The sequence below is a fragment of the Amblyomma maculatum genome, chromosome 10, assembly GCF_055883805.1.
Source record: "Amblyomma maculatum isolate TAMU_Amacu chromosome 10, ASM5588380v1, whole genome shotgun sequence".
NCBI classification, from domain to species: domain Eukaryota; kingdom Metazoa; phylum Arthropoda; class Arachnida; order Ixodida; family Ixodidae; genus Amblyomma; species Amblyomma maculatum.
In genome coordinates this window covers 25716970-25787335 of record NC_139353.1, presented here as the reverse complement: position 1 = coordinate 25787335, position 70366 = coordinate 25716970, and the positions used below count along the sequence as shown (strand labels likewise).

Here is a 70366-nt window from a genome sequence, read left to right as displayed (position 1 = left end):
GTGAAATTCAATGAACGAAATAACTGTACTCCAGCTCGATACGCATTGCAGCGGAATAGAAGCTGCTGTGAGGTGGCAGCTTCTATAGGAGGGCAAAATGTAGGTTTGGGTGTTTCAGTTCGGGAAACATGCTTTTTATGTACTTTTTTATTTTCTTGACATCTTACCTTTTCCTCATCTATGTGAACTGCTGCCTAGTTAGCGAATTGGACTGGTTGGCGGTTTTTTCTTATTAACACATGCGGCAGAAGACATGTGATCGGAGACGGTATGGGCAGTGGCGCTGGCATACAGGCAGCGCCCGCGGTCTCGTTTGTCATTAGAGGTGGCTACGCAGGACTGGAATCGTACCCGGCACTACTTTCACCAGATTTATAACTGAATATTACGTGTAAGTCTATCGAGGACCGAGGAACCACCACGGCCAGTCAAGCGAGCACGAGCGGAGCACCTTCACATACATAGTTCTGGCGAGGAGGGACGACCGTTGCGACACGCGTATTTATCTCTCTCTTTTTCCCTCCTTTCTTCTCCATTTTGTCCTCTGTCCTCACGAGGCAGCTGAGGTGGCTCAGCAACAGAGCCAATAGCAGGCCCGTGCATTTTCTTTTCCTTCTTACAGTCGCAACAACAACACAGTCCTGGCTTCGCTTTTTGCGTCCACATTTTGCGTCCATGGTTTGGCCTCACCACCATAGCCTATTATTGCTCTCGCATTAATGAAATATTCAAACTACTACTCGCGTTTCGCCTCCATCTAAATGTGGCTACCGCCGATGACAATTGAAACCGCGTCCTCTGGCTCGGCAACCGGGCCACCGCAGCGGTCATCTCGGTCTGTGGAGTAGTGCAGGTCAAAATGCTGCAATAAAATACAAGGAACTCACCGGATTCAGCGTCGCAGGGACGAGGCCATTCAGCTGAGAGCCTGCCTAAGGCGGTTGTAGCAGCGCGTTCTTATAAAACGCTCGCGGACCACCCGCCTCTATTAACGCTTCGTTTTCTTCAAAACCGACGTCATACACAGCCTGTCAGCGCGAAATGAAAAAAAAAAAGAACTATAACTAACTGTTTTCGGTACATATTTTTTCATGTCATCATGCAGTATAATACAATGTACCAGAATATACTAGTACACTGCAGTATAATACCTATTTATGTCGCTAAAACGAGTGGCCAATCCTCCTCGTGGGTATGTGCCATATTCCAAGGGCACCGATAGCTTCCGGCCACGTCATCTTGGAGATTAAGGAAACTGAAATGGACAGAATTTGGCGCGACCTTTCCGGACGCTATCCTCTCAAAAGGTCCAAACTGGCCGTGGAAGTAAAGTGCGTGGCGCCTTTGACACTCGGAAATCGTGGTGTCTTGGGGGAACGCCGCAGCAGGTACTCTCTCACGTACGAAGCCGGCAGTACCCTAGCTATTGTCTCGCACTTTTGGAGTGTTCTCGTGTTAAGAATGTCAAAGGCCTCTGTTTCTTCCGCTGTTGATAAAAAAAAAAAAAGAAACATCATTAAACGGCAGATAACCCTCACCGTCCAAATGCCGTCAGTTCTCAACGAAGGAGCAAAGTTTCAGCGCAGCGACCCTTCCCCGTCCCCACAATCCTCTCCCACAAAGGCCGCTACGGCCACAACGCAAACGCAGCATAACGCCCGACTACTGTGCCGGAGTACCCGGGTTCGAACCCGACCTCGGCGGCTGCGTTTCGTTGGAGGCGAAACGATGAGGCGTCGTGTGCTGTGCGATGTCAGCGCACGTTAAAGATCCCCAGGTGGTCGAAATTACTCCGTAGCCCTCCACTACGGCTCCTCTTTGTCTCTTTCCACTTTCACTCCCAACTTCCTCCCTTCCCTTACGGCGCGGTTGCGGTGTCCAAAGAAATCAAGTGAGACAGTTACCGCGCCTTTCCCTCCCTATAAATAAATCAGTTTTTAAACGCAGCGTAATGATGAGAATTGGTTATGACACTTATTTTGACGGGATAGCATTGAAACACTTGCAAAATTATGTGCGCATAAAAAACAAAAAAGGACGCTACGACGCGCTTCTCGCAACTGTTCCTTTTTGTCCCTGGCTTTCCAGAGGTAAAAATGGAAGTGAGCAGTCCTTGGAACGCAACATCAGGGGTCGTCGGCCGCCAGTATCGTCGGCAAAACTTGCACGGGCGTAACCCTGCACTTTTATAAAAGGCGACACAGGTACGACAGAGTAAATGACTGAACGTATGGGGCAGACTCGGTGCCGCATCCCCCCTCCCGAGGAGGGCGCCTCCACTCCATGTGCACACGCCTCTGGTCCCTCTCGAAAAGAAGAGACGCTAGCATTTTCTTGGGGCATGACACTTGTTTTGGTTACCAAATAACATATTGGCGCCTACCCACACATTGATTGATTGATTGATTGATTGATTGATTGATTGATTGATTTATAGGAAGGGAAAGGCGCGGTAACTGTCTCACTTGTTTTCTGTGGACACCTTAACCGCACCGTAAGGGAAGGAAGGAAGGTGGGAGTGAAAGTGGAAAGAGAGAAAGAGGAGCCGTAGTGGAGGACTACGGAATAATTTCGACCACCTGGGGATCTTTAACGTGCGCTGACATCGCACAGCACACGGACGCCTCTTCGTTTCGCCTCCATCGAAACGCAGCCGCCGAGGTCGGGTTCGAACCCGGGTACTCCGGCACAGTAGTCGGGCGCCCCACACATGAGGATTGCCCAAGAATTGGACAGTAGAGAGTTCAAGATGTATCTACTTTTAGCTGAGCAGTTCTTTTCTTCTGGCCAAAACAACTCCCTTTTACAGCCACTAGCATGAGAGGGGCTTTGTGTTCTTTTTCTTTCGCGTCTCATTTGCAGGGAGATTTCTGTCGATGTCATTGGTTGGAGGACTTCCTTTAAGGGTATACTCTTCTCCGCACTCTTAACTTGTAAAGGAACCTAATATTTGTGAGCAGCGCCACAGGACTGAAAGCTACGCTATGATGCCAGAAAAAAAAAAAAAAAAAAAAAAAAAAAAAAAAAAAAAAAAACCAGGTGCGGAGTCAGAAGGGCTGGAGCGTGCGGAAACATGCTGTATACGGTAGTTTTTCCCGAGATTCGCTGAAAAGAAAAATAAAGGAAACACGAAAGAAATGGCACGGCTCTTTTCGCAAAAAAATATGCGAACAACTGTTAGCGCAGTTACTAATCATAAAATCACTCATATTGTGGCGATACACGTGTATTCAGCTCCTTCCTAGCCAGCGACACGCGCAGGAGTCATGAGACGACGTGCGTCCGCCAGGAGAGGGTGAGCAAGAAAGCACTTAGCGTTTCCCTCGCTTCCCATACAATGCATCACGGCATCGTGCTGGTCATTTAGGGAAGGGTGCATTGCAAACGTGAAGAGGAGGAACTATACTTCGCCTCACAAATATCTGCAGCACTGCGAAAGGCAGAGGAGCCTGCAATTGTGCTGTTAAGGGCCTCTCGACCCTGCGCAATATAATAGAAAAGTGTGCTCCTACCAATATGGGAGGGGGGGGGGGGGGAGGCGCCTAGGAGCACAATTGCCTATTGTAGTGCGCGGGGTCCTGATGGGACCAAGGTGCCTCTGCCCTTCGCAGGGCTACAAACATCTTGTGAGACGAAGTATACTTACTTCTCGTTGTCTGGTCCCGAGAAGCAACCGACGACTTCTCAGCATAACAGGGACGCTCGCGGCGGGAAAGTCTTGCCATCGCCTGCTCCCGAGACCCTCAACGGACTAGCCTGACCTTCCGTGCCCGGCTGACGGACGACGACCCGGTGAGCCACCCGAACTCTATTTTATCGAATAGAACATTCTTCCGCACTGTGTATCTCGATTACCTAACGTGCTCATTCGTTGCCTATTTCGTCCGGACCTGTCGTGGCCGCCACTCTGAACCACGGGTTGGGGACACGTGTCGCGAACGAGAAACGCATGCGCGTAGTTGGCACGGGAGCTCGCCGCCGGCTGTGCGTAGTGTGACTCCATATGTCGTCGCCCGAACGTGGGGCGAAGTAAGCAACTGAGCAGTAACTTTGCTGAAACGGATGGCTATCGACGCTCCAACAAAGCATGGTATCCTGTAGGCCTGAATCGCAGGTTTCATTCATGTCATCAAAGCTGTGTGGCACATGGTCAGAGCTCTCTTATTGACACGCCGTTAGAGTTTGAAGGATGTAGAAGGCGTCCCACGTGGAACAGCCGAGTGATATTTCCTGACGCGTTGAAAAGAGGTAAGCCTGGCACGAGGGGTTCCACATCGGGCATCTCGCCACCTCGCGTTGTTGCACTGAATGAGGCACTGAAGCCGAATTGTTCGACGCCTGCAGCGGCTGCGCCCAATTATGCGGACGTCAGCCTATCGTCAACTGAGGTGCTCTTGCAAAACGCGATGCAAGTAATGCAGAGCTTAGCTGGTGCCTTGCAGAACAATTCGCAAGCCCCAGCGCAGGGAGCACGTGTTAATGTAGACATGCCTATACTTATACGGGTCACCATGACAACATGAGAGCAAATGAGTACCTAGACCGTCTGCTGTATTATCAGCAAGTAACAGGAATGGCAGTCGGCAAAATGCTCGCGCGGGTGGCACCTGTTTCTTTGACGGAGCAAGCGGCTCGCTGGTACCGACTTGCCGGAAACCGAGCGAGGACATTGGAGGAGGCCGGCGCAAGCTTCTGCGACCAATTCCTTCCCGCGAACTATGAGTGGCGTTTGTGGAGAGAGAGTATCTGCTAGAGTACGTCCGAACTATGGATGAACTATATCGCCTCGCGGACCCTCGCGCCACAAACACAGAGAAAGTAGAGCGTGTCACACAAGCGCACCCGTCTTCCACGGCCTACCTGAGAGGAGGGAGATTTAGTGATTTGAAGGAACTCGTGGCTGAGGCGAAGCGCATCCCGCTGCACGAACGTATCGGCCGCCACTACCCGCATCGTTGTCACTTGAGCCTCGCTGCTCGTAGAATGACAGCTCAGCGCATAATTCATCTAGGGCTGAAGCGGACAGCACACGCTGCCACGGAACAGAACCCACCGCGGCGAGAACGCGAGGCTGACGCACGGCCTTACTAGCTAACCACGCTGCGAGTTCGAGACGCACGTGGCGACCAGCTCCAAGACCATCAGGACTCGAACAATCGTTGCTACCGGTTTGGCCGAGCTCCCGCCCGTGAGCAAATACGGTCGGGAAACGGCCAGAGCAGCCGGTGACTGACCTTCGACACCGCGTGGCGCCCACAGAGAACCCCGGTTTTCTAGCGCCTTTAGCTTGTCGCGCAGGGATTTCTGTTCACCAGCGCCGGTCATTGAGCTAACAATAATAGCTCGAAAGAAATTCACCACGTTACTTCTTTGTTTTGTTTGTTCACCGAGCGCTTCTTTGTTCGGTGACGAGATGTTGAACCATCCCCGCCAGAACAAAATCCGGTTGAGAGAGTGCGATACCCCTTTCGGCCCCGCCAGCGGCACAGTGCAATCAGGTGTTGCAGCTAGAATAGTGATTCGTTGGGAAAGGCGCGTGCAACTGTGCCTCGATGCGCGCCCGCTCTTACGTGCGACGACAACGCCTTATTTATTTTCCCGGTTTACCTGTTCTTGTAATGGATATTTTTCAAGTAAAGCTACTGCGCATGCGCAAAGCTTCCTCGGCAGCCATTTTCGCCGGGATTCCACGCGAAAATAGGGGCAGGGCTTCGCTGCATGTACTTTTCCAAGAATCGACGCCATGAACTGCTGCACAATAATTGCGTGCAGTGCTAGCAGGTTCTGGGACTTCAGAATGTACGCGCCTCCTCAGCTTGCCTCCACAAAGACACGACCAGGTTCGCCAGCTTCCTGTTGTCATGGGTGGGGTGTAGTGTGTCAAGGTTTGTTCACAGATGACTCACGCGTCTCTGCACAGGCTAGGTGAGATCAGTCCTGCACTCAACTACTCATTATTGGCGAAGCCCTGAAGCTCAAAAAAAAAAAAAAAAAGACAGGGACGTGAGGGACACACAGGACACAGCGATAACTTGCAACTACGTTTTATTTACGGTGCAGAAGCATACATATATACAGAAGATAGTGCATCAAAAAAAAATAATAAAAGAAAGAACGAGAGGGCACTCATCGCATGCACACGCCGTTACCATCGATAAACGTGATTTCTTTATCCGCACTCATCGCATGCACATGCCGTTACCATCGATAAACGTGATTTCTTTATCCGACAGACTAATCGATAGAGTACTAACGCACTCATTGCTTTCTTGCGAATCATGTGTGCCTCGATTATTTCACCCGTGTGTTTATCTTTGCTCTTTGCCTCCACAATGCACTCGCTGAACATTGGCTTGAAAGTTTTACTAGGGCAACCATGACAATGTTCCGACAGGTTACCATTTCTGGATGGGGCCACATTACGCTCGTGTTCTGCAAGTCTCATTTAAGCACCTGCCAGTTTTCCTTATGTGTACTCGACCACAAGTTAAAGGAATACGGTATACCGCCCCTTCTACCACACCCTACAAACTTATTTCTATGCTTTCTGATGCATCCCTTTGGGCGGCTTGGAACCGGGATTAAGATACTTGTGATACGCCGTGAAAAAAAAAAAAAAAATCATGTCCTTTCCTGATACCCATCAGCCTTAGCGAGCAGGTCAGTCGCCTTACTTTCGCTGGTTATCCCAAAGACCTGCTCGTTTCGGTGGCAGAAAGGTTGATGAAGAAATGTCGAGGAATCATTTCCAAGCAGCCCACTGTACAGCACTGATTCCGTATATGCATGGAATTTCGCATAGACTCAAGAGGGTGGCAAAAAAGGCAAGTGTGAGATTGGTTTTCTCTGCCCAAGGAAAGCTATCGAAATTATCAAGTATCACTAACCCGGTTATATATATATATATATAGTACCATGTACAACTCAAAAGGGAATTATGAATCTGTTAATAAAAAAATAAATGTCACGCAAATCATTTTATTGTCCTGCCGTTCGACGACGTCGCAGTGAGTCACATGGCACGTGCAAGCAGCCGAAAGCGATGCGATGCCAGCAGATGCAATTTGGTGGACCGAGACTTTAGAATTATAAGCAGGCACTGTTGGTGGGAAGGCCGCCTTGGGCAGCAATTTATCTATCTGTTCTTGAGTTGTATCGGAACTTAGCACAAAGATGATTTCATAAGTCGATTTCCCCGCTTGTCTTCTCTTTGCTGTGTCTAGCGATGTCTGCTTGCTTCATTTCCTTTGGCAAGTTAAACTATGCCAAGAGTTAAGCTCTGATGTGCGAATGTGAGGAGTGGATGGAGCAATGAACTAAGTGGATGGCAGGAGCATTAATTTACAAACTCTATTTGGCGTGCTATCGTATTGGCCCGCGCAACTGCGATGTCGAAAAAAAAAAAAAGGCATTTCATCACTTTATTCACCATCACTGATGCGAATACTTAAGACAATAGGAAAGGTGGCACTGAATTAGAAGTGCTTTATTGAGCGAAAACGTATTAGCAACCTGTTCTATGGGCAGTTTGGTGACGAGGGAGGCCGGGACAAAAGCGTTGAAAAACATGGAGAGGGACGAGATGAAGTGGACAGACAGAACCTGCTACTAGGCCCTAAGGAAGCTCAAAAAAAAAAAAAAAATACAGAGGAGGGAATGGCGGTAATTGTGAAATCGGTGAACTGCAGCTTGAAACCCACGATATTATATTACGTTGACCAGCGGGGAAAGGTGCCGAGCAAAACAACATTTGGTCATCACATGGAAGCGGCTTCGTAGGATCGCCGCCGGTGATCAAGTACCGCTACAGGCAGCAGCAGAATCTCACCCAAAGAGCTTACAAGCTGAGGATGAGCTTGAAGCATTTCTTATGAAAAGAGAAGACTGAGAACTCTGAGAGAGGCAATTCTCTCAAAATTGATGAAGTACAGAACCTGCTCTACGCATTTGAAAAAGATGCCCAGAGTAAGCAGACTCGAGTGTTTTGAAATTTTGGGCGCTTGCTGTGCCATCTACACAAGTCAGCATCGAGGGAGCGTTTTCTAGACTAAAGTGTACCCTCTTTTGTAACCGTAACCGGATGACTTCAACAACCCCCGACAATGTCCTCTAGCTTCCTTCGGTCTTTCTATGCTGACAAATTAAAATAAGTTAGCAGAATTTACTGAGAACATAATAAACATTTGCGAGCAGCCATGAGGTCATGTCATGCTCAATTGCTGAAAATTATGCGACTAAGCATTCCACTCTAGCCTCAAAGTGGTTCTAGAAGAAGGTATATAGCGAGCCTAATAGCCTAGGCAACTATGACGTGCAATAAGACAGTGGTCGCATCGCGTCGCGGCCACAGGAGCGAGTCAAATAATTAATCCTGTTCTCCGGTAAATACGATAATGACTCCAACCACAATACGCGCTGGAGGGGAATTTTGTCAGTGCATTTCGCGCCACATCACACACCTTTGGGTTTCCCCTTCATAGAAACTCGAAATGCAAAGCCGTCCGCGTGCTGTGCGATTATAGTCACGCATAGTCACGCCAGTAGAGGGTGGGCTAGAGGAACTTAGCGTTTCCCTCGCTCCCCATACAATGCCGCGACGTCACGGCATCGTGCTGGTCTCTAGGGAAGGGTGCATTACAAACGTGAGGAGGAACTATTTGCTTGTCTGGTCCCGAGAAGCAACCGATGACTTCTCTGTATGCAATACGGAGAGGGATAAAACTGGGGTGCTCACGATGGGAAGGACTCTTACTTCGCCTATTCCCGGGACCCTCGACGGACTAGCCTGACCTTGCGTGCCCGGCCGACGACCACGACAACCTGGTGAGCCACCCGAACTCTATTTTATCGGATAGAACATTATTCCGCAGTGTGTGTTTTGTCTTACGTTAGGGTAAATAAACTGTTACCTAACGTGCTCAGTCATTGCCTATTTCGTCCGGACCTGCCTTGGCCGCCACTCTGCGCCACTGGTTAGGGACACGTGTCACGTACGAGAAATGCCTACGCGCAGTTGGCACGGGAGCTCGAATTTCCCGTCGGCTGTGCGTAGTGTGACCCATAATATATAGAATAAGAGAAAGAGGACGGTAACTTCACGACCCTTCTAGTAACGAAGAAAAAGAAGCAGGAGGCTGATTGGGGAAGCAGCGGCGCAAATGGACCAGTGAAGGCGACAGCGCCTCAGCCCCAGTCTCCCATCCGCTTTCGTCTGCACTAAATTCGCTGCCGTACATTAGCTGGCCCCAAGGAACCCAAGCATGAATGTCCCAGTCATGGCTGGCACATATCAAAGAGGATCGCCGGATGCTGGTCCCCTTGGCATGGAAGAGGTGATTACTGAAGGTTTGGATGCTCTGCAGTGTGGCTTTGAAGAAAATTACGGAGTTTTCGGAGAAGGGCATGATCTTGTCCCGAAAGCACCCATCGACCCGCCGAATGTTCACGAGGAGCTATGTGAAGATGACAGCAAGGATCAGCTTGCGTTGCGGAATCTGCAGGAACGATGCGGTGGAAATTGTGATGAGCAGACTAATGATACCGAAGCAACCTACTACGTCGTCATGTGCCCTGGCGGAAGGAAGTCCTTCCGACTGCACGGGACCGTCACGCTAATCGCACTGGCATGCGCACTAGTATTCGTGGTGAGTTGACTCGGGCCAGAAAGGAACGCATGAAAAACGCCCAATAGTAAATGTGAATGGTAAGCTATTCCTTAAATTAGGAGATAAGCTCTTCAGAGCCAAAGCTTGGAACCTCGATAAGGATAACGTCACATTTTTTTTTTTTTGTCAAACGTTGTTACTGCGTTTTGTTTTCAAATTCAATTGAAAGTTTAGCTATAGGTTTCATACTTGCATTGTTTAGCTTCAATCTGTCACGATAACGTAGTATTCTATGCGTATTATGTTGCGATCATTGTCTTTGCTTGCTTCCGAATAAAGAAGTTCGTTTCGATGCTTCTCTATACCCCTGAAAAGGCAGTGACCTAAAATCTGAAAGTCACGCTGAGCTCCAATAATACTAGTAATCTTTAGCCTATTTAGAAGAAAAGGAAAGCAGTTATCTCCAGTGAACTACCACTCCTTGTTCGAAGATATCAACTAGTTTGATCTTGTCAGCACACTGATAGGGTTAGACTGGTCGTTCAGCTTGACAAACACAAAAATAAAACCAGTCTTTTCTTTTTAGCAAGATTTCAGTGCAATCTGATGTTTGCGGTCCTCTATTTTTACTAATTCTGGTCTTAAATGCCCATTGTGTGTCACTGAACGGCCTCAATGCAACCAAAATTTGTACGGCTATTTCTGGGGTAAATGTTCGCATTTGGAATGGCGCTAGACTTACATTACAGTTTTACCGTGAACTGCATTCAACGCAGGCGCTCATTCTCTGGTTGAGACGCTCACTCAGGACTCCGAATTCGTTCTGCGCCACTTGTACAATACTTGCGCCGTGGTAGTTGGAAGACTCGTTTTCAGAGGAAAACGCTTCATATCTGCCACGCACTTTGCGTAATCTGCAGTGCTTGCCTGTCCTGATGTTCATGGTCATGGAGATGCGCGACTGGGAGCCCAGCCTGCCGCTGCTCACCGACCTGAAGGTGCCAGGGCTGATCATGATCCAGTGTTTGTTCTTTGCCTGCGCCAAGGCTTGCGCAAGCTTGACGTTGGAGGCGCTGCGCAAGGCAAGGCACCGCACACGGTACGCTGTGCTGTTCCTATCCAGGCTGCTTTGCGCCGTGTGCCTGGTTGTCTGGTTCAAGGCGAACATTCCCGTGCTGACTGCAGGATTAACGGTGAGTCACATACTTGCCTCCCAATGAACTTTCTAACACAATTTACAAAGGAAACAGTGGCAGCCATCAGAGAGTAGGTGCAGGTCTACAATTGAATGACTGTGTACATACTTTTAGAACTTTTTGTAAGCGTGAACAATTCTCACTTTGAGACGTTATTTCGATCCGTCAGTAGCACAAAAAGACAGCATACGGTTGAGGCTAAGAGCTCGTCTTACATCTTTTTAGTACTAGTTTTGGCTCACAACCGTTCAAACGTTACCCCCCCCCCCCCCCCCCCCCCCCCCCCCCAGAAGAAAAAAATAAGAGAAAACTCATATCCCCGGGAGACTGTAAAAATACATTTACAGCTAATCTTCGGCACAAAACACTAAAAGCAGAACAAGCGTATTAAGAATTTTATTTTTGACATTCAAAGCAAGGAACTTATGTTTTATACCACAGCGCTCAAAGGATAGTAGCTGCGTAGGGGTGCATAGTTTCGTTACTTCTTTTCGCCGCTGGCTGGCTCTACTCAAACGGAAGCTATGTGACGGCGACGCGACGTTGACAGGATTCAATACACCACCAAGGCCAAATCAGATCTATAAACCACCACTATATATATTAGAGAACAAGTTTGCCAACATTTTTGACAGGTAAGCGGACTAGGAAAGAACAAAAATAGATTTAACAGAAGGGCAAGTTGGATCATGAATCGTGTTCATAGACGAAGACAGGAGGGAGAAGACATAAGTGACTGGTGGACTATCCCAAGTGCCCTGGTTAGAAAAGGAAAAACTGTTTGTGCAATCAGTCAGATAATTCCCTCAAACGCAGAAGGATATTTGCGTGATACACCGTCTCCTCTTAATTATATGGTTTTTCATGTAAGAATGGAGCGCCGAACTGGAGTGCTAATTAAAAGCCGACTATTTAGGCGCGATATATCACCTGTATTGGTACGTGTGTTTCAAACTTCTCGCCCTGTTACGTCTAAACCACCGTAACGAGCTTATTTCTACAGGAAAATTGTGGTACAGTATTTGTCCAGGGCCCGTGCTTCGCTAAGCTCATCAATGGGCAAGGCAGTAATGAAGAAAAAAAAAAGAAAGGGGGGGGGGGGCGAATAGGTCTGCCCTAGATATTCTTTTTTTTTTTTTTTCATGCCTCTGGGTTTCGGTTTATCAACCTCGTTTACTTTAGCTCGGCCGTGTGAGGAAACGCCACACTACGGTGTATCAATGAGAAATACAAGCATTGTGACCACCCGAATAAGGGAGGTTCTTTTGACTTCACCTAATAAAGAATGCCAAATATGGTTCCTTCCTCAGATGATGCTGGAGCGTTTTATTATGGCGGCGTTCCTCTTCGGCTATGACAACTACAGCAAGTACCTCATCTGCAAGCCCAAAACGCTGCCGGATCTGTATGGCCAGGGGACCTGCGTGCTGCCGGAAGGTTGCGGCATTCCATCGGGCAACTCGGTGGAAGAAATCCTCCAAGCGTGCGCATGCCTGTACGAGATACTCAACACCTCGGAGTACGGCGAGATTATCCAGGTATACGGACCGCTATCTATAATGCAGCATTCCTCAGAGCGCACGTTATAAAGTTTGCCCTGTCAGCAATTCCTTGCGTTCACTGCTTGGAGAGGTATCAGTATAAAGCACTTCAAGTGTTCCTGCGCTCTCAATTGAAACTAAAGGGAGTTTATAACGAATATTTAAAGCTTTGAGGCCCCAATGAATTTTTATTTATTTATTTATTTATTTATTTATTTATTTATTTATTTATTTATTTATTTATTTATTTATTTATTTATTTATTTATTTATTTATTTATTTATTTATTTATTTATTTGTGCCGCTGAGTTTGCCACACGGCACAAAAGGTGGTGGTGGAGCCACATAAATGTGTGGAGTGCAGCCATGTGCAAGAAGTAACATGAACTGCGTGCATAAATGTTGTTCGTTATCCATAAGTGGAAATTAGAGTGATTAGTAAGTGAAAGTCCAGCTTTTTGTAGAATGGTGTTGCGCATATGCGAAGTTTTTGGGTATGCCCATATTAGATGTCGGACAGTGGTGTCGCAAGCGGGTTCTTCGCAGTTTGGGAATTTGTCGGGAACTGTAATTGTAGGACTTTGCCACTGGTGTCGAATGGCGGGTGTAAGGGCCATTCCGACTCTCAGCCGTCTCAGAGATACCTCTTCCACCTTCGTTAGATTGGAGGGGAAGGGGATACGTACACGGGGAAATTAGAGCACGTGTACGCTGCCTGGGGGATGCTGATGATGTCAAATTGGTCAGAAGTGGATCAAGTGGCAAGGAATCATGAATAGGTTGTGACACATCTGCTGCATTAGGAAGCACGTCTGCTGCAATAGTAATCAAATTTGTGTTGTCTTGAACCCAGTGAATGATTATAGTCACTGGGTACGTAACGGTGACCACTGACAAGCAGCATGTATAGTCTGTGCGACCCTAAGAGTCCCGTGGACCTTCTTTAAATGCTTGAGGACTTCTTTAGAGTGAGTCATTATGTATACTTATGTATATTATGTAGGGTCGGCAGGTAACGCTTCTAGGGCGTTTAAGATAGCTTGTAGTTCGAAGGCAAGAGTTGATATGGTATCGGTAAGGTAGGTTCGAGTGGTGTTCAGGTGAGAGTGAAATGAGCTTATAAAAGCAACTGAGCCACCTCTTAGGGTTACGGCTGCATCTGTGTAAATAATACAGTAACCAGGTGTTGCGCAAGAAGTTATTGAGAATGATGATGAGAACTGTGACTTCTTTGTGAGTAGAGGCTTATTAGAAGTAAGGTGGTAGTAGTCCCATGGAGGTGGCTGGTTTTCTAATTCAGGACGAAGGGAAGCTTTCCTTGCTCTGTTTGTATGTCGTTGGGCAGATAATTCTGCCAACGTGTTAAGGTGGGCATATTCCTGGAGTAGACGGATAGGAGTTGATAGAGGCAGTCCAGTAATGGCTCGCATGGCCTCGTGGTTTAGTGCCTCGAGTGTGGACCATTGCCGTTTTGTCAGTTTTGAACTGTGCCTGGTATAGAAGCCGCGGTTGAAAGATAGCGCGAACAAGTCGGCGAGCGGTATCTGATCGGGCACCACCAGAACGATTTGCTATTCTTCGAATTAGTCCCAGTGTGTTCATGGCACTTTCGCGCACATCTGATAACCAAGCTGTGCCTTTTCCTGAAGAATGTACATGGAGGCCCAACACCTTGGTATATTCCACTTCAGGGAGGGGGTATTGTCAATTTTCCACGCGAATGGATTAACTTTGAAAGTTCTGCGGCCGCCCTTATTGCCCACATGGACATAGCATGTTTTGGTAAGGTTGAGGGATGGGCCTGTGTTGTTGAGAAATTCTTGAAGGAGATTTATGGCATTTTGCAGGGAGTCTTGCTGCACCTGGACTGAGCGGTTTGTAGACCACATAGTGATATCTGCATAGACTAGCACTTTAATATTAGGAAGTGAGTAAAGTGCATGTATGAGAGGAATAAATACAATACTAAATATAGTTGGGGCTAAAACTGAGTCCTGCGGTACTCCACGATTAGAAATGAAATGTCCTGTTGGTTTGTCATTTACCCGGATAGCAAACGTTCGGTGGGAGAGGAACGCGTGAACTTCACGACAAAGCTGCAAGGGCATTCCAATTGATGACATAGTATTGAGGATCGCTGTGTGGAGGATGTTGTCGTAGTCTTTCATGATATCTGTTTTTGATTTCAGGAATTTTCATCTTCGGTCGAACCAAGACGAAAGGGAGTAACTCGACATAATTCTCCTAGCTTGAGGAGCGTCAGGGTGCGCTATTCGCATGCTAGGCCTCGCGTACTGCACGTACCCCTGCGGAAACGCCCTGAAATACAGGGAGTTATGTATTTTTCACTTTATCCGCATGCGCATAACCCATTACTTGTCCAATTGTCTTAAGCTCAGTGATAATGCTTTTTATATATCTGTATAAAGAGCTTAATCAAGAGGCACGATTGTAAATTAAAATGTTTAATCAAGCAGCCCTAACTTTCATATGCGTAGTCAAGTTGACTCTCCCAACGAATCATCTCACAGGCTCAGTCACGCTTATATAGACCAGATTTTTTTAATCCTCAAGCGCAGGCTGCTAGCGCGCCCCTACTTTCGACACCAGGCGACATCTGTCGAGCGCGCTCGGCCAGGAGACTGCGGGACCGCGGGTCGCACGGACGTCTCGCGTTGAGTAGTGTTCGTGAGCGATCGTTCTTCAATCCTGTCGTTAGCGCGCTCTACCACTTATGCATGTAGGTGTGTGTTGTGCCTCGCTACTCACATTTGTCCCTGTTCCAGACAGTACTACAGCATTTTGAAGCCCACTGTTCTCTCGTTGACGCAATATACGAAAGTATACACTACCATGCAGGTTGCGAACTGTAAATCGCCGTTTGTGCACAGCAGTGGTGTTTTTTTTTTCTTCAGGGACTGCCCTTCACATGCAATAAATTCACACGTACTGCTTTTTTTTTATTCTTTTACTTTGCACATGAGAATGTAGAATTTTGGACCAGACTCCATGGTGTGAGATTTAACCGGATCGGTGAGCTTAAGGTTGCTTAGGCAAAACGTATGTTTTCGGCTGCCAGTGGTTCGTCTTTTGTGGATTTCGTTTGCCATTCCTTAACGGGAGTGTAAGTCCAACAGACTTGAAGCCCAATAGACGCTTGTTCGAGTTGGTAATCCATAAGTGCAGACAGCGCAAAAAAAAAAAAAAGAAAAAAAAAAGACGAGAACCTACGTTCTCGTTTTATTATTATTATTTTTTTTTGCGCTGTCTGCACTCCGACTAAAAGCAATCCAAATTGTTAATTTCTTATTTCAGAGAGAATTCGGAGTGCGAGACGGTGAGCGAAGTAGCTTTTTGTTGTTTCTGTCTGAGACTCAAGTTTCATTACATGCCATGACCTGGCCCAAACTGCTAAACAGATCTTTCACACACACCCAAAGCATCGAAATAGAATATACTCTTATTCAGCCGGTACTGTGTTAATATTTGATCAAGACTTCAAAGAAATAGAGAAACGGTGTTGGGCCCTCCAGCAGTGGCTCTGTGGATAGGGCTCTTGACTGCTGAGCCCAAAGACATGGGTTCAATCACGGAAGCTATGGCCGCTCTTCGATGCAGACGAAGGTGAAGGCGCTAGTGTAGTGTGCAATGTCAGCATACGTTGAAGAGCCTCAGGTATTCGTTAAATTTCCGGAGCACTTCACTACATGAAAACATGAAAACTGAGTTGTCATGCTCCAGCTAGCATTTCTTTGCTGCTGTTTCTTCCTTTTGCATGTACGACAATGTAGGTGCAGGATTAAAGAAAATGCATCATGTTTGACAGACAGGCGCTACGTGGTTTGATAGGCGCTAGATTTTCCACTGATGAATAGAAATGATCCTAATGCGACGGTGTTTATAAATAATAAAGCGCAACAAAACTTGCCTGTTATTAGCTTGTCGATTCCGATGTGAACACCGCGATAATTTGTTGGTGTTACTGGTACACACCACGCAAGCGACAGCACAGCCAAATTGGTGAGGATCGAAATGGCTGGCAGGAAGAACTCATTAGAAGTGGAATTATATACGACTCGTACAAAAGAGCAATGCTTTCAATTGTTCACAAACGTTTAAGCACCGAAACGGCAGCATTGTAGTGCGGCTGCGTGCTGAGCAGCAACACGGTTAGCGTGAACGTTAAATACAATCCGATTAATAACGAGTCGATTTTAACTCTACGACAATGCAGATAAACTTGCTCCAGCACAACCGTGCGCTGAAAATATTTTTCGCAATATTCTCTAGCACGCGAACACTAGCTAAACGTGGCCACCAGGCAGGCGCGGCCGCGGCCCCGCAGTCCACAAGGAAGCGCCCGCGCGGCGGCGCGCCAATCGGCAGAAAATGGCCGCGCCCAGGAGCGGCTAAATATTCTGATCTATAACCGCCTACAAGTTAAAAAATCACGCCGGCTAACCTGTTACCTAACATGAATAATTCAGCTAATAGCTGTAAAATTAAATTGGTTTATAGGAAATTAAAGGCGCTGTAACTCTAACGCTTTCTTTGCGGACACCTGAACCGCGCCGTAAGGGAAGGGAAGGTGGGAGGACAGTGGAAAGAGAAAGATCTGCTGTAGTGGAGGACTTCGCAGTAATTTCGACCACCTGGTCAAGTTTAACGTGCACTGACATCGTATAACAAACACGCGGACGCATTTCGATTCGTCTTGATGAAAACGAGACCCACGGGAAGGAACCCCCGGATCAGAGCCAAGCGCGTAACTACTGAGCCACTGCGGCAGGATCCAGTGACTGTGGGCTGCTTTAAGCATCACTCAGCCCCGATGGCCAGAAACGGCTAGGGAACCGGGACCTACGTGAGACTCAAGTCCATGGTCTTTAGGAAACGTAGGAGACCAAGCAGGTGGCCTTCTCTTTTGGCGAGAAAAGTTGTTTCCAGTCATGGAGGAAGGAAAAACTAGGAGGGAGCGCGCGGCAATATCTGTGAAGCCTAGTCATAAAAATAAAAGGGAGCGATTCGGTCCCTACGTGTTAGACTACGTGATATCGTGTGGTGATATCTACTACCGCGCGCATGCGCGAATCGGCGCCGCACGCGCAGCACCCAGCAGCCCACGCAGCAGACAGCCGCGCGCACTAAAACGCACCGACATCAAAACAAAGGGTCTAACTAGGAGAGCGAAAAAACGGGGTCTTCATCGGCATTTGGCTTGCGAAGGTTGGCCGCGTGACGTCATGCTCCCTCCTAGGTTTTCCTTCCTCCATGTTTCCAATCATGCTTCTACGTCGACTTGACCAATGCCGCGGCTGCTGATGATGTCCGTTCTCTTGCAGATGCAACACAACAAGTACGGACCGCACATGCGGGGCTTTGTGCGTGACAACGCTCTGGGAGCCTGCGTATGGGTGTTCGCGCTGTGCTCGGTCGCGCTGGTGACCTTAGGCATGCTGAAAATGATCTTGGATGACGCCAACGCCACGCTCCTCTTCTACGGCCGCTACAGGGAAGAGCGGCGCAAAGGAGCCGCACGGAGCGACGCTTTCCACGCAGCGGCGCTGGGGCTGATTGCTGGGGATACTCCACTCACGGAGCCGCTCCCCGTTGGTGAGGGCTCTTCCACAGGTTTTCGCTAGAAGTTGCAAAAAGCCATTTTTAAATTCGATAAATTCGAGCATGTTCAAAACATTTTGTAGAATGTTCTCTGCTGCGAGGACCATTAATACTCAACACCTCCGCATTCTCCGCACTTTAATCAAGCTCCTCGTATCACTAACAATATTTTTCATAGCGGAATGAGGCCGTCTGGGTCTCGATATTTTATACAATGACTCATCTTTCTAGGTCTCTATTTCAGGCACTGAGCGCGCCTGCGAGTGAAATTGTAATAGTGTTCGTGACGTCATGGCTACGTTGCTGAAGCATTGTCCCTGGTTACAAATAGATATTCTGCCTTGGTTCCCTATTTTCGTCAACTTAAAATGGTTGCATAAGGTAATTTTGCATGACGATTTGTTGTGACGGCGATTAACGTGAAATGACTGCTAACTTGCAGTGTTAGAAAATCTCACTGAGTTGCCCTTTAAGGTTATGTAGACTTATGACTCTTGAGAGTTCCTTGGACTGCCAGAAGATCAAATCAGTCGATATTGTCGACCATAAACCCTGACTGCTCATTGGAGGGCCAAATTCTAAAGTTAAAGCTCAGCTACTTTGGTCATCTGATGAGAAGAGAGGAGTCGCTGGAGAAAGATTTGATGTTGGGAAAGGTTGAGGGCCGCCGGAGAAGGGGTAGGCAGCGAACGCGATGGTTAGATGGCATTCTCGAGGCGCTGCAGATGAAGTTATGTGATGTTAGTAAGATAGTGAGAGGCAGGAAAGCGTGGCGTGACATGGTCCATAGGGTCACGAAGAGTCGGACACGACTGAACGACTGAACTGAACTGACTGAGACTTATGATAAAAAAATCTAAGCTGTATCCATGTGCCTAAATATTTGTCGAACGCTTTAGTTGCATTCGAGTTCGTGGCATGTGTATGTAGTGTGTGCATAAATTATATTTAAGCTCTCGCCTGTGCAGCACCTTAGATGGAGGTGAAAATTGTTAATAAATTAGGATTTTACTGATATTATTGGTAATTTTAACTACCGTTTCTTGCACTGAACAGCTGGTCCGAGCCGCGCCGCAGACGAACAAGCTGAAGTCCTCGAGCGGAAGCCGACATCAGCCGTGGAACCCCACACGGCCGCAGGGATGGAGGCACTGCCAGTGGCTGCGGAGGCTTCGTAAAAGAACCACGAGTTCAGTTGGGAACCAGCAAAATTAAACTGTTGTGCACCTGACTTCGGCGTGCGCGCCACGATTGTGAAACGTTTTCATCGACCAAAACTACAGGGAGACCATCGAATACCACGGGCACATCCTTCCCATTACGAAATACTGCGCATCCGAGATGGTGCCAAAAGGCACTTATATTCGAATTTACATTTTCGGCAAGAAAAGTGCAATTATCAAATTCTCCGAACTCGCATAGAGAATGAATTTTTACGTCGAAGTATCATATTTGCATTCAGAATAAATTCTTGCTTTTTTTCAGCGAAACGTGTTACAGACATTGCACTTTCCACAGTTGCTGGTGCTTACGACTTTCTAGTAACTCAGTAACCCAATTCTGGGCAAAAAAGAACGTGTTTAGCCTTCTCGGAGAACTATCAACCTGTCACGCTTAGTCGTAACCATTGAGAAAAACCTTTTGACCTTGCCTCAATGTCAATTTGGGTTGAGGATTGAAATAAACTTATTATCATCGTAAGCCTAACCTACGCGCACTGCCGAACAAAGGCCCCTCCTCTATTTCCCAATCCACCTTTTGCGCGAGCATGGTGCTCATGCCCAAAACCCCAGTTCCGCGCTATGCAACCGATTTCGACATCTTTGCTCCGCACCGTTCCCTCGAGGAGCACATGGGAAGGGGTCATGGTTGACTGCTAGGCCGCTTTCTAGCGTGGTGGCACCATATCCTAGCGTAAGGGGCGGGTTGGCCCGGTGCTGTGTAAAGTGGCGACGTCGTTATCTCAGGATCCAGCACTTTCCACTGTAAACTGCTATGTTGTGTTTACAGTGCTTATGATTTAGCATCACGCCACTGTGCTAAGACCTCGAGGAAATAGATTTTTTTCTGACTTAGCTTTGGCTTATCACAGCAACATCCCTAAATGGGAATGGTGTCAATTGATACAATTATCACTAAGTGCCGATATCACCAGCCCGATCCCGCCCATTTCCGCACAAAGGAGTTTCCTAAATCTCTCCATTTAACCCCGTTCCATGCTGTGGCAGCGGCGGCGTACTTGCTAAGTTGGAAATCTGCCCACACAATCCTCCAGATGATCCGAATGCAGTGCCAACAATTGAGGGGTGGGAGGCTGCCCTATCCAGCTCTGGACTAGAGGCCCAACGGGCCCTCGTGACACGTGCGCGGGTAGCAACGGCAGCCGCTGGAGTCCCGGACTAGGGACCCCACCTACACATCCCCCTCCCTTAAATATACTTAATAAAGTTTTTCACTCACTCACTAACTTATCCACCCTCTAAAGTTCTGTTGCCCAGTGCTTGCCTATTTTCGGAATCCAGTTTGTTAAACTTCTCTTGCATAGCTCGTATTGTAATCTTCGTAAGTGTCCGCTATCAGTAAGATTGTGCGGTTAGCAGCTGTTTGATCTGAAATGAAATCCACTGATAAAACTCTCCAGGCGTGAGTGCTTTTCGAACCAAAGCCAACACGAACAGAACAGCTTCGCTCGCCACTGCATTAGAGCACTATGCCATCGTCGCATCTAGAAAAGCCTCCAACTCGCCCATCTTTCTATTCTACTCACGCGTTGAATCATTACCTCGTCCTTTCATTAAGCAACGAAAGGAGCAGAGTTTGCCTAGCAGCCTCCCACTTGTTCAGTTTTTTCTTCTTTTGAGACATTAAATCATAAACTTTTCCTTTCATTAATCAACAAAAAAACAATCCTTAGCTCCAAACTCGACTGCGGTGTGTTCTGTACTTCGCGCTTGTGACTATGCATGTCAGCTTGAGGCGGCGGATTGATCAGTGCCGGCAGGTTGGCGCTGACGCTTCGTACTCTGTCGCTACAATCAACGCAGCCCTTTTAGCGTGAACTTCGCCTAAGACGGCAGTTCCCGAAGCTTAAACTCCCCGCTTTCGCTACTGCGAGGCATCAGTAGCGGGCACTCTGTAGGCGGTGGAGGTAGCAAGTATACAAGTGAGCCGGATTGACTTTGTGACGCATGCATGGGTGGAGAGCGTTACCGGTCTGTTCTTTCTCTTTCTCTCTCTCTCTCTCTGTAGTGAGGGCGAAAAAGAGGATGTTATTTTTAATCCCAGATATCTGTGGTGCTGCTGTGAACGGGTGATAGGCGATTCGTATCTCTTAGTATCGGCTTTCTTACCCTCATTGGACACCATATCTCTGTCCCTTCAATTGTTATGTTATCCGTTCTTGCAGATAATCTCGCATTTCCGCATGTGCACAACATGGCAGATTGCGCCATTGAAAGTACGGTAGACCAAAAGCTGGGCAGCTAACCAATACTGCATTAATAAAGGCAGAGCTAAACCACACGTGCTTTCTGCGGTGCAAAATATTGAACGAATATATATATATATATATATATATATATATATATATATATATATATATATATATATATATATATATATATTTTTTTTTTTTTTTTTTTTTTTTTTTAGGTCGGCTTTTCCATGCTGCTGCTATAGACCTTTTCAAAATTGCCCAAGGGGCGCTGCCTTGTTGGAAACTGGGCTGTGTTAATAACACAGGAGAAAGCTGAGGATTCTTCCCCCAGGCCTGCTTCACAGCCCAGTCAAACCGGTTTCTCCGAGGGTCGTGAAAAGGTCCATAGGCTTGGGAAGAGAATTTAACCCAGACTCTTTTGATGCAAAAAGATTGCTTGCCTCATCACGACAATAGCCGGCGACATTTTGAGTTCCCCCGACGAGATATTGTCGCGAAACATCGAAGGCTTATTTGTTGTTGTTTTCAACAGCCACCAGCACGTGCCCTTACTGTGATTATAGCGTTTTTACTCATGCTTGTTGTCGCTTTCTTTATATAGCAAGAAGCGGAGATTTTTCCCGTGTGATCGCAGCGAAGCACGACTGTTTCCATACTGTTCCAGACTTTTCCAGGTTCCGTTGGCCGGTTATCTAGGTTCTTCGCCCATTTTAATCTGAGCGCTGCCGAATTATACGGGAATTCATAGTTCTACCGACGAGCACTATTGCTGCTGTCGACGCCGCCATGTTGCTTAATTCTTGGGTGGGCGCAAGTCAGCCCAGTAAGGAGTTTCTTTTAGTACAACGCTGGTCCCTTAGTTTGTCGCCTACGGCATTGTGACTACCACGCGATAATATTATAAATGTCGCATCGATGGCAAGAACAGGGCGATGTCATAAATCGGCTATGTGGCGCACACAGCAAGTCCATCATTCATTATGATGCATCACCAGGGATGCATCGAGGGTCATTAGAGTGACAAGGCCACCGTCACCTCAAAGTACCCCAAGCTTCTCGCTGGTTCATATGTGCTCAACACTGCCCGTGCTGCTTATGGGGCCAGTTTTTCTGATATTGGCATCACAACTGTGTTGTAACAACTTGCCACACAGCGTGGCGATTCAATACAATTTCCCATTGCATATGGCATACATGTGCTAGTCAACTCGGAGCCTATAGCTTGCGAAAGGCATTCGAAGCAACGATATATGTACAGTCGTGAGCAAAAGTGGAGAGACCACGAGCTTATAGAAAACTACCTGCCAGCTTTTTCTGACAGTGAAACAGGTATTTCTGAGTAATGCATTAGGTACCATGCTTAATATACTTGCCTTTTTTCCCAAGCGATGTTCTCTGGCACATCTTTTTATACATGAACAAAGCAATCGTAGCAGTTAACGTGGTCTCTTCACTTTTGCTCACGACTGTACATCCAATTGTATCCACTTAATACAAAGTCATGGAAGCCTACGCGGAAGACGCGAACACACACACGCAGAATAAAACACAGCTGAAATAACTTTTATGCGTGTCGAAAACCTCATTCGAAAATATTTGACTATAATGAATACAAGGGTTTTCATTCATTTACTGCAGCAGCCTTATGTGCCCTTGACAATTTTTTTTTTCTATTTTAGCCCCTTTAATTTTGTTGGGCTCCTAGAATCCGATATGCAACGGAATATTAAAGTTAGTTTTTCATGTGATGAATCGCGAATGCAGTGTATAGATGTTTATGCTAAGCACAGAATAAAAATTTAAAGGGATGTAAAATTGATTCAGTAGGATGTGTTGTGGGGCTAGTTGGCGCAATTCTTCAGACATGATATAGTTGCGTGAAAACACACACACACAAGACAGGGTACAGGACGACCGCAGCCGGTATAGTGGTGCAGTACTCGTCCTGTACCCTTTCTTGTGTGTGTCTTTTTTCGCGCAACTATATCATGTCTGAAAAATTGATCGCCATGGCACCCAGCAAGCAGTAACAAGTGGATGACGTTTAAATAGTCTTTTACGTCATTTTATTAGGCTTTCTGGCTTTCCATCAGGTGGAAGAAAGGATATTGCAAAAAAATATTTTATAACACCATTATATTAATTTTTGGATTGAAAGTTGTTCAACCTGTAAAAAACACGACAAGTACTAAATAACCATTGTTAAAGCAATATTATACTTATTGAAATCCCCTACCTCTCTTAGACATGTTAATTACCCAAAAATTACGGGTGATGCAAATAACTTTCGAAGAATGTAAAGGTAAAAGGCTGATTAGATGTTAGACGTGCAAAGTCCTCACCCTCTCCTCCAATTCAGCCATCGCAAAACGCCTGCGTCGCATTAGGTCTGCATGCTTCTCTCGTTGGGCCGCTGCCGCAGCATGTCATAGCCGCTTTCTCTTACGGAGGTAAGACGGACAGCATTTCGAGCTGCTATTCGTATACACCCGAATTTTGACCAATCAAAACTGCGGGTTTTTTATACATGTGCCATATGGGAAGTTTCGCAACTGGTAGAATTGAAGACCTATGCGTAAAATAAACGAAACGGGAAAATGGAAGCCAAAGGAATATATGCACCATCTAGGCCAATTTCAAGTTTTGTTACAGGAATCTATGTTTGGCTGCAGTGCTTGTTGGCTGTCGGGCACAGCTTCGCAGAATCAAAAGAACAGGCAACAATATAAGGCATGGGACAGCCCCGAAACAGAGACGAGGTTCCGCACGGATCTGTGCGGTACACTGCGAAAAGAAGCCAGGGCAGGCTTGTTCACCTGGAACAATGAGCACAAAAGGGTTCTCCTGTACGAGAGCGTTTCATTTGCGTGCAGCGCCACGGTAACAGAGAACAATGGCGGGTCCACGTTTCTGCTTGAAAAACGAGAGCAAATGTGTTTAGCATACAGTTAGTTTTTGGATGCAAACTTCAGTTGCTGTAGTGGCTGACGTTGGGAGTGTGACGATTTTTGTGTGCGGAGCTTGTTTTTGTGTTTTTGCTTTTTTTTTTTTCTTGCGAGAAAACTGCGTTAGCTTGTCAATGAAACCTCCACAGTGACGACAGAGTGAAATCGATGCACCGGCTAAGGCTTTCCGTTTAGTTCCTCCGGCTGTGCGGGCACTGCACACATTTAAGATGGAAATCAGCACGAAAAACAGTCTTGACAGGTGGATAATAAATTAGGCACGTGCGAAGTTATTGAGATGGCTGGCCTTCTCTGCATTTGCCGCCGTAATTCCGCTGTGGTCAAGATATATTACGAACAATCTGCATGTATGCATTGTATATAGTCACATCCATTATTCAGTGGGTCAGGTGAGAGCCGGAAGATGTTGCTGACTGCGATGAACAATGCGGAGGATAAATGCGAAGAAAACGGTAGACAAATGCGCCCAGAACAAAACGTATGCTTACCCGAGGAGACATCCTTGTTTGGCTAGAGGTAAAGTATATGGCATAGAACTGACAACTGCAGGCGAAACTAAGCGAGGACGAGCGCTCAATTACAGGCATTTTCCGTTCTTCTTAAATGTATATAAATATAGTTAAGGGGAAGCGACGAAATTGGGTGGTGTAGGTTATACATTTCGTGACACGATTCCGCAGCATCTTGAAGAGGCTTCATCCTAACGTATGTACCAAATACATTAATTCCTCGGTAGATTTCATTTTGTTGGTTTGGTTTGGTAAAACTTTATTTCCCACAGTAGGGGTCCTGGAGGACACTCGGCTAAGCGCCAGGTGTAGAGGGCAGCTCCCACGTCGGCACAGAGAGCCCGAAGCTCTCCGCCGCCGCGCGGGCCTCCTGGACAGCCCGAAGCTGATCATGTAGTGAAGCACTTTTTAACACTTTGTCCCAACGTTCCTTGTTATTGGCGTAGGCGTCGCTCGATGCACAACCACACAGCATATGGTTTAAGTCTACACGGTCACTGCACCGTTCACCCACATGTTGTCCGTCGTAGTCTGGGTCGATGTGCTTCATGCGCCAGGGGTTGGGGTATGAGTTCGTTTGGAGCAAGCGTAACGTGACTGATTGGCTGCGGGTTAATTTCTTATCTGAGAGGGGAAATGCTCGTCTGCCTAGGTAAAAGTGCTTAGTGAGCTCGTTGTACGGGAATAATTGATATCTGTACTCGATATGTGGAGTAGCAGGGGAAACCGGAGGGACGCGGTCGATGAGTCCTCGCGCCGCCTCGTGTGCGATCTCATTGAGATTCCGCAGGCCGCCCCCTAAGCTGCCCATGTGTGCCGGGAACCATACGATGGAGTGATCGGTGATGTTACTTCCGCCTAAGATCCGTAGCGCCGTCTTGTCTATCCCGCCCTTGGCGAAAGCTCGAGTGGCTGCTCTAGAGTCTCTGTATACAGTTTTGAAGTTCGAGTCTTTTAGAGCTAGTGCTATCGCTACTGAAAAATGGTAGGGGTAACATTAAGAGATAGGAAGCGTGCAGAGTGGGTCACAGAAATAACTCGTTACCGACATTCTAGTGGAAATTAAGAAGAAGAAATGGACATGGGCAGGACATGTAGTGCGAAGAGAGGATAACCGATGGTAGCTTAGGGTAACAAACTGGATTACAAGGGAAGGAAAGTGGAAAATATAGCAGGGGGCGGCAGAAAGTTAGGTCGGCGGATGAGATTAAGAAGTTCGCAGGGGTCAAGTGGATGCAGCTAGCACAGAACCGGGTTAAGTGGAGAAATATGGGAGAGGCCTTCGCCCTGCAGTGGGTATAGTCAGGCTGATGATGATGATGAAGATATCGCTGCTTGTTCAGCTACCTCTGGCTTCTTGGTGTAAAGTGTGAGTGAGCTGCGCGTACGCCCCTGTCCGTCGACTACTGCTACCGAGTAGGCATGCTTTCCCGGTATGTACGCTGCATCCACGAAAGCTGTCTGGTCGGGAAACTGTGCCGCGTCCGCAGCGAGGGCTTTGGCGCGGGCGAGCCTTCTTCCTTGATTGTGGATCGGGTGTACGTTTCTTGGGAAGGGGGACACTTTGATTGCTTTTCGCACGACTTTAGGTAACTGCAGGACGTTAAACCTGTACCCCTTGCTTTTAATATTATCACCATTATTTCCATTCCTGCTCATGAGCGCATAGGAATATGGGACCATTGCTAACGGTACCAGCACTCCGTAGCTTCACAGAGTTAAGCTTACTCATCACTTGCGCATAAAAATTCCGGATGTGGCGACTGCGCGTAGGTAGCGGCGAAATGCAAAACGTACGGGTGCCGCTCAGTGTGCGCAATAAGAATCATAGATTGCCGCAATTTGTCCGCAGCCTCCTAATAGGGCGGATCTCATGGCGTGTCTGCAGCTCTGAGACGTTGACTCCCATAGTTATCGTGCATGCCTTACAGTACCGTAACCTACCGTACCATGCCGCATCGCACAGCACCGTACTATGCCAGGCCATTGCCATTCCCATTTATATATTGTAAAGTTGTCCTGACGAAGGGAATACCATTCCCGGAACTGTCGACAAAATAAACTGTGAAAACGAACAGTCGCGTGCGTCGTAACGCTCTACTTTATCTGGCCCATTGAAACCTACTCGATCTCGATCTCTCTCTCTCTCTCTCTCTCTCTCTCTATATATATATATATATATATATATATATATATATATATATATATATATATATATATATATATATATATATATATATATATATATATATATATATATATTATTCAACATTAAATCAAAAATATAAGCGAGAACGAACAGATTCGATTAAAAGCCCGTTCAAAACTCACTATATTAATTAAACGGTTTATAATTTAAATAAAAGGTATAACAAGAGAACAGTAATAATTCATGAAAACTCCCATATAAGCACATTTATAGCATGTCATTTCTGCAAAAACAATTGCTTACCGTGAGGTATAACGCACCTCTATAACGAACGACAATTGACATCTTGCATTGAGTGTGCCACTTTTGTAACTGCCCAGCAGTTAAAACTTACCCAGCCTGTTCACAGCGCACTCTCTATGCTAGCTTTCTTGAAGAGCTTACGAAAGGTACGCTGTATGATGCTTTCTGATACAGTACAGCAGTACATTCCATAAAAAAGCTATGAAACTTGGACATCCAAAAGCGCGCCACGGTGAACTATACGCGCGGGCAGCTGGGCCCATCCAGGCTCTCCGCTCTGCCCCTGCTGCTCACTTTTCATTTAAAACGGTTTGAAAAGCCTCCGCCGAGCACTCGAACTAGTGAGGCCGTCTGAATCTGTGTCTGTACGTGAGTTCTCTCTGCAAGAGAGGAGCACTTACAGAACGTAATATCTGAACCTACGCCCATTTGTTAATGAACCACTTTGGCTACATGCACTCAGGATAGAGCCATCTAACAGCAACTGAAGATCAGCAGCTTCACCTTCTCAAGACCTCCGTTCCAAAAGGCCGCGACATCCTCAACAGAGGCCTGACGAAGAAAACCTCCAAAGATGGCAATAGGACGGAGCACGTTCGCAGTGCTTGCTGTGTTTGTCATCCTACTTTCCGTTCTACTTGAGGAGGCTGGTGAGTTCGTCCTTTGTACAACTGAGGTTTTTCCTAACTCTTTGTGCGTTAATCATTATTCTTTCAACTGCCTTGCGCATTGTTCTAGACTGATCTTCCTAAAGGGCAAAGACAGATCACGTAATCTAATTTCTCCGGACAGTTGTGATTAGAGACGACAAAAATTAAATCAACAGGTTGTAGTCGCAGTACTGCGGAATAAAAACAAAAGCTTGCACGAAGCCTATAACTTATGTTCGGTAAACGGTGTAAATCCGTAGGCCTTGTCATTTCTCATTCTCGTCAAAAACTAATGAGCAAGCCTAACGCATTGCGCTATATTCGTATACGTTGGCGATGATACAGAAAGAGCACGTCTGAAAATTTTCGCTTTGGTTCTTCCTGAATCAGATATATAAACCGAAAGCGGGAAGCAAATGGCTCTAGCCTACTAGAAAGCCTGTGCATCTCAGCCTGCCCCCAGCGCATTTCAACCTATCCACTTCGGTCCACCGTATCATTCGGGCACAATCCAGGATGTTTGTGCAACATGTCGGATTCGTGTCACAAGAATAAGCAGGCTGGCAGCAAAGCCACGACTCAGCTTTCATTTTCGCACATATTTTCTCATTGCCAATAACATCATCATCATCATCATCATCATCATCACCATCACCATCATCATTATCAGCCTGACTATATCCACTGCAGGGCGAAGGCCTCTCCCATATTTCTCCAATTAACCCGGTTCTGTGCTAGCTGTATCCGCTTGACCCCTGCGTCATTTGCGATATGCCAAATTTCCCACATCTTTCCTTAGTTTTTAAACCTCATCCTTGGGGGAACAAGTTTTGCTGAAGTATAGAGTTGGGGAGAGTTTGAGTGTTGAACACAACTTTAATATTTTTTTTTTCAAGGAAAGAAAAACAATTTGAATTTGAACTAGTAACTGAATGACCCTTAACTTTCCGAGACACGTACCACTCCACCCGCCAAAAAGGGTAGTTTCTACTCTCGGATGATTTTATAGAAACTAAATTCTTCCGCATTTACTCTACCCTGATTTATTCGCAGCCTGTGCTCTCTCACAGTAGCTGTCAATGCGCGTGCGCAGATGCGCAGTGCCCCGGCGTGGTGTCCCGGAAAAAGTGGGGGGCCCGGCGTCCGCGAGGTCGGAGTCCCATGCGGCCCAAGCAGGCCCAACGAGTTTTTATCCATCACACAACGGGTGCCGGTTGCAACAGCCTGGCTTCTTGCAGCCGCTTGATGAGGGGCCACCAGAATTATCACATGAACAACAACAGTGAGTGCGAACCATTTAACCTTCCAATTATTAACAGTGCGGCGAACTTAAATATAGGTCATTTTTCCATACCCGAAATAAGAAAATTCTTCAGGAGTGATCATTATACGTGACTCCTGAAGCATTGATGTCCTCCCTTAGTCAGTTTTTACCGTTTGTGCAACTAGTCTACAATTCCTTTGATGTTTCACTATTTATTTTTGTAACTATTAGATTATTTTACAATACACGAAACTGGTGTACAAGTAGTGCTGTCCTGCTATTATTTTTTGTGCTTCATGCATAAGCCCATGTCTAGCAAAGAAAGCTAAGGGCCCAGATGGTTTACATGTATGCTTTTTACTGTTATTGTGAGGAAAGTAATTTGATTGATTGATTGATTGATTGATTGATTGATTGATTGATTGATTGATTGAACTTTATTTCGTTTTGCTCGACGCGAACACATCGCGCATTGTGGAATTCCAAAGGACTGTCATTGACTGCCGCTAATTCGAGCTGCCTGTGAGCCAGAACTGTGTTCATGTTGGGTGCAATTCGAATTAACAGGGACTTTTTTAATGTATGCGTTTTACATCTTCTGTGGTAATGTGCCTGCCTTTGAATAAACCAGAAGTTAGAGTGGCCCTAATTTCAGTGCACACAGTCGCCGACAGGATGACGTATACGCTTTAAAAGTATGGGCAGCTTCACTCCGAAAAGATGCAAATTTGAGTGTTGCTATAAGGTGTACGAGATTAAAACCAAGGTCTTAACTGATATCAATTGAAACATGAAATCTTGGAACAATCGGTAAATACGATGAAAAGAGACACACAGGAAGGATGGCGAATGGACGGTGCTTCTCGAATCCTTTACCAGAAGGCTTCAACACTGAGCCACGATTAGTGCTTTACATGATCCGTGACCTTATGGGACACCGGTACAGACAAATTATGCAAGTCAGTGACTAAGGTGAAGCATTTATGCCAGTGTAACAAACGCCACCACCTCCAAAGGGAACGACCCAACGGAATGCTTCAACAGGAATGAATTGAGAGCCCAAGTTAGCTGCAGTGCAAGAAGGCATCTAAATACTCAGCTTAGAGAAACAAACAAAGACTTAGAAACGTCCAATAAAGGCTAAATATCTTTAAAACATAACCTGATCTGAAGCACAATAATGAGAGGTTGAATTTGCTTAATAGGGGTTCGACAGCACGCTTGTTTAGCCCCTATTCAGCAGCTTTAGAAAGTTTGCCTTATTTTTTTCCTTATGTGTCCATTCTTCCATGCATACACTGAGATCAGCCAAATAGTTTTAGGAAGGATACTGCAGGCGAGAAAGTAAGAATATTCATCAGAATTCAAGTTTCTGGAGTCTGCCTACCAAAATAAGAGAGCGTACTTTTTGGCGCATACTCTCGTTCATACGTTGAATCAGACATGCTGCATAATGGTGTTTTTTGGCCTTTGTTTAGTGTCTGCCGTGATCCGTTTGTGTCATAACTACGACGTAGGTGAATCCACACAATTACACCAATAAAGTTCAATTAGTAGTTAGTTTCAGTCAGTCCATCGTCTTCCCCCGAGCTGCTTTTCGCTATGACCATTTCTGACATTAAGCGGGGTTTTCAGAAACAAACAGGGTTTAATTAATTAAATAACACATTACTGCAAAATATATGAAGGTATCTCGATTATTCGACGAAGTAAACTGGGTTTGATGTTTTAAAATCAATCAGCGATTTAGAGGAGGTGTCTTTTCTTTAACACTATGTTTATGAAGCAACGTAAAGAAAGGAAAGTTCGCTGCTGTTATAAAGTTGCGGATCCAAATATTGACACAAGCAGTACGCAGAGCCGCAATCTCGTTTGCTTTCTACAGGTTTTCAATGCGGCGCTCTAGCGGTATTTTACACCAAAATTTAACATATTCCCCGCCAGGTGGCGCCAGCCAGTTTTAAATTGAAACAAGGCGTTCTATTTGGAACAGTAGTTTTATAGGTGTAATGACGGATCGGCAGAATATCGAGAAGGCTTTCCAGCCGCCATTTGACGGCGGCGAAGGTAGTGTCTATCTCCGAACGTAGCAGGCATAGAGCCGTAAGCATACTCAATATCAAAGGCAATCTAGTTGGTGAAAACGCTGTGAACATCAACCGTTCTCGCAGGGTGGCCCGACATCGGCTACAGCTTCCTGATTGGCGGAGACGGTCGCGTCTACGAAGGACGTGGGTTCGGCATTGAAGGGGCACACACGATAGGATACAACAAAAACGCTATCGCCATCTCCTTCATCGGCGACTTCTCGAAAAAGAGGCCCAACGCCAAGATGCTGGCTGCCGCCAAGAAGTTGATTGCTTGCGGTGTGAAGAAGGTAAATTCGCGCAAACCTCCTAGAGGTAATTCTGACACGTCCCCTGTTTTTCCAAGCTTTCTTTCGTGAACACCAGAACATATATCCTCCTATGTGAAGGGATAACGGACATTTTTTTTTTTTTTTTGATAGGCAGCAGTAAGTCAGTTCATCGTGCACAGACAAGAATACCTTTGCTTCATTGCGTTCTAATAGATAACTATGCCGGAATAAATGTAGGCAACCATAAGTAATAAGTGCCCAGACACGAGTTAAAAGATACAAGTGTCAGACATCGTGAAATTGTTATACGATGTACTACACTGGACTGTAGTAGAAAAATAATTTAAAAGAACGATCTTTTTTCGAGATTCCTTAACTGTCTTTCCTATGTGTCTCACGGCAGCTGCTCTCCCAGGCGCACTTCCGAAAACGACCGCTAAAGGGGGCTTTCAGAGGCGCCCTATAGGACGTACACGGAGCACAGATATATTTTGAAGTCATAAGGAGCCGTAAATGCACCACTATACAGCTTAAAAGCCATCCGTGGGGTCTGGGAACTTTTGGAAGTCATTTCAGAATAAGTTGTAAGCTTGTTGAACTGTATTTTTCCTAAATTGTTGCCAGCAACCAGCACCCTAACTTGAAACGCGGCTACAACGCTGATAACGGGGATTCTTCAAGAAAAACGCAAGCTTGTTAGCGGAATCAGGAGTGCTTTGAAAAATATAATCTGATAGCAACCACTGTGCATATTTTCGGCGGATGAACTTTTCCATAGCCTCCTTATAGTAGCCTATGGACCCTCTGTTCGATACAATATATTCGACATTACGTTTTCAGCCAGTGCTCACATATCCGTATACAATCAGTTGACCAATGTGTTATACACCTAATGGCGCCATCTAAGCAGCATTGACAAAATTACATCGTTCTGATTCCGACAAACGTTTCCGGAAGCATGAATTGCAGAGGGGCGGCATTCATCGTCGCGGCTTTGATATGTCTGCTGGAAGAACAAGTACTGTTTTATTATTTCATACCTTCAAAGGGTCTTTTAATTCTATATAATGTTGATAACAATACAACGACATCGGAGTCAAAGCCCAAACAATGCATACGGTTACATTTTAAAACGTTTTTATTGATGTTTGTCCATGCCCCACTCTGCTGAACCCATCAGTGCAATTCAGAAAATATTTAACACTTTTCACCTTCGTAATCATATTGACTCATCCTAAAAGCCCGAGGAAAAACTGTGGCCTCAGAATTAATCCCAGGTATCAGGAGGATAGTGTGTTGTGTCGTGAGATTCAGAGAGATTATTTAGCACTAGCACGTCAGAGACGCAAAACATGCTTACAACCGCATCTAGATGCCTATGGGCACGCAAATTTGAAACCTAGACTCAAACCTAGACGCGGAGTAACACCCGGGAAATTGATGATCGGCGACTAGAGCGGCTTCAATGCTTTAAGTATCAGTCAGCAATTTGTTTCGGGTCCACCTTTCTTCTCTTTAAATTATTCTCTCTTTCTCTCTCTCTCTCTCTGTACTTTCTCAGCCGCGGGAATACCCCAAATGCTGTATCTACTCCAAAAAAGGCAGGAGTACCGTTGCCCAAGCGAACAGCTACGATGTTCCGTTTAACTGTGTTCTCCATTTTCACAGGGCCACATCAAGCGCGGGTACAAGCTTCACGGTCACCGCGACGCCAATTGTACGTCGTGTCCCGGCAATGCCCTCTACGCGATCATCAAGAAGTGGCCTCACTACGGAGGAAGAGCACCGAATTTCACTTGCAGAGGGCGATAAACGTGCATGCTGCGGCGTTGTGTTCCCACTCTTCCTTTATGGCTTATGTTAAAAATGCAGCACATTAGCTGGTAGAAACAAAAGATGCGGTACAGATCGCTAGAAAACATGTACCAGTAAAATGTACCATTCGCAGTTCTTCAAAACGTTCGGGATGCGACAGTTACCTCAAGCGAAAGCCTGCGCTAGGCGGCTCCATGTATATGTCTTCATAAACCCGCTCAGCAATTCCAGGGTTTTCAACCAAAGTTCATCTTATAGGTAATCTGCAATAGTCCCGCCCTAAATAAAAATCTGGCTAAGTATGGGAGCACGAAATAAATTATTTTGAAATGATCTGCAACTTCACGCCTGTTGAATACTCCACACTGCAACGCCTCACCCTGGTACGGAGTCTCCATGAAGTGGTGCACTCTGAATGCCTATTCGTCATGGCTCAGAAACCACGATATTTAACACGTTAATGCTCCAAGCCTCGATTTCCGCGTTCAGAGAGTTACGGACATAAACGTTTTATTGGTGAGAAATTAAAAAGAAATCGATGGCTGGTTTAGCTGGGCTTACCACAAATCATCGGGCACGTTAGAATAATTAGTGTTGGTTTTGCATTGTTTCTATTGACTGTTCATGTTTCCCATGGTTTCAACTTGCTTGCTCCGGAAGACATATTATATATTATATGCTGACCAAGTTAGTTGAAGCGACGCAGATATAGAGCCCAGCATTAACAAACCTGGGCGAACCTGCTTGCACGGTCTAGTAGTGTGTCTGTCTAAGCATATAAGGGTCTCGATGGGTAGCCCAATTGGGCACATCCGGCCAGCTTGGCCATGTCACGTAATCTTGTGACGCCACACAACCCGCCGACCAATCATTGTGCGGTCCCGTTCCCTGTCACCTAGAACCATCCAGATGTGCATCTGCGATGAGGACTACATTCAGGGCAGGTCCAAGGGAATGCAGGTCAGGCAGGCAATGATCCTGTTAGGTGGATTGGAAACGACAGTCTATAGCGCTTAAAAATAAATCAGGACATTCACTACGGCTGTCTTCAGTAAAGGACCGAACTCAACGTTATTGTGCTCAGGGCTCCGATCTTTCTGCCAGCTGCAGAGATCTTGATTGCATTGGTTAATTTGTGGTGCAAGAAACTACCCAGCCCAGAATGTCTGCTGTCGAGACCACACTAAACTCGAGATGATGGTGCCCCTAAGTCAATCTCAAAATTAACTTTTATAGCTTCCTCCATTGGTTAAAACAAAGCTCTTCTTATGACACCTTACATATATATCTGATATGCACACCGGGAGCCCATCTTGTTTCGTTTTCATCCTTATGGCATTATCTTCTGAAGATATTTGGCGCCCGTTCCAGGGTTTCGCGTCGGCGTCGGCCTCGTAACCAGCTCCTCCCCCTTTTCAGCCCCACAGCTCAGCTCCCCTCTTCCTGCATGACGCCAACCACGCGTGTTATCTGGTTGCTGCGCGCACACCCACGTTCGCCGCTGAGGGTGCTCTCCGGTTGCCGAAACACCGGTTCGCTATCAGCGGATAACGATGCGTCCATCCCAAGCCGAAACGCAAAGTCATGTTCTCTTCATTCGCTAGCTGTGTCAGCGGCATGAGTCAGTCGCTGCTTGCTATCTGTTCGTCGTGCAACGTTCCTATAGGTCCACGCACTGCTCGATACCTCACGATAACTTAATTGCTCTCTTCATTTCTCCGACCACAAAGCTTCTTTCATGATAGTTAAGAACTGTTAGTGGAGTGTTTCTTGAAGGAATACGTGTGAAAAATTATAAAAAGTTGCCTAATTGTACGTGTCTTGCTCGAAATCTTTGCCTAAATCTATCGAAAAGTGAAACAGCTGATGAGCTGCGCTAAAATTTCGCATTAGGAAGTAACGTAATCGTCGGCAATTTTTTTTTTTTTTCAGCAATGTGATCTAGTTCATTTTTTTTTTCACATCCAGCCCAAGCACAATGCATGTTAACTTAAATCGGAAGTGCTAGCATGGTAATCGCAAGAAATCACCGACATATTATCATAACCCGGTCCACGACAGGCGTCTTTAATTGCATAATTAAGGTAAGGCAAGCTTTTCAGCAACTTGGTTTAAGTTCCCAGGTAAAAGTGCGCTGTAAGAAAATGATAGGTGGGCTGAACATTCTACAAAAATAAAACGTGTAGCATACGTAAGTGCTTATTCATGCAAAACAACTATATATGTAATCACTCGCTAAACATACAAAGCTAAGGAAGAAAAGAGAAATTCAAATAGCTGAGACATATGCCTTATGCAACACGTAGGTGTGATAATCGGGGTCGGGAACATTTCCCGGTCAAGAGTGAAGAACAGCACGCCAGTCGAGGGCATACCACGCACTGACTCCCTAGTGAAAAAAACCTATGAGTCGCAATAACCTCATACAAATTCTCATACTAAACTCGTACAAAACTCATACAAGTCTCATATAATGTCATACTGATCTCATTCATCATATGAGAAATATATGAGAATTAATGAGATTTGTATAAGTTTAATATGAGAAATCTGTACGAGGTTATTGTGCCTCATACGGTTTTTTCACTAGGGCTATAGTCCAGTCATGCGTGCCTTTTTATTTACTGACGCAGACCGGCGCGGTGGCGCACTTCAGTGAACAATAACGTAACAGTAGGAAATGCACGTACACAGATCATAGCAGTAATAAGTCGGAAATTCAAAACTGGAGAGGTTAACTAGCTGACTGTCACTGATGCAGTTAGTCTTCGTTTTCTTTGTACAAAAGAGTTCCAGGAGCTTCTTACAGACACGTCACCTAGCGGAGTCTCTCGTAATACCTGGCAATGCGGGCCCAGTTTTGATGCATGCAAATTTATCGCAGAAAAGAAGGGAGAGCAATAATTTAAGCACGCGTCAAAATTACCTGCTCTGAGTTTATGGTAAAGCTGCCTTTGTTTTAGTGTACATCAAAGATGGCTGACGCAAGCTTGTGGGATCATTCCTCCATTTTCTGTGCATGAATGCAGTGCACGGTTACACTCCGACTTTACCCTGTTCGGTCTCATTGTGCCTAGTCTGCCGTGCCCGCTCGTTCTTTCCATCGTCACACAGATGCACTTCAGCAAAAGTCGTTGACACCAGCTCTTATTGCACTTAACCTGTGCAGACCGCACCTGTGCGGGCGTTGCAGTCGTAAAACTGGTCGATGTCCATTCGCAGGTGCACTTACGATATTAGCTTGAGAGATAAGGATACAGGCCTAAGATCAACTGTAAAATAGAGCTACACCGGTGTATTTTAGAAAGCACATGATGGCCTCGTAGAATACATGGACCCCTGTGGAGGTTTATTAAGAGAAGCGAAGTGAAATGGAACCTATACTGCAGAAATAAATACATTTCGGTTAAACAATCAGTAAAGCAATAATGACGCAGCATGAAGCGCTTTACCTTCCCATTATAGCAGACATTTTTTTAGAGGCTTTCTAATAAATAATTCAGGCTTTCAGCTTGTGTTTTTGACTGCCTTGCTTGTCTTAACTGACTCATTACTCCATGTATTGCCCACAATGAACAACCACAAACTTCTTTTACTGGACTCAACGCTTTTGATAACGAAGATTACAACCCTTGAACAGGACACGAAGAGCGCGCCCCAAAATGACGCATGCGCCGTTCGTTCGTCAATTGCTGCCGGAAGCGGCGGCTTCGGCAGCCTGCCATACGATAGACCGGAACGCTCCATAAGGAAGGAGGACCTTAGAGGAGGAGGGCTTATCCTCTATTGATTGTTGCAGCCGCGCTCGCCCAACTCCTACCTGTTTGTTTCACCGGGAAACCCCCCGGTTAGATGAGCGTGCGAGGAGAGAGTTATGGGAAAAACAGCTGGGAGCGGTTGCTTGTTCATTCACCCTTCCGAAAATCACGCGAGCCTTTCTTCCGATATGACGCCCCGCGTTACGTGACAACATGCCGACATTCGCAAAGTCGCTTTCTGTGCTGTGGTGTTACGTTCACTGATGACAATTCGCTTATCCTCTATTGATTGTTGCAGCCGCGCTCGCCCAACTCCTACCTGTTTGTTTCACCGGGAAACCCCCCGGTTAGATGAGCGTGCGAGGAGAGAGTTATGGGAAAAACAGCTGGGAGCGGTTGCTTGTTCACTCACCCTTCCGAAAATCACGCGAGCCTTTCTTCCGATATGACGCCCCGCGTTACGTGACAACATGCCGACATTCGCAAAGTCGCTTTCTGTGCTGTGGTGTTACGTTCACTGATGACAATTCGCTATGCGTTTGTAGGACACACCTCGTCACGTGCGTGGTATGGAATCTGTTGGCAAAACATTCTACGCGCTTGTGTGGGACGGTGATGAGAAGAATGGACGGTATTTCTCAATGTGGCGTATAACACATCGGAAACGAGGCGCGCGTTGCACACCATTCCTGCAATAGTGGTTCTGACAGTGGCAGTGTGCCTGAAGCAGAGAGTAGGAAAACGCTATCTCGATATCGGGGGTCGTGCGCAAAACCGGACGGCGTGGGATCTGGCGCTCTTTAGAAGTTGCCGAACCAGCGGTGCAGGGGAGACATACGCCCGAGCGGGTCCTCTGATTGCGGTGAACAAGCGTCGTGTTCGTCGCAAGCATGCCGAAAGCCAGCAGTAGTCTCCTCGCACTTGTAGCGGTGGGAGCGGTGCTAACAGCCACCACGGTCGGTGAGTATATTATTCATTTTTAATCAGCAAAACCCGTTTCACCCTATGAATGTCATCGTGTCAATTACAATAATGAAGTGGTCTGCTAAATGAACAGCTCACCTGGCCACACAATGTCTGCATACAGAGTGTGTTCCTTTCTTCTTATGAAACAGTCGAGCTTGCCCGCAGTATTACATTTACTGACCAGATTTCGCTGAAGTCATTTAGCATTTGATATCTATGCATATGAGAACGATTGAATCAGAACAGTGGAGTATTTTATGAAACTTAAATATACACTGTGGGCGCATCGTATAGGCAACCCACGCTTGAAAGTGTTTGCTCGCAAAAAGAAAATTTTGTATCTTAAGGCATGTCTCATTAAGAACATTCCCTTTCTATTCAGATCATTCCATTATTAGAGTCGTTAAGCATAGCACTCCGTGAAAGGTATCATCGAAACCCGTCCGCTAGATGTAGCAACGCAGATGGTCAGTTACACAACGTATGCAGAGCCGTGTCACATATGTTAGAGCTTATGGAACATTATTTGTGAATTTTATCCATCACCACTGATGGCCAGAACCCACTTCATAAGAGAGGTCTGCAGTATTGGAAGGTTTAGAAAATCTAACATATCTTGCAAAGGGATAAGGGAAAGAGGTTTCAAGTTATTTTTATTCGATTCAGATTTCGACGTGTCCCAGCTCGTCCTTAACGGCCTTTAAAAGAACGAAAACAAGACCGTTTTAATGCGTCGTGCTGTCTATCCAGATAGGCTGCAAATGCTCAAGCCTTATATATACATTCAAAAGACTCGGCGCTGAAGTTGAGCCGCGTTTTCTCTTCTTGTTTGTGTGCACGGTAAAGGAGGCCAGATATCGCTAATTAATCACAAGCCAGACGCACTACTTGACGCCCATGTCTTCGCTCTGGCTAGTGCAAAGCAAGGTGCCCGCATGTACTGAGTGATCCCATAACTCATGCGCTGAGGGAAACGTGCAAAACACGCTCTCTCTTAAACCTTACCTGTACCCCCTTCAGGCGCTACGTCTACATATTTGGACGCGACGCGAAATTCGCTATATCTTTGCACGTAGGGCAAATGTCCGCCTTTGAATTTGGCGCCCGTAACATTACGACCCGCCCTTTTAAGTATGTGGCGCTACCTCTTGTAGCTACAGCGAAATGAATTTGTAAACACCACGGCCGGTCTCGAGGGAGAGCGCGCGCGTTTTAGACCCGCCCTGGTAAACACCCAGTAAAGATGGATGTCTCAACGTTTTCCGCCGGGACGAGTGAGTACCTCCTATTTTTGCATGCGTCTCTTCAAACCGATGCCTGATAATGATGTTTATTTTAGAGAATGTGTCAATAATGGAATGTAGAAGCTGCACGAAGTTGCATGTTTTCATTGTGCTTCAGCGGACTTTTTGAGTTTCGCTTCCACGAATGTGGACGCGGTGTCTTAGGACTGCCGTCATGTACGCATAACCTACGTTCCTTGCGGAACGAGAGGGTCTGCGTTGCCTGTGTGCCGCAGAGCGCCGTACCACAGCGAGAGTTTTAGTTGTACGGAAGCCCATGCGTTCGCGAGATTTCAAAAAGTAATGCAGCGCCATCTATGTGCATAATTAAAAACCTTCCTTTTTACTTTTCACAAGTACGTACGAAGTCAGGCCAGGTCAAGTCAATCCAACATCCAAACGGTTTTGGTTTTGTTTCTAGCTCACTTTAGCGCTATCGCATCGTCTGCATCATCGCAGTGTTTCTGTCATAGTGCTTGTTTTCCTGTCGTAGTGTTGGCGATTGTGAATAAATTGGATCGTCTGCCTCTGCTGCGTTCAGCTTGAAAAAAGTATATCCGGCGTACTACCGCCACTCTTGAGTGTTTGATGTGAACTTCGTCTGCTGCTGCGCTCAGGAAAATGTGTCCAGCAATCTACCTTCGTTCTTGAGTGCGATATGGGTTAGAAGTGCTGTACGGATGTTGAATATTTCGTCATAGCCCGTTCTAGTATTCTCTAGGACTCATACTGTTTGGTTATTTAGACTAGACCGATATCGAGGCGCTTATCGTGCGGCCCCGTCGACGTGAACCGCGAAGCAGAATGTATGCATCAAGAAACGCCACGCTGAACATCGACAGCATTCCTGAAGTACTTTCCGTCGGCAGTTCCGCTTTGAGAAAACAGATTTTCCTTTGTACATAATGCACTTAGCGTACCAGAGCGCGTCACGAGCGCCCAGGGAGTGTGCGTTTCGGTGCACAAAGCGCTCTGCACGTGCTTACGCAGATTGGCGTACCCTAACAGGCTGTGGGACCTACAGGAGTACTTTGGTCGCCACTACAGCGTGATTTCGAGTATCACTAACAAGATGATGATCCACATAGAATGCAACTTCGACCATTTACTGGACGACCTCACAAGACACGAATGGATGTCACTTTCAACTTAGAGGAGATGAGCAAGGTTGTATTTTACTAAGGATGCATGACGTTGCAATTGAAAAAAAAATTTGATGTTCCTGTATGGTTTAATTAATGAGTTGCACTTCTAGAAGTCCCTTTCCTAAGTGTGTGATGTTTACTAATATGCAATTCTTGTCTGACTCTATCTGTAATCTTCCCCAGCTTGTCACTTCTGCTATTGCCATTTGAGGATGATGTCTTTTGAGCACTGAAACTCTTTCTACTTAAGAATATTTCTGAGTGCTTATGTCAGGCAGCTTGGTAGTGCTCTGAAGATTTTGTGGCCTGTGGAAAATTGTGTATAAAATTATGTAACAACTGATATTCTACATTACTTTTAATTTAGCTTTCTCTGTTTCCTGCCAAATGCCTAATTTGTATCATAAGGAGGAGTGCCGTATACAAGTATTGCTCTTTTTGGCTACTTTGCTAATATGCCTGTGTATGCACCTAAAAATGTTGCATTGTGTTTGCCCATTTCAAGGTCATGTCCTCAACTTACTATACAACATATGCATTGTTGTGTTTATGATTCTGAACTGTAGATATAATTCATTTCAGGCTATTAATCACAAAGGATCACCACTCCCAAACTGTTTTGCAATCATTGATGGGACAGCCTGACCAATATGTAGGCCATCAAAAAACCAGCGCATATACTTCTCAGGGCATAAAAGGCTGCATGCTTTAAAATATCAAGCTATGATGCGTCCTAATGGTTTAATATGCGAGCTGGATGGGCCGCATCCAGGATACATGCATGACTCTGGTGAGTTTTACTACCACAGTTTCATTATTAGTGTTAGCTCATTTTTGCACATGATTCCCCAACACAGTTTTAAGGAATACAGCCTGTAATCTGGCTGTTTAGTACAGGCCTATCTGAAAATCATTATCAAATTACATAATTGTACATATTTGTTGACACAAAAGATCAAGAAGGAAATTTAAATTTTTTGACTATGGGCTGGACGTCGTGTACAATTATGGGAATGTTGAAATTCCCAAGAGTGAGGATATACTGGGAAACAGCAACGCGTATCCCTACAATTGCCGATTCCATGAGCGTAAAGCACTTTTTCAAGCTCAGGGCTGCTCTCCACATCACTGATGCAAATGCACCACGAGACGCGAGCACACAGGACAAGTTCTGGAAGGTACAACCCCTTCTGAAAACGTTCAGGCAGCGATGTTTGGAGTTGGGTCATTTAGAACACTGCAGTATTGATGAACAAATGATTGCTTTCACTGGCCGTGTCCCTGCCAAACAATTTGTTAAAAGAAAACCCAATCCTGAAGGTGTCGAGGTGTTCGTGCGATGCAGCTCTGACGGCGTAGCCCATGATTTTGAATTTTCTCAGGGCAAGGCCGGGCGCCGGAGTTAGCATTGGACATTCACACCTCGGACTTGGTGGCTCCATCGTGATGTGGCTTGTTGAGAACATGCCAAAAGGGATGAACTTGAGAGTCTTTATGGACAACTAATTCACTTTTGTGAAGCTCTTTCTTGAGCTGAAAGAGATGGGAATTTTGTCAAGCGGAGCAATAAGGGTGAATCGGTTACATGGTTGCTCAATGAAAACGGAGAAGGAACTGAAGAATACAGGAAGAAGAAGCTCTGATCAGGATATATCAGAAAATGGTGACATTGCTCTCGTGCGTTAGCATGACAATGGGATTGTGAACATTGCTTCAACTGCCATGGGAATAGGGGAAGTTAGCATGGTGCGAAGGTGGAGCAAAGCTTTACAATCGCACATTGATATTGAGAGCCCGCAAGTCATCCTGCAGTACAACAAGTACATGGGGGACGTCGACGAGATCGATTTTTTAATGCGTACAAGGACAGGAAAGGATCCACTGCGTACAAGGAAGAGGAAGTGGCCGGTGCAGGTGATATCGCATATTATTTCCTTTTCTCTCGTCAACAGCTGGCTTTAGTACATTAGAGATGCAAACAAAGGAAAACTGCCAAAAAGAAGCACGCTAGAGTTGCTCGCGTTCCAGAGTGATGTGATGTCGCCTGCAACAAAGCACCTCCAAAGAAGCGAGGCCGACCGAGCAACAAAACGCCACAGGTGGCCTCAAAGAAGCGTCGCAACTCGGACCCAATGCCGACAAACACAACGCGCTACGATGGCAACAGCCATTGGCCCCAGGTTCTCAACGCGCCAAACGCACAAAGATGCTGAGCGTGAGGGCTGTACATCCAAGAGCCGTGTTCGGTGCCGCAAATGTGGAATTTTTCTTTGCTTCATCGTCACAGAAGGACTGTTTCAATCTATTCCATTAGTCTTGAACCAGTCACTATTTTAACCCTGTGTATTCTCAGAGAAAGAATTTATTCATATGTATTGATTCCTTAGAAAATGCTGAAAATATTGAAATGTCCATTCATTTAGCAGCTTTAAGGCGCTATGTCCACATATGTGGACGCAAACAAAATGTGTTCAAATATAAACATTTTCGCATAGTCTTTTATATTTGGAGTCTTCCTGGCCTACTGATCGTGTATAGTGCAAAAAAAAAAATCCTTTCAGCAAATTTAATTAGCGCCTGAAGGGGATATAGAACTTCGTATTGTTGCCAGGTTGATCAAACTAAGTGTAGTATCTGAAGCTATTTCTTGAACAATCAGCACGTATACCTATATAACGAATGCCCTCACCGGTGATGCGCAGAGGCCCAAGGATGCCCTGGTGTGGAGATCGTTCCTCGCAGCGGCTGGGGAGCACGGGCGCCACGAAGCCGAGTCGCCATGAAAGATCCGAGTGCCCGGTTCGTGTTTATCCACCACACCACGGGCGCCCAGTGTAAGGACAAGGCCAGCTGTAGCCGATCCATTCGAGGACACCAAAACTACCACATGGACAAGAACGGTAAGAATGCGGCGGAAGTCACGTCTTTCCGCCCTAGAGAACTCAAGTTAGAAGAGTTTCACTCGAGTCGTGTTACTTTTTACTTTGCCTTCTTCCAAGCACCATGTTATTAAACATTCACATTTCTTTCTGCAGTATTTGACTCGTGGTGTAGTAGTAATAGCAACACAGTAATCAACTTTCGCCATAGCTAATTTTAATCATTCTATATTTCGTATGAATCTGATAGTGAGATACAATACACTGTTTATGGCTGGCTGGTGAATAAAGCAGGCAATGTTTTCATCTGCCTGGTTACAGGGTCGTCATTTCAGTAGCGACGGCTTCAATGCAACGTTGATTAATTTTTTCAAGGAGCATTGTCTAGCTTGAACTAGAATACAGGTGTACATCCGTGCTTTCTTTAGATTCTATCACTGCAGCAGCCTTTTAGCAGGCTAAAAGCTGCATCTTTTCAGGCGAGAATTCCTGGCATAGGCGCTCATTAGTTATAGTCGCCAACAATCATCTGTGGCGAGAATCGCTGGCGTCATCACGCCAGGAGGAAAGGTTGTGCTGCAACCTTCATGAAGAGGTTGGGTATCATCCGGGTTCCTCGTTTCCACTGAGACTTATTTATACTTTCGCGATAAATCTGAATATCACAATGGAGGCATATACAGCCCTCCCCGAGCTCATAAGGATATTTTCGGTCCGCTTTTCCTCAAAGCCCAGCAGCTGGCGCAGAGGCAACCCCTCCTCATTCTCGGCGACTTTAATGCGCATCACCGCGCTTGGGGCTACCACTATGACTCTGCTAAAGGTCGACGCCTTTGGAATGACTGGCATACGCACCAGCTGACCCTTATCACGGACGTGTCCTACCCCACTAGACACGGTACGGGCCTACAGCGTGATACAACGGCGGATCTTGCCTTTACGAACTCCGGAGTTAAAGCGACTTGTGTCACACTCACGAAAACTTTGGGTCACACTCACGACTTGGTGTCACACTCACGAAAACTTTGATTTCGAGTGATCACTTCGTACTCGAAATCGTAATACACGAGCCCACCAGGCAATGTACGCGGCCGGCTCAGGTGATTGACTGGGACTCCTTCCGGACGCACAGGAAACAGCAGCACAAACCTCCCGCTATTACTGATATCAAGGCGTGGACAACCGAAATTGTCAAACAAGTGGCCGACGCCACTCAAACCGTCGAGTTAGAAGACAGTATCCCACACTGCGACCGCTACTACGCCCATCTGTGGGAGCGCAAGAAGTCGCTCGAAGCTCTACTTGCCACTCGGAAATGGGACCGCAATGTCCGGCGTAGACTGGCGCGCGCACATACGAATATCGAGAACTATGCAATAGAATTCACTCGACAGAGCTGGCACAGCATATGTGACCAGATGAACAAGACTCCAAACGCTCGTAAGACGTGGAACCTCCTTCGACATTTACTCGACCCAGCAGGAGGCAAGCTCCAGACACGCCAACAGCTCGAGCGAATCTTCCACCAGTATCCTGGCACGTCTGATGAGCTCAAACAAGAGCTTATAAATACTTACATCTGCCCTGAACCAACAACCAACCTCCCCTTCTATCAGGGCGCGGACAATCTCTGTCTAGACGCTCCAATCACTTTTGCGGAGGTCCGAGCAGAACTCAATCGCCTCAAGACGACTTCGGCGGCCGGCCGTGACCGCATTTCAAATAAAATGCTTAGGAATCTAGACGACGCATTCATTCATGCTCTTACCGACTATTTTCAAGAATGTTGGGCCAGCGGTACCATCCCTAAAGAGTGGAAATGCGCCAGTCTAGTCCTCATCCCCAAGCCGGGCAAACCACCAACCTTGGCCAACCTCCGTCCCATCTCTCTCACGTCCTGCGTTGGGAAGCTGATGGAACACGTTATCCAGACCAGACTCTCACGATACCTTGAAGACAACCATCTTCTACCAGACACAATGTTCGGCTTCCGTCCTCATTTAGCGGCCCCGGACATTATGCTTCTTCTCCATCATGAGGTAGTCATGAGACGTACACTAGACACGAAAGTCATCGTCGGCCTCGATTTTGCCAAGGCATTCGACAACGTCCTCCATGAAGCGATTCTTCAACAACTTCAAGCTCTCGGTGTTGGACATTGCATGTATGCGTACATCCGAAACTTTCTCACCGACCGCACAGTGCAACTTAAAGCCGGCACTGGAGATCCTTCCATCACCTCTCCGGGAAACCGTGGCGCGCCGCAAGGCGCCGTACTTTCGCCGATGCTTTTTAACGTCGCACTGATAGGCCTGCCCTAAGCTACTGGCCGACACCCCCCACCTGCATCACAGCATTTATGCTGACGACCTCACACTTTGGATCACGCGCGGCAGTGACGGCCAGATTGAAGAGACTTTACAGACCGCGATCGAACGGATTGGAGATTATCTAAGTACAGTTGGCTTCACTTGCTCGGCGACAAAGTCCGAGTATATCATCATCCCTTCCCCGGGACGACGCCCTTCAAATATACTTCCTGACATCAACCTCCAGGTGCAAGGAAACCCGATTCCTCGAACAGACAACATCAGGATCTTGGGCTTGCATTACAGGCCAACGGCAGCAACAACATCACGATCCAACGCATCGACCAGTCGGTTGTACAGATCGGACGCCTCCTTAAGCGAATCTCCAACAAACATCATGGCATGCGAGAGTCCAACCTCCTGCGCCTCGTTCAAGCTTTCATCTGCTCCCGCATCACCTACTCTGGACCCTACTTACGTCTCACTCGGGCCGAAAGCGAACGGCTAGAGGCGTCACTTCGAAAAGCATACAAGACGGCCCTAGGTCTTCACATGTCCACAGCTACCCATAAGCTCATGGCTCTCGGAATCTCCAATACCGTGAGCGAACTGATCGAGGCAACCCTCACCGCCCAGTATGAGCGGCTCTCACTCACACACGCTGGCCGAGCGGTATTGCAGCAAGTTGGGATCTCCCCGCCCAGATCGGCCCCAAGTTACGCTGAACTTACACCGGAATATCGCCTAAATCTCAGCATTCCTGCCATTCCCAAACGGATACACCCGGAACACCACGCCGAGAGACGGGCCGATCGGGCTCGTCAATTCGAGAAACGCTTCAGTGGACGTCCGGACGTCACGTATACGGACGCCTCTTACCATCCATCGAGGCCAACGATGGTGGCGGCAGCTCTCACCCCTCACCGCAGCTGGTACACAGCCTGCAGCATTCGCAATGCAGAAACAGTCACCGCAGCTGAGGAGGTTGCCATTGCGCTAGCGCTAGCCGACCCTAATACCAAAGTTGTCATCAGTGACTTTCAACAGGCTGTTCGCAATTACGATGCTGGCCGTATCTCTTGCCAGGCGTTACACATTCTACGTTCTACAGCACCCTCTTCCACATTTCGCTTGATCGATTGATTGATTGATTGAAAACTTTATTTGTTTTTTGGAGGTTTGTTAGCGGCGGAGGTCGAGGCTTTTTCTGGAAGTCCGTCACCTCTGGCCGTGGTTGGGCCCCTAGTCCAGGGCTCCACTGAGTCGGAGCTCGCAGCTGGTGAGCCGGCTCTCCCATTGCTCCGCACGTGGTGTTTTGTTTGTGAAATGCATGATTTCTCTCGCATTCCCATGTGATGTGATATAGTGTTGGTTTTGATCCGCACCATGGGCAGCTGGCGCTATATTGTGTTGGAAAAATCTTGTTTAGTATGTGTAGGTTTGGGAAGGAGCCCGTTTGTAGTCTCCTCCATCCCGTGGCTTCTTCCTTGGTTAGTTGTTTGGTTGGCGGGGGGTAGTGGAACCCCAGCCTCTTATATAGGTTTAGTAGGTCTGAATAACTCTCTCCGCATCTGATCTGGGGGTCCTCCGGGGTGTGCGACGAACCCCAGCCTCTTATATAGGTTTAGTAGGTCTGAATAACTCTCTCCGCATCTGATCTGGGGGTCCTCCGGGGTGTGCGACGCTCCCGCTCGGCTGGTCATTCCTCGAGCTAGGTTGTCTGCCCCCTCGTTGCCCCTGATTCCCGCGTGGCTCGGCATCCAGATTATGTTTTGCTTTGGTGTCTCCTCCGAGGGCGCACCCTGTTTGAGGATCTTGAGTGCCGCACTGCTAATCCTGCCCCTAGTGTAATTCCGGCACGCCTCTTGTGAGTCTGTTAGGATGTGGAGAGGTCTCCCTGTCCTATATCCTTCTCTTACAGCCAGAGCAATGGCTATCTCTTCTGCTTCTGTTATGTCAGACACCCTGGTCGTGACACTTGCGATGTGTTCCCCTTCGTTGTTTACCACCGCTACTGCGTTTCCTTTGTGTGTTTGTGGATATCTAGAGGCGTCTGTGTAGACTGCGTCTTCCCTGTATCCCATGTTTTTCTCGTACCTAGCTGCCCTACTGCGAGCGTGGAGATTTGGATCCATGTTTCGGGGTATGGGTTGTGTGCTTATCTTTCTTCGTAGCAGATCCGGTACTGTCACTCGGCTGCTCTGCGGTTCTTCTAGCTTGCGACCTAGTCTACTTCTTTGGGCTCCAGCCCACGAGTCGCTCAGCGGAAACGCCCAGGCAAACACTCTCGCTCGAGATCTCAGCTGCCGAGCCGAGAGTATGATCAGCCACCCTGCTTCCGCTGACACTAATATATCACGCCCTTCTCTACTCACCACTTACACGGACATACTCCAGCACTACCGACTCCAAAGGTGCACATATCCTCCCGCACACCGCGATCTAACAAGACGCGAGGCCGTCCAATGGCGCAAATTACAAACTGGCAGCTTTCTACACCCCCTCTTATACAGCAGGCTCTTTTCGGATCAGATAGCCCCCATGTGTAAACACTGCTCAACTCCGGCCACACTCATACACATGGTGTGAACTTGTACACATTACCACACAGACAACACAAACACCCCAGAGACGTGGGAGTCTCTCCTGTGTACTTCCGAGCCAGCAGACCAACGCTGGCTTATCCAACGCGCGGTGGAGGCCGCGGCATCGCAAAGGATTCCTGCCGACCTCCTCTAAGTCAGCGCAACCGGCCCTTTGACTGGTCCCCTGTTTTTGGGTGCAATAAAAGAGTTCACCACCACCACCTAGTCTGCCGTTTTTCCTACACCTCGATGGACTTGAAATTCGTAGTTGGAAAATGCAATGCCCCAGGTGGTAGAAATTACTCCGTAGCCCTCCACTACGGCTCAGGCGCCCGTGTGCTGAGCGATGTCAGTGCACGTTAAAGAACCCCAGGTGGTCGAAATTTCCGGAGTCCTCCACTACGGCGTCTCTCATAGCCTGAGTTGCTTTGGGACGTCAAACCCCACAAACCAACCAACCAACCACTACGGCTCCCCTTTCTCTATTTCAACTTTCACTCCCACCTTCCTCCCTTCCCTTACGGCTCGGTTTAGGTGTCCACAGAAACAAGTGTGGCAGAGACTGCGGCTCTCCTTTCCTGTGAATCATTAGTGCCAGCATTCCTGTGATAAATTATAGGTGTGCAATTAACTACAGCAAACCGTTATCGCTAGTGCCATTAATAGCGCTATCATTTCATCGTAATTTTATTTCATTACAGCAGGGTCTTTATGTGTGCAATCCCTTATCGCATGTGCTCTTTAGACGCATTCTTTAATCACCTCTGCTTGTAATCTCCCGTCTGATTAGGCTTTTTTTTTCTTGTCTGTTAAGACGCTGCAGGTATCCAATGTTTGTATTCATTCATCAACGCTCAACTCGTTATCGTTCCCTCAGGTTGGGCAGACATCGGCTACAACTTCCTGGTGGGCGGCGATGGGCGAGTGTACGAGGGCCGTGGCTGGGGCCAGGTTGGCGCCCACACTAAAGGCTACAACAGCAACGGCATAGCCATCTCTTTCGTGGGCGACTTTACGTCCGCCACTCCCAGCGAAAACATGCTCAACGCAGCTAAGATTCTCATCGCCTGTGGCGTCAAAATGGTACGCTGCGCTGTTAAGCCTTTTATCGAAATATTTTTTGATATTAACAGCACAGGCCAATCCTTGCAATGGAAATGGTTTTACTGACCCCAGAATGCAAAGCACCACTTAACAAGGCGTCAAAATGGTACGCTGCTCTGTTAAGCCTTTTATTGAAATATTTTGGATACTAACAGCACAGGCCAATACTTGCGATGGAAATGGTTTTACTGACCCCAGAGCGCAAAGCACCACTTTACAACTTACAACGTACAGCGTCACGTTGACAGCTATATACCCAGCTTGTCACAATCTTCTGCGCTGCAGCCGAGTGATGCAGTAAATTTTCCTTGTCAATGCCCCCTAACGTAAAACCTAAAAGCGAATGCATTACCAAAACGCAGATTTAGCTACTTCAAAGGCCTCGTTACCTGGACTGACTTAAAGAATACAGAACTACTTTCTTTAGACAAGAATAATTTGAATGCATGTTTGCTTTTTTCAAAGTTTGTAACTTTCTGATGGATTGCTCGTTTGAGTAAGAGTGCGGACAAGCTGCACCGGACACGTTATGGGATCTTTAATTGCTATTTAACTGTATGAATTGCAGCCTAAGTCGCTTTTTACTTTTCGCGACAGCTGCAATGTTGGAGTGGATTTTTCGCACAGTTGTACACTTGACAATATATTGTGTTTAAAAAACCCACGGCGCATTTTCCGGTTCACAGTATACAAACTATTCCGTTCTAAGATAAATCAGTCCCTATTTGCGTTGCTTGTATGTAGGCGTCAACAAATTAGATAAATAAAGACCAAGTAGCTACGCTTATGAGGTCATTGCAGCCCGTTCGAAAACAGGAGGAAAAGATAAAAACAGACAGCTGTCTCCTCCACGTGCTTTATAGGGCCTTAGCTGACCATATAGAAATACCTGATATGCAGCTTACCATTATTGGGAATTTTAATGCAGCCTCTTCACATCAGAAGCCTTTGTATGGCAGGTTTCCAACAAGAAAGTAACACAACGTGGGGTATTCCCAATGGCCTCGAAGAAACCAACACAGACACAGGCTACTAGAGCGAACGGTAATATGTTCGTGGCTGCATTAGTACATGAAAACATCTTATTTTTAGGCAGGTAATTTTAATGAAAAACTAATTAATGCACGCTTTGATCGCGAACACATGACCTCATAAAATTGCTGGCGTCGCCGTTGTCATAGCAACTGTAACGCCAGCCGTGCTCAAGCGACCGATGCGACGAATGGGACTACCGCATGCACGACAGATATCGTTCGTTGTGCAGCGCTCAGGATTGTGTCACGCCATTTCGCTTCTCTTTTAGTATCCACCTGCTAGACAATCCGCCTTTTTCACAAACTGTGGCCTCCTCTGGGAGTGGTTGAAAATTCGTCTGCTACTGGTTGAAAACGTCCTTGGCGTCAGCGAAATGATGGTGTGTGTTCTTGACAGCTAACGCCATCTATCGCATACGCCTGTCACGAATATTAACTATGCATGGCCACCGAGAGCAGCTACGGCTGCGCCGATCGCGGAGGCCAAGAACTGCGCATGCGCAGGTGGGGTTGGTGGTTTGTTTTCAACAATGGGAGAGACGCGCATGCGCAGAGCGGCCTTGTGAAAAATGCGGATTACGCCAGATGCTAGTTTGCGATACGGATTCAAATCGACGATATGTATATATAATTACGACGCCACCGTTGGTCGTTCATCGACAGGGGCACCAATCGCTCGTTCACAAAACGAGTAGCTAGGCTACATAGAAGTCTTGTGCTGTGGCATATAATTGCATTCGTATACAACAGCATAGTAGCACGCAGGATAGTCAACGCTATAGTGGCTACACAGACGTATTTGTAGTGATGCATATAAATGAAACCACATACAGCTAGTAGCACGTAGGATAGTTAACACCATTAACTACACGAGTACAAGATAATTATCCACTTTCTGGAGTTGCCTGCGCTCCATCTAGGTACACCAAGAACACGGATTCTCACTGCTAGAGCAGCGGGCATTCCAAAGTACCGCACGAATTGCTATCCCCTAACGCAGGTGTAATTACATATAAAAAGAGACACCAATCAAGAACTATTTACTCCTACTGCAGCCTGACTTCACATAGAAACGGGGTAATTTGCCAGCCTACGGCATTCCGACAGCATTCCGAGTGATATGTCATACGATTTCGCGTTGCACGAAATGTACTACGTCCCTTATTAAAGTTGCGGGCTAACTTGCGACAAGGACCCCGACCGGAGGCATATGTACAGGTGCTGATGTAAGTAAACGGAACTTCACGTCTTTCCGTTCAAATTAAAATCACACCCTCTGCACTGAAGACAAGAAAACAATATTTGTCCAAGTGAAATAACACTGGCGTCTACTACTGGTTCGCACATACCCCGACTGCCAGTTTCTATTATGCAACGCGTGAAAAATTTTAGAAGCCAATAGCGGGCTCCGTTTACTTTTGTCCGTCCCGGTAAGTTTAATGCTATGCACTTCCTTGACTTTCATTTAATAAGTTTAGCGCCGCTGTTCGTCGTACAGCGTTCCAGTGGTGACATTCGCTTTCTCCTTGCACATAGCATAAAACTGTCAGTTAAGTAGGAGGCTAACTCACGACAGGGCTTCCAATCGATGATATAAAATTTCACAATTATTTCGCCTTCACAGCACGCAACCAGCCTTAAGTACTCTTCCAAAGTTTTTTTTTTTTTTTTGTGCCATACCCAGGCGAAGCTTAAGTGTCCCCCAATTTTTTACTGACTGTTGCAGGGCAAGATCCGTTCGGCATACTCTCTCCACGGTCACCGCGACGCCAACTGCACCGCTTGCCCGGGCAATCGCCTGTACGCCATCATCAAGACGTGGGCCCGTTACGGCGGCCAGCTCAAGAAGGTCTGCTAGTAGTAACAACATCCCCCCCCCCCCCCCCCCTCAAGCAATAAAGTCCAACTTATTCGAAAATTTCAAGTCTACGCAGCAAGGATGGGCTGTGGTAAAAACGTGTCAGTCTTTACAGGGAAGACAAGAGTGTTTAGTAGAACTTCTTGTTGGGCTTGTTGGTGCATGGCTTTCTTGTTAATATCAAATTGCACGCACATAAGAGACAAACACAGGAAGAGAACAGTGCGCTCTTTCTTGCATCATTGTTCTATTCCTGTATTTATCTTTTATGTGCGCGTAAATTGCCTTTAACAACGACGAGAAGATGAAAAGGGAGTTCCTGTTGAAGCTCCGAATCATACCGTGACTGCGCCAGCTTGCATGACTCTGTTGATAATATTGATTCCGTGGGCGTCATGTTACGATAGCGCAAACTGCCAAGGAGACGTGCGCCTTCATGGCAGCGTATCCTACTGCGGGACGCTTGACTTCTCGAGTAATGCATCGCCTTCCGAAAGCAGGCTGGCAACCTCGAGAATATTCGCAGAAAATAGGCAAAGAGAATTGACGGTTCCGAGGCTATTGAATGTCTCGATAACATTAAGTTAACCATATATCTGGTTTCGCAACACGCACTTTGAGTGCCATTTAAAAAAAAAAAAAAAAAAAAGCTTCAAGGTGACATTGCATACTTTTTCATAGTCTTCAAAGAACACGCCAACCGTGAACGAACGGCTGTGTGCGTGAGTATAGACGGTTAAACAAGTAAATATTATTCGAAATGTTTTGTTTCTATGTGTTTTTGGGCTGTTCTTCCGTCCGATGCCGGCACTTCAAAATCAGAATCTGTAAATAAATATTGATTATCGGCGCTTTGTTTTCCTTTCGGAGAAACACGGGCTGATATCCGGTTTCACAAGAAGCACTAGAAGTGGCTTGTTAAAAAGGCCGATTCTCTGAAGCAACATTACATAATTTGTTAGTCTTCTTCCAAGCACACGCCAACTTTGAACGAGCGGCTGTCTACGTGAGTAAAAACGGTGAAACAATGTTTTTTTTTCAATGTTTTGCTTCCATATGTTTTGCTTCCATATGTTTTTGCTGGCCCCGCTTCCGTCGTAAGGTGCTAGTAGCCAACGACGCGTAATTCATACATGCAAGTATCGCAGTGCTTAAAAACATATCGCCTTAAAAAAGAAGTTTCACATTTTGGAAATCCGTTCTAGAGTGTAGTAACCTTTTCTTCACAAAGGAACATCTTAGGTTGGTTATGAAAACATAAAAAGGGTATAACACGTTTCTTCACCATCCCCCTCGTGAAGTGACAGTGGCCACATAACACCAATTTTTATTGGCAGCAGAAAGCGCGACAAAGTATTTGCGTTCGATGGTGATAGCGCGGGAGTTTCAATCCTTGGTATGCCTTATAGGGTTATATTTGACTCATTTCTATCAGCAGGTCTCATACGCCCATTTTTCCACGGTTTCACTGACGTTATGGCCGTGTGTATATAAAGTTCAATTTATCCTTTGCTGTGCACGTCTATACTTATGCTGCGATGAACGGCACTCTCCAATGCCGGACATTGTTAAACCAAGCAGCGCTTCTTTATATACTGTAATAAATGTTCTTTAGTCGCAGCCCGCCGCACTAACACATTTCGTGGAACCCCTGGGAATGAGAGGAGGACAGGAGCGTGCTTAAGGACACACGGGGATTTTTGGCAGCTCTATTCTCATAAACGTAACGAGGAGGCCCGTAGAACGTAAAGAAATCACTGAAATTTCACGCGACACATTTTGCAGGCGATGTACGAATTAGCCAGCGAACGTTTTTATTTGAGGCAGAAATTAGGAAACAAAATGGCACGATGCCATTTCCGTCATGCTGAGGCCTCGACGATGATGCTAGTTTGAGCCTCTGCAGAAGAAGTCCTCTCCCTCCCCCCTTCACGTTTAACGTCTAGCCTCTGCGGCGGTCCCGCCACAGTTCAGTATCTTCATTGGCCGGTGGTAGCAGCTGTTGAGGCATTTGCGGGGGAGCGATGGGCGCTTCCGCATTGCTGGTCTTGAATATCTTTGTGGCGCTGAGGATGCTGACCAGGAGCACGGGACCGTACCAGAAGATCCATGTCCACAGCGCAGCCGACGCGTCTCCGCCGAAGTTCGAGTCCAGGGATGAACTGCGTCGTGGGTGTGGCTACGAGGAGGAAGCGAGAAGTTATGCATCATGAGGAAGAGGCACGTTTGAAGGTTTGAAGAAGTTATTAAAACGAAATACAAATCAATCATAAGTGCATAAAAAATTTTGTACAGTAGGAGGTCCCGAAGTAAAACTGTCTGGGGGACCTCCCATCAGGAATACATTAGTATAAATACACAAGTGAATTAATACCCCCGTGAAATTGGGCTAAGACTAACTGTATTATATATCCGTCCCGACCAATATTTGCTCTAAGCAATACCCTTAGGTGGTAGTTCGCGTAGATTTGCTGTTTGATTCTTCAAAAGCAATAGCAGTTTCTTTGATATTATACCCGATGTTATGGTATGGTATGGTATGGTATGGTATGGTATGGTATGGTATGGTATGGTATGGTATGGTATGGTATGGTATGGTATGGTAGGGTATGGTATGGTATGGTATGGTATGGTATGGTATGGTATGGTATGGTGTGGTATGGTATGGTATGGTATGGTATGGTATGGTATGGTATGGTATGGTATGGTATGGTATGGTATGGTATGGTATGGTATGGTATGGCACAGTATTTGTAATCCGGCGCCGCGCAGTGATCAAGATTATGAGGGGCGATTTATAGGAGGGCTTCTAAATGTGTGGTCTGTCCCGAAGAACTGGTATCTGTACTAGGTTTAGCTCTTTTCAAGACGTTTAATTCACGAATTTCTGCCTCTTAATGCGTAGGTTACTTCAGTAGCCCGCATGAGTAGACGTATTCGTCTAAATTAACATCCTTTCTGCAATTTATGCTGATGACACCAATGGTGTGAGAAAATGAACTGAATTATAAATTTGCTTCAGCGAATCTCATTTGATTATCAATTAAACTAATGTCTTACGTTACTTCTCAAAGAAAGCATGCGATCGAACATAGGGTATATTCACATTCCTGTAAGGTGTAGGACATATGTCTTCTTACCACAAGAGTCTCAACTAGCATGTTACAGTTCAACTGCTCTGAAGCACTGCAGTAGGTTTAATTCCTTCCCAAAACACAGATGCGCACCGGTTTTTTCGTTGTGTCCGGACCGGAGCAGGGCGGTACCGGCAGGAGCACTGGCAGCAGTACGAAGGGCGCCACGAGGATCACGTAGACGATGAGCAGGCACGCGTTCCGCTTCAGGGATCCAAGGATCTCGGGAAAGGCGAGGAACAGGACGGGTACGACGACCGCGAACACCCGCACCTGCAGCTGGGAGACCAGGAGCGAGGGAACCGCATCCCAGTTTCCGCTCCACGAGTCCAGAGACGCCTCCTGGGCAGGCGACGGCTGTCCAGGTGGAAGAAACTAGAGTTTAGGAACCCACCCGTCAAAAGCCAGGATAGCGGAAAACAGCGCAAGCCAGGAGAGTGTTTCTGTAACCTAATATCGTGTTACACTGGTCCCACATGTGAGCGAAAAGCTTTTTAAGGGGACACTTAAGCTCCACCTGTGGGTATGCCCGACCGCGTCCTATGGCTCTCTTGGTTGCTTCCCCATTGAGAAATTGACGTCCACGTAGTTTTCAATGCAAAAGCCGCTTTTCAGCTTAGAAAGCGAAGCCGCCGTCTTGGCAACGATGTTTCGGTCCGTTCCATGTGGCCGCCATATAACAGTGCCACAGGATCCTTTTTGACGCCTTTTTTCTCAATCCTGGGGTACGGCGACGGCATTTTGGCCAAAAGAGCCGAACACGTTATCGCGTAAGAATGTTTCAATACTAGATAGGCGTGATTATAATTCCTAGTCAGCAAGAACTTTGATGCTCTAAATGTCGAGGACTTAATGATGTGAGGTGCTTATATAAAGGGAAATAAGCATTTAATTTGCAGCGTAAATGTGAACACTGTTTTTCTAGCAGTTATCAAAGGAAAATGATACGACGGGTCACATTCGAAACGTGTGACAATTATTCGAAAGGTTCACAACATGCTCTGCTCGATTCGAATAATTTCCAAATCACGCTGTTTGATTCGTTCGCATGATCGAATACGTGGATATTCGATTCAATATTCGATATTTTTTAATGATCGCACCTTGCTAGAAGTAATTATTGAGCCAGAACTGTGACGAACAAGCTAATCAGAGCTCCTGGGAATAAACCGATCACGAAGCTTTCAACTTTTGCTTCTAAATGCAATCGGTGAAACGTCAGCCACGTGTATTGTCATAGTTTGTTAAGAGCAGGCTCACAATGCTGTGTTGGGAGCTGTGGAGGGGGTAACGCATTGCAGGCCGCTGTACTATACTGCATTATATCCTGCGCTCCCTACAAGATGACGATGATGAAAACGCTTTATTGAAAGGAAAAAGAAGCAATGATATTCACGCTGACTTGACGTGACAACAAGAAACTTCACCTACAATTTCCAGAGTGAAAGCTTGTATAGCTCCGAGTGTTATCCCAGCGGCCATTATACACACAAATCGACATTCTAATGCTACATCATTTGATGCGCAAACGTAGAAGATGGGGAGCACCTGCAGTTTATAACCACTGTCGGACCTTCTCCGTCGTCTGCTGTCTCTCACTGCAAAAAGCGTTTGTTCAAAAATACAGACACTTTCTGGCCGCTATTCTGGCAGACATTTTCTGTTCTTCTATGCTTTCTGTTTGTAACTTCTCTGCTATTTTTTTTTTCAATTTTTTCTGTTTACAAGTTTGTTTGTTTTGTAAATTGACAGATATCTGTTTTGCTACGTTTTTTTTTACTGTTTTGTAATTTGACAGGTTTTTCTGTTACAAGGTACCGACTCATATATATTTCGTCTTTTCAGTCTGCCTTTATTTTGAATTGTTTCTGCCTGTAAAGAAGGAGTAATGTTCCACTTTCTATCAATGAAAAGCATTTTTAACCTTGCTAAACCCATTACGCGAAAATCTGCTGTCTTTTCCCAAGCATCTCACCCCAGAATAGCCGAACACCAGGCCGGGGGAAATCTTGTGGGTACCCGACGGCACCGGGAATCGAACAGAATGCGAGGCAGATGTTCTTCCACAAGGCCACCGCTTCGGCATTACTCGATGGCACCCATAAAGGTGACCTTGCAACAGACATTGCCTAGTCACCGAAACGGCGAGTGGAACGATGGCATGTATAACAGATACAACTGTAGCAGGGAGCCATTGGCTCTCCCTTCTCTTTGCCCCACTATATTCTTATAGTCACTAATAACAGACCTCACTGTGGCGCCACTCGTTAGATTTTTTTGTATCAATATCGTTACGAAGCCGCTCTTCGGACAGCTCCTTTTTTGGTTGTCATACCGTTTTGCTCCCATTTTATTATGCGTATATTATTCGAATGAGAATCATTTTAAGATAGGAAATTGAGCAGACGACATATGTGTTTTCAATTGTCTGCTTTCCAACCAAGTTTTTGGCTGGAGAACAGAGGATTTCCGCCATTTTCATGAACGTATTTCGGTCAATGGCAAATAACAGACGTTCTCCCTGAGGGAACAGAAATTTTCTTTAAAAATGCCTGTTATTTTACACACAACTGTTTTCGCAAAGGAAACCACGGTTACCTTTGTCAAACTTACATTTTTTTCCGTATATATTGCCTATGCTCTTTCCCAAACTACACACAACTGTTTTCGCAATGGAAACCACGGTTACCTTTGTCAAACTTACTTAGTTTTTTTTTTTCGTATATATTGCCTATGCTCTTTCCCAAACTGGTACAAATCGCCAGTATAGAGGTTACAAAACACACTCACCCCGCCATATATGGCCAGTGTACAGGAGATGCTGAGAGCCAGAGTCCCGATGACCTGGAGGATCTGGTAGCGAAGTGGCTTGGGTGCCTGGCCGCGCATCTCATCTTGGTCATCGCCTTGGAGCCCATCCATTTCCTCCATATCACCATCTTCATCCCAGTCTTCCTCATCACTCAGATCCATGTCAGGGTTCGGAGCATCTTCATGTTCCTCAAAAGCCGCCTCGGCCATCTCCATGTCAGTGCTCCCTTTGTAGTGGCAAGTCAGTCCAAGGTGGGAGCGCAGACCTCGAGTTTCAGTGGCGGCTCCCTGCTGTTCACCTTTGTCGGCAGCGAGACTGCGAAATCAAATGCAATCGAGTGAATGAACCCACGCTTCCACCAGCCTCCAATGGCGTCTTCCTACCTTGTTCTTTGTCGTCCTCTTCTGGTTGAAAGCGCAACATTTTTCAATTTCTTTCAGTGCAGACACGTTGCAAAATGTGCTAACATTTACGTCCACAAATGTCGGCGTTCATTACGTCAGTGAATTCCTGGTTGAGGAGATTTTGTAGAAATAGGTGTGTCTGAAATAAGCAAAATTCTATCTCGTTCGCCTTTGAAGAAGACGATGATGACGTCAAAACATTCTAGTCGACGACAAAGAAAGAGAGAGAGAGAGAGAAACTGATTAAGGGCAGGCGTGATATTCTCCTCAGGTAGGCAGCCTTCTCAGTCCAGGAAACCGTGGACCCCAGCCATGTCCCTAGTCCGGTTAACAAGACTACAGGGGTCATTCATGCAGACACTTGACACCTGGGCCCTCCCACTGCTCCTGCTCTTCCGTTAGGTCTCTGGTGGTTATCGTACCCTGTGGTCCCTTGCATCCCCACACCATGTGTTGTAGGGTGTTTGGTACTCCACAGAATGCACACAGAATGTGCATTCACATTTGTAGGTAGTGGGCGATGTCCTGCGTATTAAGGTGCTGTGGACGTGACTGTTGGTTTGTATTTTTCGAAGCGTGATCGCTTCTTCTCTGGTTAGGAGAATATTTTTGTCTGTCAAGTCTGTAATGCAGGAGGATGTCACTATACTTCTAATGTACATCCTGAGTTCTCCGAAATACCTCTGGAAGTGGTGCCCGGCAAGCGTATCCTCAGGCTGAGGCGTTGGCGGCCTCGTTTCATTCTAGGTGGGTGAGTCCCGAAGTCCATGTGATGGAAGCATCTGGGAGGTGGCGTGCTGCGGTGCGACAAAGGATTGCAAGTGCTGTGCTAGAAAATCGTCTCTTTTGGTAATTCCGACATGCAGACTGCAAATCACTGAGTGTTATGACATGTTCATTTCATGTCCAGAGGGATAAGGTAATTGTAACCTCTTCTGCTGCACCGGTGTCATTTGTTTGAATAGTTGCAAATACCTTTTCTGTAAATGCTGAATTCATGACGGCAATGCAGTGGGCTTGATTCCTGAGTATCTTGCGGCGTCAGTATATCTGGATTCTGGATTTGTTCCATGGGCTTTGCTAAGGTCCCGAACTCAACTCTTGCCTGGTGCCGGTCTTTGTGATATTCAGGATGCATATTTCTCGGGATGGGGGCTAAGGCAATATACGAGCTTATCTCATCAGGGATGCGCTGCTTGGTGCACTTTTGTTCAACGCCTTCCCTGTATCCGAGCTCTTGATGGTTGCCCGTCCTATTTCAGTGGCACACCTGGTACGCCGCGTGGTCAGCAGAAGACACGGTATGAAAGAACAAGATACCGTATGCATCACTCAGGCTCTCATCATTAGCCGCATAACATGCGGAACAACGTATTCGGATCTAAAAAAAAAAGGATTTTGAAAAACTCGACATTCTCATCCGCAAAGCCATCAAGTAGCTATTGGTATATCTGAACGAACCTTAACGCAACCCCTCCTCCACATTGCCCTTCACGACACGTAGGAGGAGCTTGCCGAGGTCTACAAAGTCAACCAATTGGAACAACAAAGCATATGTAGATAATTTGGGGACTCTTCAGTTCCACTTTTATAACGGTACGATTTTAATAGCGGTCTGCGGCTCCTTCTGGAGATGCTCGTTCGTGTGTGCACTTCGCTACTTATTTATAATCACTAACAAATAATTAAATTTGGTCCTTGGTTATCTCACACGCATTAATTAGCAAACAGTCGCATTATGCTACAACATTATGGGAAAGACTACCCACCATAATATATAACACTGCGCTTTAACCAAGCTGCGCAAACCTGCTTGCAGTGCTTAGGAGCTGCCCAAATCAGAAGCTCCTGCTTATTCGCCCACGTCATTCGATCTCCTGACGTAGCCCAATATCTCGACCAATCAGTGCAAGGCCGTGCCACGTGCCAGCTGCCATCGCCCAGATATATGCTCATGATTTTTCTTTCACAAAGCCAACTCTGATGACAGATGTTCTGCTAACAGAGCATTTACCGCTGTCGCTTTAATGTACTGCTATCCAGATGGGATTCTACGAAGAAAATCATGGTGAAGTGAAAGATGAAGGGACAATAAAGATGGCTCAACTTCTCCCTGATTTAAAAAGCCTCGGCGAGCGCGTGATGGTTGCCTGTTACAAACTGTTACAAACTGTCACAACTATGCCGCACCGGCGCTACACGAAGGGAGGGAGAGGATGAGGTTATGAATCAAAGAAATGCTCATGTTCCGCTTCGCTAGAGTCGTCCGGCATTCACACGCATTATTAGAAATATTTCAACGTGATAGCGTGAGAGATCACGTTCTGAAGAAATCTGGCTTCGGCGATAGGAGTTTCTATTATCCATCTACAAGTAAAAGGTCATTAATCGTCATCTCACATGACCATCTATACACGTACAAATGTATGGTAATAAAATAAGAGCTCCCTAGGGGTGCAAGACGCAGGGCTTAAACGAGTTCTCCCTTGCAGATGAACAACATTTCATGAAATTCACTACAGGAGAACTCTTAAAAACTTTATAAAATCATCAAACAAGAAGAAAACTGTGTCAGCCGTCCCTTGGTACCTTCGCGATGAAGCGAAGTTAAGTATGTTTGGCTGCTTTGATAGTTGCGCTACGCTTGCCTGTGTGCTATATTCCTATCCTCTATTTGCGAACATGATTAAATGCAACTTACTGATGGGTGACCGCGTGCTATATCTATTTCTTTCTTATGTATTGCATGTCTTCCTTAAGACGAGCGGTAACTATAACTAACTAGGCTTTACATCTTCGTATAAACATACCCTAAAAGATCCCAAGAAACTTTTCTCCGAAAATTTGTTTGACGCATTCACTTGATGCAGTCTCTGAGAAAGAAGACATACACTAATAAGTTTCATGAAAATCATAACACTCGTGCAAACATGTAAAAACAATTTGTTAATAAAAAAAGATCTATTGCAGGAAATTAGGTGCACTCAGCTATAAATCCTGTATTTACTTTTATTTCAATTAAAAAAAGCCGCACTATGGCGGCATTATATCAGAAATTTGCGCAGGAGTCATAAAACCATCGTCTTGATGGTTTTTTAGAGGTCTTCATCATCAGCCTGATCATACAAACTGCAGGGCTGTCCCACATCTCTCCAATTAACACTGTCATATACCAGCTGCATCCCCTGATTCTGGAAATGGACAGGATTCGTATGACGTAGAGCATAGAAGAATTATTGTTAATAGAAATTGTTTCGTGTTATTAAAAATGACGGGACCTTGTTACCGGTATTTTAATTTTCAGGCAAAAGAATGGAAAGAGTATTTTTTTAGCTCATGATTTAAACAATGTTCCTTTTTTTTTTCTGAGATATCTCAAGAGGAATGTATAGAGGAAAATGTGAGCTCAATGAGTTTATAAGCAATGCTAGTTGGACGTCACAAGAAATATTCTTTAAAAGCCCCCGTCTCTCAAGTAGGCTGATTTTAACAGCATGCACCATTCGACGATATGGCAGAGCACGGCAGGTTTTATTAGTTTAAGAAAGTCGTCTTCAGGCTAGTTGGTATTCGTCCTAAAATTTGAAAGCGCTTGGAAAGGTAAGGACGAGAGGGCAGCGAGAAGAGGATGGATCCAAACGCTCTGTCCTGTTCTCCCTGTTTTCTCGTCCTTGTCTTTCCGAGCGCTTTGAAATTTTAGGACGATTTCTTTGTCTCGAACTAGCGCTCATGATGAAAATGGGACTATGCTTTTACATGTAACGAACCGTGCTTGGGTATTGGAAAGAACCAATTTTAACTCGTGTAGCAGCACCCCAACAGCGGGGACAATTTGAAAGCTAGATGGTACGAAATGATGCTTAGAGTACTCTTAGTGTTTTATACCACTTCTGAATCTAATTTGTGAACATCCGATAAAAATCTAAATTTCAAAGACTCCATTAGCTTCGTGTTGCCGTTAGCATTAAATTAATATCTTGCACAACGAAATGATTGAGAGTTGCTAGTTGTAAAAAAACATTTGCTTTAAATGATTGAGAGTTGCTAGTTGTAAAAAACCATTTGCTTTTCACTACTGAAACGCTTCAGGTCTTTGTTGAAGCAAGGTAACGATAACATTTCAGAAACTTCTAGTAATGTGCTTCAATAAATGTGCTTATCGGTTACTTTATTCATTTCGTCCTTGAAAACATGCAATCAATTTCAACCGAGTGTTTGAAAAGAAATTGATAACAGCCCATGAGCAAATATCACACAGCTTTAAATTAATGGCCTGTTTATTTTTTCTTCATCGTGCAAGGCGACAGAATTAAAGTGACAACGTTCAAGCTTGCATTCCGCGGAAAACCCCGCTGATGCGTTGTAGTAGTTGAGGAAATGGGTGGAAAAGGACGGGCGCGCCTCTCGCAGCTGGCGGTTTGTGGGTTTCATTGCCGGGCACTAATTGGTCAGCGAGTTGCGTGACGTCATGACACCACGTAATATGACAGCGTTGGTAGGAGTGGGCAGTAGTTGGCGTCAGATGGGAGTCAGACCCACGACACTTAGGTCCCGAACCAAACATGCTACTCTAAGCCATATCCTTATAGTTTGCTTAAAGCAGGATATATACCTATGTCGGGCAGGCTTTGTGAGATAATAGGCACAAATTAAGGAATTCATGATTAGAAAGTTATAAAGTGCATGTACTCGAACGAGGATCCGTAATGTAGGAGCCATTACGCTGTCGCATCATACGCTTAATAAAGACATATCCTAAGTGTCCATCAAAGTCTTTCTTCTTCTTTTTTTCTAGGAGAAGACTGTTGCAAAGAAGACGTAATTTGAATTACACCTTGTAGGTCGCAGCTAAACAAATCAAATTTTTCATGAATACGGAGTGCCCTAGTCGACTCAAACCGACGGAGTGCCTTTGACTGCTATGTGGCCTAGTCTACAGCCATGTCCTGTTTGCAACCTTACCTAATTAGTAGGCAGGGCATAGCTACGTTTTTCACTTCAGCAGACTCAGATTTTACACAGTATGCAAAAGATAACATACACTCACTAAAGGCGCGGTGAAAATAATTGCACGGTGAAATACACGGTGAAAATAATTACATAGTGTTACCTTTGCCATGTTGTCATCTAGTGGCTCTGTTCAAGGCTGGTTTCGTGGATTAAGAATTAAAACATCACATTATGCAGCCTAAATAGGAAGAACCCACCAGGAAAGATATTGGTAGATTTCGCAACTTAAAAAAAAATTTGAAAAAGTAATACGTACAGGGTTTGAACATATATTATATTCGCAAAGTGCTCAGGCAAGCAGTGTTCATCCACTGCGCCACTGAGGCAACGGGAAGCTTCTCCAGGAAAGGTGTATGTAACTTATTTTAACATTGTGTATATTAAAAAAAAAAGTAGCTCAGATGATTCGAACAGATGTTTTGAGTGCTGGGACGCAGTACTAATTCACTGCTCCACAGAATTGCCACGGGAATGGAGGGTTTAAAGGCGTTCCGTTTTGACAATATTTCCGCTATTTGTCGCCTCGTATAACGTTACTCAGAAGACGCTACTGCTGAGAGAACAGAATCACGCCTTGAATTTACAGTCAAATGAACAGGCCGATGTTGAAGCGAAAAGCGCACTCATCAATGGCCTCCAAACAGCTGTGCCTTTTTCAAGAGGTGACACGACGTGCCTTCTTACAAGTTGTATGAATAATGCTACAGCAGCTTACTGGGCCCAGCCAGACGCCCGACACATTCGTCTAAGAAGGCTCGATCAAACATTAAAATTTTATGTACCGCGTGATATTCCGCGTCATCAGGCATGCTTACTACATAGACTTCGTTTAAACGTGGCTTTCGCGCACAAGTACTTACATTTAATTGGACAGATGGATGGACTCGCCGGAATGTTCAACTTGGGGCATCCCAGAGACTGTGGACCATATATTATTGGTGTGCCCAGCGTATGCGCACGAAATAAGTGTGCTAGCGGCTTCTTTGAAGCGTTTAGACAAGAGGCCTCTGTCGGAGGAACTGCTGCTGGGCGCTTGGCAGGACAAGGGGAAGGGTGTCCAGGCAGTTCGTGCTCTTTGCCGTTTTTTGTGCGCCAGCGGCCTTGATTCGCGCTTGTAGAACAAGCTACTGTATCTGTATATGTATTTCATATGCCTTCTCCCACATCGTCACCCATCATGACCTTCTTTCTTTTCTCCTTCCCCTTCCCCAGTGCAGAGTAGCAGGCCAGATTTGAATTATTCCGGCCAACCTCTCTGCCTTTTCCTTTCAATAAATACATCTATCTATCTAAGGCAATCTCTGCATCGAAGAATAGTTGCCTGTGGCGCCACCACTCGTCCTGTATTTGCGTGCTCTGCTGTGTATTTAACTGTGTCACATTCGCCATATTTAGTTTTTCGCATTAATACTCCTGCCTCACTCCTTTCTCCCCCGCCTCACAAGTCGGTAGGCCAAACACGCCGAGGCGAGCAGAAATTGAGGCAGGACACGCAATGTGTGACAGTAAGAGTGCTGTGCCCGAAAGTATTGCATCACTAAGTCTGTGAAAATGTCCTGAATTGGCATGCATAAGCTATGATAGATGCCGCAGGGGAAAACTCTGGAGTAATTTCGACTGCTTCTGATTCTGTTCTCCGTGTTTCACCATTTTCTTCCTGACTTATAAAGTGAGAAATCACTGGAATTCAGGGCCAGGACAATGTAGCTGCAATTAGTGTGACAGAGTTTATTAGAGGTCAAAATCTGAAGAAAATGAAAAACTCTCAAGCAGTGTCTCTAAGTTTTCCCCCACTATTGCTGTCCAAGGCGTCTAGAAAAACCACCCAAGTCAGTTGATGTTCAACCTCTGGCGCGGTCAAGCAACAGTTCAGCTTCATCAAATGCGATCAAATCAGGCAGATTTGGGAGCTCCTCCACCATAGGAGCCTCTCCAGGAGCATCCATATGAGCTGCGACGGGAGCCGCCATTGGTGCCTCTACAGGAGCCACTATTGGAGCCGCGTCTGGCCCCAGCATACACACGGGTCTGAATAGCTTCGCAGCGCTGATAATGCTGACCAGGAGCACAGGACCACAGCGTGATGTCCAAGTCCACAGCAGTGATGATTGTTCAAAGCGTACCGTGTCTTTGACAGAACAGCGTTCCTGGTGGCATTGAAAAGAGACGGAAAAAAGGACATTTGTTATCTAAGGAACGATTCTACAACTGTGATAGCTTCTAATTCTGAAAATATGGTTGCTGAAGCGTGCAGGCAGAAGTGTCGAAAGTATAGCGCAGGTGTTACTCTTGTATGAACGTGTCGACATTTCTTTCATTTCCCCTTCCCCTCTTCGTCCACTGCAAGGCAAAGGCAGGTCCCGTTGACTTACTTTTATGAACTGCTTCATCTGCGGCCAACTTATACCAGCAAGCTTATTCGTCCTATTCGCCAAATAAATATGGAGGGCTTAATCGTCATAGGGGTCCTCCAACCAATATCAGCAGCCTATTCTCGTGGCCATCAGATAAATTGCTTATCCTTGCCACGGCCGCTAACAGGTGTCTGGCAGGTACAAGGCGACTGACAGTGACCTAGTAACCTGTATATATACTCACTTATAGGACCATGGCCAACATCTACAATCGAAAGTGTCCTGACAGCCACACGAAGGTCGCTGTGCGGACACCACACAGGGAGTGATGAACACCAAATGTGTCACATTTCTGCGTAGCCTTCCTCAGACAGCGATCACTCCACGAGGCCTTTATCTTATTTTACACACATTGCTTGGGGCAAAAAAGCAGTGCGCTGAGTCATTGCTGAGCCTCTAGTTCCACAGACACCAAAAAGTGTCCACGTTAACTGGGCTCTTTTAAAACCTGGTCACCTCATATCTGTGAACTGGTGGCATTGTACACGTGCGACGGTACGCCTCTGGATTCACCCATGAAGGAACACGCATTGCGCAGCTCTGACGCCCTACAGACATGCTGTTTTGGTTAATCCACGCGACTCAGTAAGAGGACTTCTCCTTGGGGAAGAAGAAGGGAACACGCTTGTTAGCTCACATAAAACTTTTCTCTCGTTATCTCTCTCATTCGGGGGCAATACGATAAGTATAGTGCATTATTCATTCACCGGTGCTCACCTGTCCGTTCGAAGTGTCCATGTGGTAGCATGGCTCGGGCAGGAAGAAGGGCAGGAGCACGAAGGGTGCCGCGAGGAGCGAGTAGACACCTAGAAGACGTGCATTTCGCCACAAGGAATGCTCTCCTGGGGAGACCAGGAACCCGGAGAAGGCAAGGAACAGCACAGGGACGACGATCGCAGGAACCCGCAGTCTTAGCTGGGGGATCAGCAACGTCGAGAGGAGATCTTCATTGTCGCTCCTCAACTCCAAAGATTCTTCCTGCGTCCGCAAGAGCAGTACAGACAAGGTTTCAGACTACAAAAAGTGCCTGTGTGTGCATGCACGTTTATCAGCTACCCGACACATGAGCCTCGATCGGACCCTTTCGGCTTCCAACTGCATTTCTTCGTTCGTTGATTTCGTGGTCTCCGCTCGCTCAGCATCGCTAACATCTGTCTCACATTTTTTATATAGCGTTACTACATTGGCGATGGTCCCGGAACCCTCGATCAATTGGACTACTCACCACGCCGCATATGGCAATTGTCCAGGAAAGGCTGATGAGCACGGTTCCGACAAACTGGAATATGTGATAGCGGGTAGGCTTAACCACAAGCCGCGCCTTTACAGCCACTTCACCCTGATGCTCATCTTGATCTAGGTCAACCTCCTGCTCTTCCATTTCCTCTTCTGCGCTTTGATCGAGCTCCAGGTCATCGAAGTCCATCGCTTCTTCGAAAGCAGGCTCAGCCAGCTCCATATCACCGGTTGCTTCGTGGTGGCCAGTGACCTCACGCTGTAATCGTTGACCTCCACTCTCCGCGAAAGCTTTTTAATGTTCAGCTGTGCCTGGAGTAAGACTACTGATGAAGCGAGGTCGACAGAATGAGATCAGGAAAGCTCGAATGGCATAGTACAACGGCTTCACAGCTTGATCTTCTTTCTCTTCTTCCACTGGGTGTGCTTTATAAGCTTTCTGCATCGATTGACATCCCAACACAATATTGCAGCTACCTGCAGATACCCTGTTAATTTGTGATATTTACGTCATCAGCCTATTCTTTTCTGCTAAAAGTTATTTATGTTTCATGAATGCTTTTACAAACTGTGTCAGGCTCACAAATACTATTGTATGGGCTATGTGCATGCACCGCCAGAGATCACCGGTTGTCAAGCGGTTATCAGATTGCGGGCTATATTTTTAGAGAAGTACCCACGTGCATTTTGGCAGATGACCATACAAAATTCTGTTTACTGGAACGCTGAAGCGAAACTTCTTCCCTGTAATTAGAGTAAACTAGAAGTTTTCGTTGTCGCAAAAGCCAAAGTTGAGACCGAGTAAGGCAATGAATGCGCTCTAGATCAGCAGCAACTAGGTCAAATGAACAGCGCGAATCTTACCTTGCGATTTTATTCTTATTTTTTTAACGATGCTCTCCCTTCGGTGAGAATCTTCACCTAGTTGCAGGAAACAACTCGGGCATGAGCACTATGGCTTGCCCTCTTCAGCTCGCTCACCATAACTCGCACCGCACGTGTGGCAGTGTCCACGACTCTGGGCCCGGCCGTCACCACACAATAATGGCATGACTGACTGCCTTTTCTTCGCGTACACGATGCGCATGTCAGAATTAGTTCTATTTATTATTATTATTATTATTATTATTATTATTATTATTATTATTATTATTATTATTATTATTATTATTATTATTATTATTATTATTATTATTATTATTATTATTATTATTATTATTATTATTATTTGTGCCAAAGCACTTCATGAAGTCTGACCGCCTGGCAGTCCTCTGCGTCGTAGAATTGGTAGGCGCGGCCAACCCGGGATTCGCCATTAAAGGTGGGAGAGTGAGATCAGAACTCATTATTTTGGGACCTTTGGACCCCATGGTATAGTATGCTGCCCCAAGCCTAAGCGCGCGCGTTCGTATTGATTAGAGCGGGGCTTTATATCTCTGCCGTTCGTGGAAACTCGGGCAACATATATCCCGGTCCTCCACAAGAAGGCTCCTCTGGCAGCGAGAAGAGAGCGGCAACGTCGTTTACTTCTATACCACCTACCAAAATAAACTACGGAAAACTTTTGCTCTAGGGCGTTTATACCAGGTTTTGTCGTGTTAAAGCTCCGCCATTTTTAATTATGCTTTTTTGTTGAGCTGTATCAATAATTTTTGCATTGTGTTATCAATATCCTTTATTGTATTTTACCTTTGTGCTGGAGGAACCTCTGCGTGATATCCTTCAATTTTGTTATAGATATTGCTATTTTGGTTTGAATTTTAATCAATTAGGACTTCTTTTACACACTTGTTATTCATGTGCATTACTTTCTTGTTATGCTCAAACATAACTGCACTTGCGTCGAGCGCAGAGATAGAGAGACCTTAGTAGGGAGTCCTAGAGCCGTGTGCTGTGCGATGTCAGTGCACGTTAAAGAACCCCAGGTGGTCGAAATTTCCGGAGACCTCCACTACGGCGTCTTTCATTGCCTTAGTCACTTTGAGACGTTAAACCCCACAAACCAAACCCGTGCACACGCAAAGACGCTGTATCTGCTCTGCTCAAATAAATAAAAGAAGCGAAGGGGGAATATATGGCATGGAAAAAAAAAGTTCAGTGCCGAAATGGTAGATGAAGATTAACCCTTTTAATATGTGTATAAATGCCTACAGGGGGAGGGGAGCTCGTTATTTTTGCTGTTATGTCCGAACCGGCATTTCTATTTTTTTTTTTTTTTTTTTTTTACGTTGAGGTCGACCTGGAATAAAGTTGAACACAGTGTTGTCCAGGCTGGCTCGGAAAGAAGCGCAGAGGAAGCAAGTATCTGACGAACAAAACGGAGTATAATTGATGTTGCCCTCGATGGGTAAGCCTTAAGGAAGAAATTCCAATGCACACGGGTGGTCAACAGTAGCTCGTACGTCAGAGCAAAACACGGTCACATGCGCAAACACTGGCGGCTTAACTGTGGAGGAGTTAGTGATATGCCGCTCTTACTTGCCACCTGCAAAAGAACGTTTCGGACTTACACGTCGTTTTTCAATGCTGTCTGTCCTTCTCAAGATAACGCCTTCAAACAAGCAGTACCTCTCGTTTATCAGACGGAGACGGCGAATCAGATTCAACCGTGTGATTAGCAGTGGTACAAAATGAGTCGTACATGCGCTCGCTTTATTAAATTTATATTTACCTTACTTGGCCTTATTTAAAAGCTATAAGAGGATCGTTTTGATAAGGAACACCGTGCGATTTGATCCCGAGGAAGCTGGCGACCAGTGGGAGGCCACCAAAGCATAGTTTCGGAATTCTCAACGAGACAGCGTGGTAGTATGAAACGCCAGCTTTATATCGAACGTGGTCAGTTCACTCTTTCTCATGCCATCCTCTCGCTTCCCCCTAACTCAAGATAAACACAGCGTTCCATTATTTAAGCGGCTGAGAAAAACCGAAAGTGAACATTCATCCATGCGGAGTCAGTCCGGTAAAAACTGCGCATCAACTTCTCTGTAGCAGTGAAGGAGAGCTCGTCACGAGTGTTTGCA

General features: G+C 46.1%; 3 protein-coding genes across 5 annotated transcripts; all 3 read left to right on the top strand.

Moving 5' to 3' along the window:
- The first annotated feature begins 17696 nt into the window (after nt 1–17696).
- Nucleotides 17697–19364, top strand: LOC146175931 (uncharacterized). The gene is made up of 2 exons (XM_084582303.1): nt 17697–17955; nt 19018–19364. Exons 1-2 carry the CDS (start codon nt 17712–17714, stop codon nt 19137–19139), a joined length of 366 nt encoding a protein of 121 aa, XP_084438429.1. The 5' UTR covers nt 17697–17711; the 3' UTR covers nt 19140–19364.
- A 5457-nt stretch (nt 19365–24821) lies between these two features.
- LOC146175930 (peptidoglycan-recognition protein SB1-like) lies at nt 24822–33771 on the top strand. 2 transcript variants are annotated; one of them, XM_084582300.1, is made up of 5 exons: nt 24822–24879; nt 27788–27974; nt 29068–29256; nt 31410–31615; nt 33266–33771. In XM_084582300.1, exons 2-5 carry the CDS (start codon nt 27899–27901, stop codon nt 33407–33409), a joined length of 615 nt encoding a protein of 204 aa, XP_084438426.1. In that variant the 5' UTR covers nt 24822–24879; nt 27788–27898; the 3' UTR covers nt 33410–33771. The 2 variants fall into 2 exon arrangements, with proteins under 2 accessions (XP_084438426.1, XP_084438425.1); XM_084582299.1 differs by lacking the exon at nt 24822–24879 and adding an exon at nt 24891–25068.
- Nucleotides 33772–37741: 3970 nt separating this feature from the next.
- On the top strand, nt 37742–52371 carry LOC146175929 (peptidoglycan-recognition protein SC2-like). Of its 2 annotated transcripts, none has more exons than XM_084582301.1 (4): nt 37742–38130; nt 43267–43464; nt 49215–49420; nt 52202–52371. In XM_084582301.1, the coding sequence occupies exons 1-4, from the start codon at nt 38061–38063 to the stop codon at nt 52331–52333; spliced, it is 606 nt and encodes a 201-aa protein (XP_084438427.1). In that variant the 5' UTR covers nt 37742–38060; the 3' UTR covers nt 52334–52371. The 2 variants fall into 2 exon arrangements, with proteins under 2 accessions (XP_084438427.1, XP_084438428.1); XM_084582302.1 differs by lacking the exon at nt 37742–38130 and adding an exon at nt 39311–39410.
- The last annotated feature ends 17995 nt before the right edge of the window (nt 52372–70366 follow it).

Excerpts from the sequence above, each read along its gene's own strand:
- LOC146175929 (XM_084582301.1), top strand. The coding sequence starts at position 38,061 with ATGCCGAAAGCCAGCAGTAGTCTCCTCGCACTTGTAGCGGTGGGAGCG. Across the intron at positions 43,465-49,214 it reads CTACCACATGGACAAGAACG|GTTGGGCAGACATCGGCTAC; the intron begins GTAAGAATGCGG and ends TCGTTCCCTCAG. Across the intron at positions 49,421-52,201 it reads TCGCCTGTGGCGTCAAAATG|GGCAAGATCCGTTCGGCATA; the intron begins GTACGCTGCGCT and ends TGACTGTTGCAG.
- LOC146175930 (XM_084582300.1), top strand. The coding sequence starts at position 27,899 with ATGGCAATAGGACGGAGCACGTTCGCAGTGCTTGCTGTGTTTGTCATC. Across the intron at positions 27,975-29,067 it reads CGTTCTACTTGAGGAGGCTG|ATGCGCAGTGCCCCGGCGTG; the intron begins GTGAGTTCGTCC and ends GCGCGTGCGCAG. Across the intron at positions 31,616-33,265 it reads TTGCTTGCGGTGTGAAGAAG|GGCCACATCAAGCGCGGGTA; the intron begins GTAAATTCGCGC and ends CCATTTTCACAG.
- LOC146175931 (XM_084582303.1), top strand. The coding sequence starts at position 17,712 with ATGCGGGGCTTTGTGCGTGACAACGCTCTGGGAGCCTGCGTATGGGTG. Across the intron at positions 17,956-19,017 it reads CACGGAGCCGCTCCCCGTTG|CTGGTCCGAGCCGCGCCGCA; the intron begins GTGAGGGCTCTT and ends TGCACTGAACAG.